General features: G+C 50.6%; 2 protein-coding genes and 1 long non-coding RNA gene across 13 annotated transcripts in view; 2 read left to right on the forward strand and 1 right to left on the reverse strand.

The window, feature by feature from the left end:
• The first annotated feature begins 7,069 nt into the window (after positions 1–7,069).
• On the forward strand, positions 7,070–22,478 carry LOC122372346 (zinc finger protein 708-like). Of its 2 annotated transcripts, none has more exons than XM_043349446.1 (7): positions 7,070–7,199; positions 11,280–11,482; positions 11,679–11,881; positions 17,895–18,061; positions 18,432–18,643; positions 19,300–19,359; positions 19,695–22,478. In XM_043349446.1, exons 2-7 carry the CDS (start codon positions 11,306–11,308, stop codon positions 21,117–21,119), a joined length of 2,244 nt encoding a protein of 747 aa, XP_043205381.1. In that variant the 5' UTR covers positions 7,070–7,199; positions 11,280–11,305; the 3' UTR covers positions 21,120–22,478. The 2 variants fall into 2 exon arrangements, with proteins under 2 accessions (XP_043205381.1, XP_043205380.1); XM_043349445.1 differs by having other exon boundaries at positions 7,105–7,199; positions 18,429–18,643.
• A 492-nt stretch (positions 22,479–22,970) lies between these two features.
• On the reverse strand, positions 22,971–45,378 carry LOC122372343 (trafficking protein particle complex subunit 12-like). Of its 7 annotated transcripts, none has more exons than XM_043349441.1 (13): positions 45,349–45,378; positions 43,329–43,672; positions 42,846–42,992; positions 34,899–35,024; positions 33,364–33,534; positions 32,695–32,835; positions 32,035–32,154; positions 30,228–30,338; positions 28,836–28,943; positions 28,277–28,420; positions 26,540–26,686; positions 24,187–24,331; positions 22,971–23,875 (listed from the first exon to the last, which is right to left on the reverse strand). In XM_043349441.1, exons 2-13 carry the CDS (start codon positions 43,641–43,643, stop codon positions 23,481–23,483), a joined length of 2,070 nt encoding a protein of 689 aa, XP_043205376.1. In that variant the 5' UTR covers positions 43,644–43,672; positions 45,349–45,378; the 3' UTR covers positions 22,971–23,480. The 7 variants fall into 7 exon arrangements, with proteins under 7 accessions (XP_043205376.1, XP_043205375.1, XP_043205374.1 ...); XM_043349440.1 differs by having other exon boundaries at positions 45,333–45,376; XM_043349439.1 differs by having other exon boundaries at positions 43,329–43,664; positions 45,033–45,371.
• Positions 45,379–64,684: 19,306 nt separating this feature from the next.
• The window catches only part of LOC122372341, a 16,838-nt gene continuing 10,671 nt past the window's right edge, over positions 64,685–70,851 (forward strand). Inside the window, exon 1 of one of the 4 annotated variants that reach the window (XR_006254850.1) lies at positions 64,685–64,722. This is a non-coding gene — a long non-coding RNA (uncharacterized LOC122372341). The other 3 variants (XR_006254849.1, XR_006254848.1, XR_006254851.1) reach the window with 3 other exon arrangements.

Consider the following 70,851-nt stretch of genomic DNA (forward strand, 5'->3'; position numbering starts at 1 on the left):
GATCCAGTGTTACTTTTACAGGAAAAGTTGAGAGGGGGAATAAAGTTCGGGGCAAGGGCGGATCCAGGGGCATCTGAAGGGGGAAAGGCAATTGCTGCGTTTGAGACGAATTCGCCTCTGCACGCTCCAGGCTCCACTCCAGCGTGGCGAGCGTCCAGTGGCGCGGGAACTACCTTTAGGCCGGTGGGGGGTGGGGGTGAGGGTGGGGAGGGGGGGGGGGGAGCACACCTGATGCTTCCCGGAACCTAGGGTACCCCCAAGGCCAAGTCAAGTCTTTTCACCAGTTTTAGGCCTCTAATTTTTCACTCCTTGGCTTTTCCAACGAAAAGAATGAAACAATAATATTTACAAAAAGTGAGATATTTCGTCTCAGCTGAGTCAAGGAGCTACCTTTTTGGTAACCGGGAATAGAGGTTTACATCTGCCACACGAGCTGTCAAACAGACATGTGCATGGATCCGAGTGATGGATCTATGATCTCAGTGGATCTCGAAGCAAATTGCAGTTTAGGATCTATGATCCAACCGGATCCGGCGTGAAAAATTTGTCCCAGCTCTATGAGCTTATAGGATCTGACGATAAACCAAGAATATGGATCTATGATCTGAATGGATCCCACCATGCACAACATGTGGAACCAGGTTTCCAAGTGTTTCTATGTCAATAAGTGCCATAAAACTATGGATTTGGACGTGCAATCACATACTCACTTATACAGAATGTTTTTGAGCTGTAGGGGAAGCGGGGGGAACACCGCCACTGTGGGAAACACCGCCACCCCATCTGGCGGCGAAAGTATGAACTATAAAGTGTAAAAATCCGTTATTTCCTATTAACCGCACGAAGGTAAGCGTCTTCTGATTTGTGTTCCGGTGTTTCAGTGTAATCGAAGCTCATTGTGGGCATTTAAAGAAAAATGCACATTCTCTTATAAAAATTCGATGAGTTGGGAGCACTTTTGAATGTCTTTAAGTAGGGGAGAGCGGGGCCAGTTGAAACACGGGGTCAGATGAAACATGGCTTTATTTTCAACAGTATGCAACATATGGCGTTGCCGACACCACTGCGCATCCGCGCTCGACCACTTCCTTTGTCAACGGCGTTTGGGCGGCAAACGGACGGTACTTTTGATTTGACACTTGTTTTTGTGTTTTTGAGGGGCGTTTGGGAGAAATCGTTTTTATGAATATTTTGTGATATCTCATATACCTTTGTTTGCTGAAAGAAGAACTCCTGACTCCGGAATAACACCTTATTTGGCCCTTCATTCAGCATGATGCCGTCCCTCCAGCTCGTTTGACATACATGCTTTACGGCGCGTGCGAGATGGCGGGAGCGGATGGGGTCAATTGAAACGCTTCTCTGAGGGTCAGTTGAAACAGGGCCACAGGCCGTTTCAATGGACCCCGGTGACCTTTGCAATGGTTATTGTTCAGGGGCTGTAAACATTAAAGGAAATAGTCCACCTTTGAAACGAGCTTTTAAACTGAAATAGTAGTTTAATAGAGCTCAATTTTTGACCCGTTTTCTTCAGCCTTTTGCTTGAAAGCACACTATAGCCTGAGATATTTCTCATTTTCCTCATCCGCCCATTTTACCATAGTCTATGTACTTTATGTCACCTATTATGAGGAACTTTGCACTTTTAGCTTTCCAACGACCTATTGAATGTAGCATTTGGAAAAGTAAATCGGACAAAATATCTCCTTAAAAAAAGTGGCCTTAAAGAGGAAAACATCCCATTGTTAAGGATAGGTGCAACTGACCCCATGGGCTGGTTCAATTGACCCTCGCATCGGGGTCATTTGAAACGGGCGTAGAGCTGTTTTATAAGCATGCGTTTGGCAGCAAAATATGTTTGAAACATAATTTTACATATCTTAAAATAAAGCCAAAAGAGCATATTTTTTCATAGTATTGTGCATTTTTCGATATGACAACTGGATCTCGCTGTGCATGTCAATATATAAAAAGTGGTTCAACTGGCCCCGCTCTCCCCTAGAGACTCAGTTTGATTTACTTGATTACATCGAAAAATAACTGATCGGCTTTGTCCAGTAAGATAGGTTTGCTTGAACCGTGTAGTACATTCTTGCCGCTGGCGATTTTTGCTTGTGATCACTTATTGGGGAACACCGCCACCCCGTGGCGGTGTTACCCCAATTGAGGTTGCGGTGTTTCCTGTTCGTAGCGTGATAAGTGATGAAATTCCAAAGACACGCTTTATTTATGTTCGTAGATGTTCCTAAGTCGGGAATAAGCAGCTTATTTGACTTTTTACTTTATATTTTTCATGCATCCAGACCAAGCACTTGCCAGCTGTATAAAACTGGCAAACAGCTGATGAACCTATACCTATTTAGGTGTCCATTACCGATTATTTGCGAAAATTACCACTTACCGACAGGAAACTCATCGCACGCGATCTCTGAACAATTAAAAGCTTTCGTAGGGATGGGTTGGGTTAACATCAACACCGGTGGCGGGGTTACCCACACAATTTGTAGGCGGCAAATATGCAAGGTGTTTTTAAAAGTCGTGATACATGAAAACCTTTTAGGAGCATGCAAAATAAGTAGGGGAAGTTGGGGGAACGCCGAAGACTTTTTTCTGACGCCCGTAGCACGCAAGGTAGACAACATAAGCTATTCTTGTTGGCGTCATTCGAGAGGCCAGTCTTTTGCCTTTCAAACATACCAGGCGCATTTGATGAATTCGCATACCGTTAAGCGCACAAACTAAAAATATCAAAGAAGTGACTTTTTCGGCGTTGCCCTGGACTGCGGGGAAAGCCGAAAATGGGAGAAATGATCTACGGGGAATGCCGACATTGATGTTTTGCCATTTTATCTCAAACTTTATCCAGAATTAATCAAAGCTGACACGCGTTTTAAGAGCTTGAGGACGCGGTGCACACTGGAAGTTATAATTGTGTGATATAATAAGAACATGCCAGGTAAATCATTCCTTATAGGTAACAGGCCGTTGTGTCGGTTGAAAGTGTAATTTGTGTGACTAAAAATACGCGTTGCTATTCTACAGCAGTAAAGTCCACGTAGCGTGCTTTTAACACGTGCGTAATCGCACGTTTTCGGCATTACCCCAGCCTGCCATACTTTCATTTGCAGGCCCATAACTTTTCAACGTGCTGTATACAGGGGCGCACCCAGGATTTTCCAGGGGAGGGGGCCCGGGCTCAAAGGGGCCTCCGTGTTCCGCTTGCCAGGGGGCCTTTTCTCTATCGAGGGGGCCTCCAAATGGCTTACTTTTTGACGGCCTCTGTATGTTTGGTGACGTTCTTAGCGTTATTAGTAAAGCTTAACCCTCACCCTGGCAGGGGGGTCGATGCGACCCCCCCCCTAAGGTTTTTCAAAGATAGCGTAAAATTGGCGGCGCGCAACGCCGCTAAATTTGGCACAACCTATGGGGCAACCTTTTTTCATGTGATCTGCAAATTTCAGGTCCGGTCGACCTTGGGTCAGGCCACCATGTCAGAAAAACGGGTACAAGGTTATGGTCAAATTTAATTTTTTATGTACCTGTCCAACGCACAGTTTTGGACTGATTTCCTTCAAACTTTCAGGATGTGCTAAGTTCACCGAGCTGTATAATATGTAGTTCGTTTTTTATGTCACTGACCTGAGGTCAGTTAGGGGTCATTACGTCGTAATGTTAAGCCTATGGGAAAATATTCAAATAACTCCTATTCGGAAAATATAGAGATGTCCGCTTCGTTGTATCCCTTTTGTTCTTTGATACCACAGTACTTAACATAATGTCACTCGGTGTTTCTTTGTTTGGTGTACTTATCTAAGGTTCAGGTCAAATGAGGTCAACTCAGGTCAAATGACGTTTGTGCCGATAACTTGTCACATAATAGAACAGGTTTCAAAATGGTATCATTCTGTTCCTCTTGAACAGCTGAGTCGAATGATATGCAACATTAAGCATTTCAACCATTCCTAAGACTTAAGTTTTACTTAAGTTGTGCACTTAAGTAGGTACACTTTAATACCTACACTTTTAAGTACACTTAAGCAAACAAAAAAAGTATATCATTCGACACGCCTTGACGTGCTGAGTTCGCTGGTGCTTTTGTTTTGCTCTATCTTAACCCGCGCCGGGCCGGGGGGTGTTTGAACACCCCCCCCCCCCCGGCGGCTTTTCGCAGCTCCGCGCCGCCGTTTTTAACACACCTGTTCGTGCATCTTTTCCGCACATGCTGTGAAAATTTCAGACCCAGGTCTCTCAAGGTCAGGTCAGAAACAAATTAGAATGTTCGTCATGGCTACACCGACCGCACGATTGCCTTGAAACTTTCAGCGATTGATGAGAGTAACAGTGTATCTCGTGTATCCTATAAAAGCGTGTATAAAAACCTATTAAACGTGTATCTCGGAATTTCGATATCGGTGACCTAAGGTCAGGTCAATTTTGCGGCCTCTCTATTATAATTCAATGGGAGAAAATTGAAAGGCGTCTGTTTTGCACGAACGCCATTCTAGACACTCTCAAACATCGGGATGTAGGTAAAATGGACACACTGAACCCGAAAATTGCACCTGTGACCCGGAGTGTGACCCCTCGTTCTGAGATGTCCCCGAGGTCATCTCAGGTCACGAATAGTATCTAACAGTTTTTTGCTAATAACTTCTGATAGAGGCATGATAGAGCGATGAAAACGCCTTAGATGTGTTCGGCTCGACGATGCGGATCGACTGATATGCAACATGACCTTTTCCGGTCAGGTCCTGAGGTCAAATTTTTAAGTTGACTTTTCAAGGTCAACTTATAGTTCATTCGACGCGTTTTGACAAGAGGAACACGATTCTGGCAAAAGTAATGTCGTGGCTTTTTTGAGTCAGAAGTTATTGCCGAAAAACACTGTTCGTAAAAAACGGCTATTTTTGGAGTTTTTGCCCTCTGGAGGTTAAACCGTTGACCTGAGGTCAAATCTGAGGACATATTGGCGAAAGAGCGTCAAAAGAGCTATCGAATGCGCTTTTCCGCGGCGCTGTAGCTCTATCGGTTCCCGAGTTAGCCGTTGGCAGTTTCCAAAATGTTGAAATAGCCAACATTTTACCTTTGGTGACCTCTGGTAACCTGACCTTTGACCTGACCCAAAAAATGACTGAAGTGTTTTCGTACTTATTTTGGACGCTCTTTTGAATGCCGCTTACCGCGTGTCGCTACGTGACCCAGGAGCCGAGTTAGAAGGGGGGTTTTCAGACACCCCCCCCGGCCCGGCGCGGAAGTCGCGGAGCACCTGCCCGGCGCGGGTTAATTAGATCAAAAGTTATCAGCGAAAACTTTTGACCTGTTTTAGCAAATTTTTTACAATTATACCTCCCAAAAACCCCTAAATATTGACCTAGAGCAACCAAATTTTCACAGGGACGAGGGTTTTAAGAGGGCCACCTACCTACCAAATTTGGTATTTCTAGGTGCCATAGGATCCAATCGCGAGGGGGGTCGCATCGACCCCCCCCCCCTCTGCCAGGCCGCGTTATGAAAAATGCCCTGCCAGGGCGAGGCGCTGCCCGGATAGGACCTCTTGTGAAGAGGGGCCTCCTATCCAGAGATGGCCTCTTTCCCAGAGACGGTCTCCTTCCAGAGGGGATCCAGAGAGAGTCCTGCCAGAAGGGGCCTCTTGTGCAGAGGGAGCCTTCCATCAGGAGAGGGCATAAAGGGTCTCGTTCAAGAGGCCAGAGGGGCCTCCTGACTCCTGCCCAGAAAGGGCCCCTGTGCAGAGGAAGCCTCGGGGTCTCCTGCCCATAAAGGAGCTCCTGCCAGATGGGGCCTCCTGGCTCCTGCCTAGATAGGGCCCTCTGTGCAGAAGGGAGCGTCCCATCCAGAAGGGGCCTCCTAAGCATAAAAGGTCCTCTGCCAAAGGGGACTCCTGCCCATAAAGGGTCTCCTGCCAGAGGGGGCCTCCTGGCTCCTGCCCACAAAGGGCCTCCTGTGCAGAGGGAGTCTCGGGGCCTCCTGCCCATATAGGATCTCCTGCCAGAGGGGGCCTCCTGGCTCCTACCCAGATAGGACATTTTGTGCAGAGGGGGCCTCCTGACTGCTGCCAAGATATGTCCTCTTATGCAGAGAGAGACTCCCATCCAGAGAGGGCCTCCTGCCCAGAAAGGGTCTCCTGCAAGAGGCCAGAGGGCCCCCCTGACTCCGGCCCAGAAAGGGCCCCTAAGTAGAGGAAACCTCGGGGCCTCCTGCCCAGTATAAGATTTCCTGCCAGAGGGGGCCTCCTGCCCAGTATAAGATTTCCTGCCAGAGGGGGCCTCCTGGCTCCCACCCAGATAGGGCCATCTGTGCAGAAGGGAGCCTCCCATGCAGAAGGGGCCTACTAAGCAGAAAAGGTGTCCTGCCAGAGGGGCCTCCTGCCTATAAAGGCTTTCCTGCCAGAGGGGGCCTCCTGCTCCTGTCCAGAAAGGGCCTCCTGTGAAGAGCGAGCCTCGGGGGCCTCCTGCTCATGAATGATCTCCTGCCAGAGGGGGCCTCTTGATTCCTGCCCAGATAGGGCCTCTTGTGAGAGGTGCCTCAAATCCAGAAGGGGCCTCCTGTGCATAAAAGGTCCCCTGCCAGACGGGGCCTCCTGCCCATCAAGGGTCGCTTACCAGAGGGGGCCTCCTGTGCAGAGGGAGCCTCGGGGGCCTCCTGCCCATGAAGGATCTCCTGCCAGAGGGGGCCTCTTGATTCCTGCCCAGATAGGGCCTCCTGTGAGAAGGTGCCTCACATCCAGAAGGGGCCTCCTGCCCATCAAGGGTCGCCTACCAGAGGGGGCCTCCTGGCCTCTGCCCAGATAGTGCATCTTGTGCAGAATTATAGTAGGTTAGGCAGGAAAGTCAAGTGTAAAAGTACCCTAAGCGGTGCTCAGGGGGCCTCCTAATTATGACCGAGCGGGGGGGGCCCGGGCCCCAAGGCCCCCCCCCCCTTGGGTGCGCCACTGCCTAATACCTATCTATCAACGACTCCTTGCATTTCTAAAAACATTCTTTGCAGCGTTTTTATCAGCTGTTTAAAGTAGCGTAGCTATTATGGCGCATCTGTTTCGAAATCCTTGATCGCTTGGTTTGTTTGCTGTTGTTGCTGCTGTTGTTGGAGAAATTGAGAGAGGGGTTGAGTGCAAGGTTCTGACATTATATCGTTTTTACGTGGTTTTTACATGCATTATTTGGTGATTGTTCTTTAAACAAGTGAGTTATCAGCGCATATTTTTATATGATTCGTATCATATTCATCAACCTACAAGCCATGATGAATAGGAAAAAGCAGGGTGGACGCGGTGGACGTTCGGGGGAGGTGGTAATTAGAGGGCACGTATTTTGAGACAGCAACACAAATTGTGGCACTTTTTAATAATAGTATTTCAAATTCTTGTAGGTGGTAATTTATTAGATTTTGTACTCTGTTGGCTATAGTTTTTTAACACGTATTAATATTTTGTGGGCATTTCAGTTCAGTTGGGCAAACTAGGCTTCTGGAATCAAAATATGGAGGCATCAATATTTGATTCTGGTGGGAGGAGCCATGACCAAATATGGGCATGGAATCAATTTTTTGATTCATTTGGGTACGCTCTTGACTTCAAATGTATTGTTACAGTTGAAAAAAGGCCCATGATTGTGAGATTTTTCTTAAAATAGGTAGAAAAATGTGGTAGGCAGGGCTGCAGAGTCGATGGATTTTCAGCGACTCTGACTCCGACTCTGACTCCGGCTTTCAAAAACCAGCTCAGACTTCGACTCTGACTCCGGGCAAAATTGTTGATTCTGACCGACTCCAACTCCCGACTCAGACTCCACAGACCTAGCAGGGCTGTGGAGTCGACAGATTTTCGGTGACTGACTCCGACTCCAGCTCGGGTTTCTAAAATCGACTCCGACTCCGACTCCAGTCACAACTGTCGACTCCGACCGACTCCGACTCCGCAGCCCTGGTGGTAGGTACCTATGCAAAAAGTGTTACCTCTAAACAAAGAAATTGTCACTTTGGCGTTGAGAATGGGAAAAAGACATTCTCACTACCCTTTCACTGTCCATCACGTAAAAGCTGTTTTGGGAAAATCACACTGTATGTTGTCTTTGTATCATGAATTGCATACTTAGCAAGAAGTATTTGTTTAAAATAGCAAAATTGAATTTCTAAGCCCCTAATTTTCATTGTTGAAGTGTTTTTATACTTATTATATGGTTTTTACCTGTTGTGTCAACTTTTGTATTCTTGACATTTAAAAATTGTGAATTTTATCAAATTCAGAGAAGGTTAAGTACAACCACCCTATAGGTATCTGTTGTGGTGCTGAGGATACCACTAAATGAGAATGATAGCAAGATAAATGCTGTATTCTTGCAAGCCATTGTTGCCTATCTGTTAACATTACCTGTGAATCAAAATAATGATTAGCCAGCTGAGCTGAAATCAATATTTTGATTATCTGTTCAAACTTCAAAGTGAATCAAATCATTGATTGCCTTTCACTACCCTTTAGAATTCAGATTATTATGATTAAAGCAATATTTTTGCGGTCAGTAGCAGGGGCGGTTCTCCCATATAGGCAAGGTAGGCAGTGCCTACGTCATTTGTCGTCTCCCCTGTGTCTACACCCTCACTAGACTGTGGCTTTTGATTGTTTGATTGCTTTTGTTAAAGATCTTTTTCTTTTCGTTTTTCAAAATGGGTTGAAACGAAAGAGAATTGCCTAAACTTTTCAAAAAATGTCAAACAAAGATCGTGTTATAACAACAACTTGACAAAATCCTTTGCCTAATTGTGCCTACCTCGTCCTACTAGATTATCGACTATTGCCATGTTGAGGCTATTGAGCCTTTTGGTAGAAAAAGTTTAGATGGTCGGCACATCGACTAGGTGCTACCTTCTAACTTTCAAACTTAACTTTTTATTAAGTTCATTTATCATAAAATAAAACACATTTAACGTTATCAATTTTTATCATTAGTTTAGGGTACCTAGCGTTGTTATGTCTGTTGTGTTATTCTATTGTTTGTTAAAAATTATATTGGACGAATTAGACTCCTACTGGGAGACTAGCTTGCCTCTGGCGGCAGACGTGTAAGCTCTAGTTAAGTTAATGGTTTTTGTAGATGACGCTGCTGTCGCTGCTTGACGCATCCTGACTGAGCAATAAGGCTGTCTTTTCCCCCCTAGTTTACCTATTCCGTATTCAGCTTTTCTGCCTTACCTACCAAGTGCCTACCTACTTTCAATAGGTCAGTGCCGCCCCTGGTCAGTAGAGAGTTCCAACATTTCTGTTGAACATTAGGCATGTTCCTTCTCAAAACACTGGCTTATTTTTGATTGGTGATTTAGAAGTGGTCTACACTCATGCCGAAATATGGTCATGAAGAATCAATTTTTTGATGCCTCTCTTTTTTGATTCCAGAAGCCTAGTTTGCCCAACTGATTTCAGGGACGCACACTGCTGTGCAAGGCCCTAAATCTGCTGTGATTGCGAAATACGCCCCGCGGCCACCTCTCCCAAATGGTCACCAAAAACAGTTGTTGATACTTGATCCTGCTTCCTCAATTCAATCTTTCAAAACATTGGGAACTTGCAAGCTGCAACATTCTATTTCTAGAAGTATATAAAATCATAGAACACCTATGAATGTGATAAGTGCTCAGTCTCCAGTAATGCATAAATCATATATTATGATTTATGCATTCCTCTATCTTGACATATACCCATATTTTAAGTTCTTGTAGGCGGTCCCGGGCGGTGGACTGCTTTAAAAATAGGGAAACGATTTAAAACTACACTGGGCTTTACAATATCAAATCAAACCCTTTCCCAACAATATTGATTACGGAGCGAGCGAAGCGAGCGGAGTCTTTCCTTAGATTAACGGAAATTTCTGAGTATGAGCGGCCGGCCGGCCGGCCGGCCGGCCGTGCGGACGCTTTTGCGAGGCTTATATCTCAGCAACCACTTGACCGATTTACACGCGGTAATTTTTGTAGGGTAGCTTCATTCCTTCTACCAAGTATTGGACTATTCCCGATGCATGTGGGTGACCCCTTATGCACGTGCCACGTGCAAAACGAAGAGGTGTCAGTTTTGTAATTGTTGCAATATCTCGGTAACTACTTGGCCGATTGCGCTGAAAGTTGGCATGTAGGTAGGCACCCACTAGGCACTGCATATCCATGTGCCAGAGTTGGGGTGCTGCTGCACGTGCGCACGTGCAGGGGTCGTTTCCAGATCTCGAGAACGGCTGGACCCATGGCGCTCAAATTTGGTACACGGTTAGGGACCAGTTAGTAGGGTGCCGTGCACAAGTCAGTTGGGACCCATTTTGCACGTGCGCACGTGCAGGGTGCCGCTCCCAGATCTCGAGAACGGCTGGGCCGATTGTGCTCAAATTTGGCACATCGCTAGAGACCAGTTAGTAGGGTGCCGTGCACAATTCAGTTGGAGGTACCCCCTCGAAATTTCGCACGTGCAAGACTCACCCCCTCGCTCGCTCCGTTAGTCGCCCCAAAAGGCGCTATACTGGTACAATTATCAGGCAGTTTACTTCACAATCGATTTATATATTTTTAGCGTAATTTAACGGTTCTTCTTGTTTTGAATAATGCCTACATAGTAGCGTTTCCATATTTGGGTTTTTTGTTCCCAAATATGAGAACGAAAATGCGTTCTCAAAATGGGCACGCTTGACCAATGCGCCTACTGAATTGACAAAAGAAGTGGCAATGCGCCTTGTTAACAACTGGATGCATTGACCAGCTTGCCAGCTGGCGACGCACAATAGCCATTAATATACAGATATAAGCACGGTACTAGATGGACATAAACATGTAAAATGGCACTAAAAGAGAAATTAATAGATGTACGGCCCCAGAAGTGTAAATGCTTTTCATAGGCAACACCTGTTCTGATTGCAGGGGTAAACACCTCCCCCACCCCAGCAGGGTGTGGGAACCCAGGACCCCCAGTGGTCAGTGGGATGCAGGCTATGCAGTTATTTTTTTTTTGCAATTTTTACACAGCAATAAGGAGATATAATTTTTTTTTTTAAAGACGATGACAGCTCTCCAGCAATGTCTGATGATTTTAACCATTTCTGATTCAGATTCATTTATTAGCAAGTCCACAGCACGATGGCTTCTTATCATTGGTGACCGCCGCGCTCCACCAGCCAGCCGGACCCGGGCCGGTGTGGTGGTCGGTGATGGTCTCCGCCGCCCCTGTTGGCCTTTGTGACGTCGTGATCCTCCATCCCCCTGTCTAACCGTCCGTGACGTACCCACAGCCCACCGGACCGGCGGGCGGCCGGCCATGATGTCCGGGGAGTCGTACCAGGTGGTGGGGACGGCCAGCCTTGCCGAGCTGGAGGCCGCTCAGGTGGTGGTCTCCGCCCCGCCCGGCGCCGCCCCGCTCCACTACATCACCGACTCGACACACCCAGCGGACGCCGCCGCTACTCAGTGGTTCGTCGTCGAGGAGTGCTCGCAGGTCAGCCAGCAGTGTCGCTTTGGGATTTATTAGTTTGTGTTTCTTCTGACAATTTCAAATGCTGCTGTCAGTTTTATCCCAATCCTGGTGTATAACTTATGTTTGTGAAATGTTAGGGTTTGCAGTGACCCCAGTCCAGTACGCCCGGTGGCTGCTCCCACCCGTGTACTCCCTGTGACGGGCGCTGCTCGCTCAGGTGCTGACGCCAGCCGAGTCGGACTCAGCCGGCCGCCTGCAGCCCCCGCTGGCCACTCCGTCGTCGGGCGGCGAGCGGTGTCTGGTGTGCCGGGCCGCCCTGGCCGCCGGCTGGCCGGTGCAGACGTGTGTCACCAAGCACGGCCGTATCGGCTACCTGACCCTGCTGCTGGACATCCTGGTGCCGGACGGCGAGGTGGCCAGGTGAGGGGAGACGGGACGGACAGTGGTTAGTGGGGTAATATGGCGAGGCGAGACGGGACGGACTTTGGTTAGTGGGGTAATATGGCGAGGGGAGACGGGACGGACTTTGGTTAGTGGGGTAATATGGCGAGGGGAGACGGGACGGACTTTGGTTAGTGGGGTAATATGGCGAGGAGAGACGGGACGGACTTTGGTGTTAGTGGGGTAATATGGCGAGGGGAGACGGGAGAGACTGCGGTCAGTGGGGTGGCCTGGTTAGGGGAGGCTGTGGGGGGGGGGGGGAGTAGTCAGTGGGGCGGTCTGGTAAGGGAGATTCAGGGAGATGTTATGGTTTTACATTTAAGTCTACGTTAATAATGGTTCGATAGCAAATTAATTATCGTCGCGATTCCGCCGCCCCAGACGCACACGCGCACTCCCGATGTGAACTGTATTGAGTCCGGCTGACGACTGCACAACAATACTCTTTACTCAAGGACGCCGGAAGCTGCCGGGCGGCACAGCCTACCATCAGGCGCCGCGGCGGCTGGCAACAGCTGTCAGCTGACTGCGCCGGCATAGCTCGTGCCGGCTCAGTAGCACGCATCACAACACCTCCCCCCAGACGTGGGGGAGACAACACGTCTCAAGAACAAAAACGGTGCCTCCGACGAACACAAACGCACCAACGCGTGTCAGCGCACGATGGCTACACGAACTCGTACACTGGGTCCGACCAAGTCACAGTCAGCCTCTTAGGCTGTCGACGAAGTCGTTTGCTGCGCCTCACAGAGGCGTCAGGCGCGGGGGTCGCTCCACCAGGGCGGCTGCGGGGGACTTTGTCAGCGGCTGGGGTCCCGCTGTCGGCGGTCCTGGTTCGGGAGCTGGCCCGGCCGCTGTTGCCGTCTTCGGTGATGGCGTCTCGGCTGCCATCGGGTGACGTGGTCACCATCGGCCGCAGCGGGCGGAGGTATCGTCGATTCCGCCAGTAGGTGCGGCCGCTTGGCAGGCGAGCGAGGTAGTCTCGGCGGCTGCCGATGCCAACGACGACGCCTGTCCGGTCCCACAAACCAGTCTTCGGATCTTGCAGGAGAACCTGTTGACCGATGCGCAGAGGTCTCAGCGAGCGGGCGCTCGCGTCGTAGCGCTCTGCGGTCTGGGACTTCAGAGCGGCTGCTCTCTCATCACACTCCTCCGCCGCGCGCTGCCACACCTCGGCAAACGCTCGGTGGTGAGCTGGCACGGTAGAGCGCAGCGGGTGACCGTACAGAATCTGGGCCGGAGAGCGGCCATCGGCCCGAGGCGCGTTCCGCAGCTCCAAGGGGCCGTGCGCGAACGCGTCATTGTCCAGGTTGCCTCGGTCGCTGATCTTCTGCACGAGCCTCTTCACTGCCTTCACTGCAGATTCCGCATGCCCATTTGACTGAGGAAAATGCGGAGTGGAGATCTCGTGGGTCACTCCCCACCGTCGCAGAAAATCGCGGGTGTGACGGGCTGCGAACTGCGGCCCTCCGTCCGTTCGCAGAGTCTGGGGTGCCCCAGTGGCCGCGAAGGCGACCCTCAGGCTGGACACCAGGTCCTTCGCCGACGTCTCTCCAGAGCAGTGGAAGACGAACGGCCATCCAGAGAGGCGGTCTACGTGTACGAGATACGTTCGACCAGCCCACGAAAAATAGTCCGCTGAGACGGCCTCGAAGACTCGAGTCGGCACCGCCTCGGAGACTAGCGGTTCCTTTTGCTGGCTTGGGAGATAGATCTGGCAGGACTTGCACGCTCTGACGAAGTTGGCGATGTCCTGGTCAAGCCCGGGCCAGTAGACAACTTGTCTAGCCCGACGCTTGGTGCGCTCCACACCTTGATGGCTGGCGTGAAGCCGCTCGAGCGTCTCCCGACGCAGACTCTGAGGAATCAGGAGTCGCTGCCCGCATACCAACAGGCTGCCGTCCACGGCGAGACGGTCTCTAGCTGTCCAGTAGGGCCGCAGCGTCGGCTCCAGCTGCGACTTGTGGTCTGGAAAGCCAGCCAAGACCACGTCTCGGAGGGCGCTGAGCTCTGCATCACGCTCAGACGCCGCCCGGACCCTCTGCAGAGTAGCGTCCGGGAACAGTGAGTCGTCCTCGGTCGGATCAGCCGTGGTGATCCTGGCGATCAGGCTTGCGATCTGGTGGGCTTCCTCCTTCTCCGCCTCTTCGTCGTCTGGAGTCGGAGTATCCACCGGTGCCCGGGAGAGCGCATCCGGGATCGCGTGCAGTTTCCCTTGCCGCCACACAGCGACGAAGTTGAACGGCGTGAGACGTTGCCGTAGCCGTTGCAGTCGCGGGTTGTCGATGTCGATGAGGCTCTTGGAGTTCAGCACTGGAACGAGCGGTCGGTGGTCTGTGACCACCTCGAACTGCTGCATGCCCGAGAGGTACATGCTGCACTTCCGACAAGCCCATGCAACTGCCAGCATCTCAATCTCGCAGACGGCGTAGCGGGATTCCACATCGGTCAGGAAACGAGACCCACACTGGATCAGTTTCCATCGTCCATCTGCATCCTGTTGCCGCAGACAGAAACCCAGCCCTCGTAGGCGAGCTGCGTCGGTCTCCAGGACTATCCGGCGCCGCGGGTCAAAGAAGTCGAGGACTGGTGGCGAGACCAGCGCCTTCTTCACATCACTGAAGGCTTTGGAGTGCAGCGGCGTCCACACCCACTCGTTCTTCGGTCGCAGGAGGTGTCTCAGAGGCTCGGCGGCGGCCGAGACGTCTGGTGAGAAGTCACCCAGCTGGTTCACGAGACCGAGAAACGATCTGAGGTCCGTGAGACACGCCGGCTGCGGAAACTCCGCGATGGCTCGCACCTTCTTGTTGTCTGCGGTGTAGCCTGTCTGGTCAATCTTGAATCCACAGAACTCCACCTCATTCCCGGCGAAGGAACACTTGTCTGGGTTCAGTGTCATCCCGTGGTCATCGCATCTCTGCAGGATGTTCCATACGTGCTCCAGGTGAGCTGAGTAGCTCGAGTCGTACGCCAGAATATCGTCTACGACTTTGCATGTCTGAGGGATGTCACCGAGAGCAGCGTCGCCTCTTCGGTTGTACTCGTCTCCTGACGAGACCAGACCCATGACGGCACGTTTGTAGCGGAAACGGCCCCATGGCGTGATGAAACACGTTTTGTCCTGGTCCTCCTCGCGGATGGGGATCTGGTGGTAGCCAGACTTGCTATCCAGCTTCGTGTAGAAGTTTGCACCGCTGCCGATCGAGGCCACAGCGTCGTGCGGCGACCTGACTGGGTACGCTGGCCTCTTGACGAATCGGTTCAGCTTGGTGAGGTCGACCGTCAGACGGCAGCCAGAGACCGTGCCGTCCGGCGACCGCTTCGCCACCGGCACGATGGGGTGGCACCACTCGGTCGGATGCTCCACCGGCTCGATCACGTCACTCTCCAGCAGCTCATCCAGCTGGCGCCGAATGTCGTCACGCCAGCAGAACGGTACACTGCGAGCTGTGGAGACGGCAACTGGTGTGGCGTCTTCAGTCAACTCGATGGCCATTGAGCCTCCGGACATCTTGCGCAGCTTCGAGGTGACGTCAAACACTCGTGGGAAGGCTTCCTTCATCGCTGAGAAGTGCTTCCGTCGTTCTTCAGCCGATGGCACACCTTTGCTTGCATCCCACGTCGGCTTCAGCGGGTGCACCTTCTGCGCCTTCCCGGCGTCTTCAAGTGCAGGAGCAGATCCTCGTTTGACCACTCTGCGGGGTATCTTGCTCTTCCCTGGCATGGTCTTCAGGGAGCAGACTGCTGGAGCTGGTCTGGAGGTCTCCTCCTCGTCTGAGATGGCAGAACGGATCTGCTGTGGGAACTCCTTGTGCAGTATTCCCAGTCGAACAGCGTCGTGCCACGACAGCAGCGAGCTGTGCAGCTTCTTCACCACAGAGACGGCTATCGTCCTCTTGATGCTTCCCAGCTGCAGTGCGACTTGGCACGCTCCCAGGCAGGGAAGTTCTCGTCCGTCCGCTGCGAACATGCTTCCAGAGGGCGGCGTCAGCTTCTTGACGTTGATGCCCATCTGCTTCGCTGCCTCCAGAGAGATAACAGACACCTCAGCGCCTGTATCTGGCGTCCATGTCGTTTGCTGCCTGCGACCGTCACTCCGATGCAGCAGAATCTGGATCTGCGGAGCACGCGTCGTGTGCAGGCCTTGGATCATGCAGTCTCGGTGCTGCTGGTCCACTGTCTGTCTGGCAGGTGCAGATGCCGCTCGCGCCTTCATTGTGACGAGCGACACACGTCTGCCTCCATCGGACCTCCGCTGGGTCCGGTCTGTGCTCGCCGCCGGAGCGCGCCAGCGACTGGCGCTGCGACCGCGGCAGACAGACGCGAAGTGGCCTACCTTGCCACAGGCGCGGCAGGTCCTCTTGACGGCCCTGCAGTCGCCGGCGCTACGGTGAACTTCACCACCGCAGCGGGGGCACGTCTTCTCTGTCGACCGGTCTCTCGGGCGACCGCGGCTGCGCTGGTACTGAGAGACCCTCGCCAGGGTCGAGCCAGCTGGTTCACGGATGGCTGAGCTGTTGGAGGCGGCATTCTCTGACGCTCGGGCGATATCCACTGCCTTCTGAAGCGTGAGATCCGGCTCTTCCAACATTCTGCGGCGTGCTTCCTCGTCTCGCGTGCCGACAACGACTCGATCTCTGAACCTGTTGTCCTGGCAGTGGTAACAGAAATCACAGAACGATGCAATCTCTTTCAATCCACAGAGAAAATCGTCCACTGTTTCGCCCGCTTCCTGTACTCGCATGTAAAAATCTCTCCGATCAATGATGACGTTACGCTGGCGGCGCAGATGCGTCTGCATCGCCGTGATGATGGTGTTCATGTCAGCGTCTTCGGGGATCGGCAGGCCGTACCTGACCACCCTGGTCCAATCGTCATCAAGCAGAGCGAGTAGGGCTGCCTTCTGCTCGGGCTGGGCTAGCCTGTTGACGCCAGTCAGCAGACTGTAGCCGTGAAATTTCTGTCGCCAGGATTCAAACTCCTTCAGCGACGCCGATGACGACAACTGTGGAGCGGGAGTTGCTGATGCCGGCAGTCTGGGCGGTAGATTGACGGCTGCGTTCGTATCGGCTGGGGTGGCCGCTGCAGTAGCCGCCGCGGCTGCAGCGCCGGCCCCTGCCGCCGGCCCGGCCCAAATCCGTTCCATTACGGCCACCATACGCTCCTCCCGCTGCTGGCTTTGCCGCTGAGCTTCTTGAGCCAGCTCCAGTTGCTGGGCGAGGAGTTGGGTGAGGGCTCCCAGGTCTATCGGCTTGCCTTCCTCCGTCATTGTGAGAAACGCGCGCGAAAACCGACGAAAAAATGCTATATTTAATGATAAAAGGTAAATTATACCGATCGCGCCATGTTATGGTTTTACATTTAAGTCTACGTTAATAATGGTTCGATAGCAAATTAATTATCGTCGCGATTCCGCCGCCCCAGACGCACACGCGCACTCCCGATGTGAACTGTATTGAGTCCGGCTGACGACTGCACAACAATACTCTTTACTCAAGGACGCCGGAAGCTGCCGGGCGGCACAGCCTACCATCAGGCGCCGGCCGGCGCCGCGGCGGCTGGCAACAGCTGTCAGCTGACTGCGCCGGCATAGCTCGTGCCGGCTCAGTAGCACGCATCACAACAGGAGACTGACGGAAGATATGGAGTGGTTTTGTGAGAGGGTGGTTTGGCGAGGATGGCTGGGGAGACTGGAAGTGGTTTGGTAAGGGGGAGAGGGTGGTTTGGCGCGGAGGGCGGGGAGACTGCAGTGGTCTGTCGGGGTGATATCGGCAGGTTAGGTGAGATATCGACACGGGTGGTCAACACGGGACGACATCCTGCTGTATAGAGTTGTTCTCTGCGGCACGCTGCGGCACGTGATTGGCTCCCGTGTGTACCGGTGTGAACGCCGAGATCCCTGCAGGCTGTTCACACCATGTCCATTCATAGTTCTCCCTCTACTGACCCCATCACCGACCCCCCTGCTGACCTCGTGTGCCGCTGCCGCCAGCCTGGCCGCCTGCGGGGACCACGTGTGTGACGCCTGCGCCGCCCTGCTCGATGCTGTCGACGAGTACAGCCACAAGCTGCGCGGAGCCGAGCAGCGCATCAGGGACAAGTACAAACTGGGGGCACTGACGGAGGACGTGGGCCACCGCACACCGGCCGGAGCTGCAGGTGAGGCAGGAATCGCGGGGATGTAAGGCGGGAGTCAAAGGAAGGACGTAAGGCGAGAACCACGGGGAGGAGAGGCGGGAATCACGGGGAGGGGCTAGGCAGGAATCACTGCTACGGGAGGCGAGGCCTAAAGAAGCTAAGCTTCAAGGAAAACCGACCGTACAAACTAAATCATAAAAGGATAACAGCTGTACCGCTTTTTTGTACCATTTGGACGAACTCATTGATCCGGATTCATGTGTTATTTTTTGGTTGTGGACTGACGAAAAACAGTGTTGGAGAATAGATAAATCAATTTGCCTGCCCTCGCTCAGTTTTACTAGGTTCCATGTTTCACAAATAGAGTGTCGTGCCCTCCTCCTGCCAGCAGTGGCTGTGGAACTGGCAGATCAGAAGGCTCCGCCACCGCCGCCGGCGCCTCCAGACCAGCACCAGCAGCCGCACAATCCCCAGGAGCAGCATCAGGAGCAGACCCAGGAGCCGTCTCAGCTGCAGCAGCAACTGCAGGAGCAGCCTGAACAGCAAATACAACGGCAGAGCAGCTCGGGGGACCTCCCCACCAAGACAGACTTGCTGGAACAGGTATGGAGCAGCCGCTGTGACTCACCAAAACAGCGTGCTGTGCCCTAACGTGGCTGGTGATAGTGGGTGCCTCGTCTGCGTGCAGTGTTTCATTTTTCAGCGTTTTTGGTGGCAAATCACACCTAATGGGGAAAATATTTTCATCCCTGAAATATGAATGACCGACTTTACTTCATCTCTGAAAAGAGTTTCATGTATTCCCAACAGCCAGTTCACTTGTCACTTGACAGTTGATGCACCCACATCCTTTTGTTCCACACCCTGTCAAGATCCTGACATGAAATCCTGGTTTATCAGTTAGCATAAAAATTGGCATTACACCATTTTGCAAAAATACTGCATTTATTTACTGTCTTTTTTCTCATCCTAGGATTTTTTTTTTTATTCATCGGCACACCCAACCAATATCCAATTTTAGAACACTGTCTGCGTGTATCAGTGTCGCTGTATGCAGTCTGTAACTGTTCACCCAACTAGCCGCAGCAGCTGATATTCGTGTCACTTCGTGACGGCACTGTACTCTGTGTGTGACATATCTGACGGACTTTGCTGCACCTGTCCGTGCCACTGCCGCCTTTGTGTACCGTTCGTTTCCTCCCGCTCTGGCGGCGGCCCGATAACCCACTGAGGTGTTCCGGGGCTGTCCGTGCCCGCAGGCGATCCGTGAGGAGCGGGTGGACGATCCGGCCAGGGCCGAGACCGGAGACGCTGATCACGTGAGTCCCCAGTCGCACCGGAGCCGCTGCGGGGTTGGCCTGGAGCGCCGCTAGGACGTCTGCATGAAGTCAGGTGGCTGACTGCTACTCACCGAACGATTCAAAACGCTGTATGTTGTTTCGTTGTTTAATTCATTCACGGCCATCATGTTTGTTCATAGTATTTACGGTGTTAATCATGACATGTGCTGTCTCTCTGTACATCGGGCCGAACCTTCATGTGCCTGAGCACCGCTTAATTAAATACCTTAACTCGCATGGGTTCCTTGAGCCTTCGATTAGTTTGACGGTATATAATTCCCGGTGTCCGCCTAACCCCTCTCCCCCTTCCACAGCCTGCCGACGCGGAGGACGGTGCCGGCGGTCGGCGCACCCCGCTCCGCTGCCCGCACTGCTCTCGCCAAATGAGCTCGGCCGCGCAGCTGGCGGAGCACGCGGCGCAGTGCCGGCCGGCCGGGGAGGCCGCTGCCGCCGCGCCGGAGCGGCCGACCGGCGGCGGGGGCGCGCCGTTTGTCGGGCCGCGCCTCTCCTGCCACTGCGGGCAGAGTTTCGACTCGCCGGCCGAGATGGCGCAACACCAGAGCACCAGTCACACCGAGGCACGCTTCGTCTGCGAGCACTGCGGAGAGCAGTCGAAAAACCCCAAGGCGTTCGCGGAACACATGCGTCAGCACGGCGACACGCGTCCGTTCCGCTGCGACGTGTGCTCGAAGCGGTTCACCCTCCTCAGCTCGCTGCGCACCCACCAGCGACTGCACACGGGTGACAAGCCGTACCAGTGCGAGGTGTGCGGGCGCGCGTTCACGCAGCACACGTCCCTACAGAGCCACCGGCGCACACACACCAACCAGAGACCGTACACGTGCGAAGTGTGCCAGCGCGGCTTCAGGGAAATGCACTCGCTCAAGAAACACATGCTGATCCACTCGGGCGAGAAACCATTCCAGTGTGAGCTCTGTGAGATGCGGTTCCGTCAGAAGGGTGTCCTTCAGCGCCACATGCGGACACATACAGGGGAGCGGCCCTACCGCTGTGATCAGTGTGATAGCGCCTTTATAGACTCGAATGCCCTGAAGATGCACAAGATCCAGCACACGGGCCAGAAGCCGTTCTACTGCGAGCACTGCGGGAAGGGCTTCTCCGACGCATTCTGGTTCAACAAGCACCAGATGTACCACAGCGGAGAGCGGCCCTTCAAATGTGACCTCTGCCCCAAGGCGTTCACCGACGCCCGCATCCTGCGAACGCACAAGAAGCTGCACTCGGGCGAGCGGCCGTACATCTGCTACGTGTGTGGCGCCAGGTTCAGCAACTCGTCCCACCTGACGCGCCACAACAACATCCACACGGGCACGCGGCCGTTCGAGTGCGAGGTCTGCCGCCAGACATTCCGGGACAAGTCGACCCTGAAGCGGCACATGCGCACCCACAGCTGCCAGCGCGGCCTCAACTGTCCTGACTGCACGGGCTCGTTCCCGCGCAAGGACGCGCTGCAGGTGCACCGGCGTGTGTCGTGTACGGGCGCGGGGGCGGCTGGCGGCGGGGCGGCGCTGGCGCGCGGCCCCGACCCGCTGGCGCTGGCGGTCAGTGCCGCCGGGCCGCCCGGCTACACGGCCGACAAGGCGCCGCTGTACTCGCTGAAGGAGCTGCCGGCCAGCCAGGTGCTGCAGCTGCAGGGACTGGAGCAGCTGCAGCCGCCGACCCAGCCGCAGCAGCAGACGGAGCAGCAGCAGCCGCACCTGATGCAGACATACCAGTGATGCCGCGGCGGACGGCGGTACACACCCGTGCCTGCGACAAAATCGCCTCATTTTCATCATGAAGTTCACTAGTGCATCTATGCATTGAATGCGCAATTGTGCCCAAACTCATTCACCGTGAGTGTTCTGGAAGGATCATCCAGAGCAGTGAGGCCATCTTCATCATTTGAATGTTACGTAGTACGCGAATTATTTGTATGGCGTTTTGTGTGTGATTGTGTAACGGGTGAGCATTAAAATTTTGCACAAACTTTGTATGTCAATAGAACATTAATTGCCTGATGCCCGTGAAAACAACAACTACCAAGTGAAAGGTTGGGAAAAATACTTTCTGTTTATATGCAATATAAGCTGTTTTGCCCTGCCAATCGTGAACACGGAGCCAAAGAAGAAAGACGCGTTGTTAAAAGGGGTGGCGAAACTTCACGAAAAAAATCGTGAGCTCGGTAAACCGTTTACCGTAAGGAACTCCGTGGCCGGAAAACCAGGGATTTTATACATCGGGTCCTCTTCAGGAAGATCCTGAGCATGTTCGGTTCAACTAAAAAAACAAGTTTCCGTAGAAAATAATTGTGTGGCTTGCCGTCAGCGAAAGAGGTGTATTTTAGCCCTTCTTCTGTCAAAGCGGAGGTGCCCTGGGTGGTCAAATCTACCGAGAACAGCGCGTGACCAAGATGTTTGTCCTCTTCATGGAAGAAAAACATAGTGGAGACGAAATTATGTTCTGGCCGGAACTGGCATCGTGCCATTACGCTCGTGAGACGCAAGAGGTGCTCCATGAGAGCATACCGTCGATGCCGAAGGGTGACAGCCAGCCATGCTGCCCACTGAGTGCATACAGCTGAGACCCATGTGGAGCGTCAGTGGTCTATGATTAAGGCCAAAACATACGCAGGAGGCTGGAAAGCGACGGATGACACCCAGCTCATTAGGAAAATCTAGAAGGGCATCAGCTACACGGACCAAGAATTAGTGCACAAGATGATGAAGGGGGTACCACAGCGCGTGCAACACGCTGCACGTGCAGGAGCCAATACCTGCGTCCACTAAGCAGCATGTGAAAGCGGAGGTACAGATCTCCAGTCTATGAAAGTTGTACGCTAATCTGTTGAATATAATGTGATTTATAAACAAATGAATTTTGTGCAAAATTTTAGTGCTCACCCGTTATTTGGCGCGAGTTTTACAAACGCGTCATTGAGTGATCTGCAGCATCGTTGCTGCATGAATTGCATTGTCTGAATGTTAGGCAATTGTTGTTCCATTCGTGGAACTCTGTGCTTTGTGAACCCTATTGTATCAACCTATATTTTTTTTTACCGAACGATATTTTGTATAAATACGATGTTACAGCCAAGACTTTACGGGAGTGACGTGCTTTGTGACTACCAGACGGCAGAAACGAATGATGAATGACAAGCTAGGTGTCGAGAGGCCGGTACCCCTAGCTTGATCTGTGCCACAAACAAATGGCAATGCTCGCAAGTCGCAAATATGTAAACCCTCGGCGCCGATGACCTCTGAACCCCGCGTGTCCTAAAATTGCAAATCACATCACACATCACAAACATCTAAGCGTGGAGTTAGGAGAAGTCCCTATATGGCTTCCCACACATCTCAATTAGTGGTTGCTCACAAGACAATTCTATAGTCTTTTTTCAACAGTAGCACCTGAGTAGCCGGCCTGGGTTCAAGGGCCATGATTAGCAAGACCCCGGTCCAGAACAACGGACATGTCCACCGCTCGACCCTGCACGCGCCCCGCGATAATCTCCAACGAAAACCCTGAGCCACAGACACCCGCCACACGACCATCCCGATCCTGGGCATTTGTGATAGATTTCCAACACCTCCTTGGATAATCATATTTATTTTAAGTTCAACTTGGGTGACCATATCACGGACACATAAAGCACACCAAGTTCATATATTGGATTCACAAAAAAATAACAAAAACAAGATACAGAACTCGGGCCTAGTACACGTTTACTACACAAAACGAGATATTTACTCTTAGGTCACCGCCCGCCTATTGACGGAACAATGTAACAAAGGAACATGTTTTCGAAATAATAGTAGATTTGAATGACATCACATTGTTTCATCATTCGGAGCGATGGAGGAATGCAGCTACGCCGTTCGCCCCCATTACCGTCACACAAAATGACATCAGCGTTCATATCCACAGTCCACACAAAACTTCCTAACAGCTCCATTATTCAAACAACATTCCAACCCAAACAGCCACGTCCTACCGACAATATATCTGTGCTTGCACCGCCACCCACCCACAGTCACACTACAGGTTCGTTCCCCACCGGGCTGTGCGCGACCGGCCGGCTTCCCTCGCTAGGCCGTCCCTCACGCCGCCGACTGCAGTTTCAGACAGCCGACATTGAAGCCATCGCCCCTGTTCTGACCAACGCGCGCCAGCAGCGCCACCTTCTTGCGGTTGCACTTGCTGGTCTGCAACTCGTAGAGTGTGCAGAGGTTGAGCAGCACCGTCTCCTGGAGCAGCTCCGGTCGCGCGAACACCGCCTCCTCTAGCAGTGTGACGGCCGCCGCCAGCCGGCCGCGGTACAGCAGGCACACGGCCACGTTAGTCAGGACGGCCGCGTTCTGCGGCTCCAGCTCCAGCGCCCGCTCAAACTGAGACTGAGCGTCGGCGAAGTCGTTCTCGCCGATGGCTAGCAGGGCGGCATTGATGAGTTGCTGACACTGCAGCGAGTGACCCGACTCGCCGGCCGGCGCCGCCTCTGCCGGGGGAGCTGGTATGGTCAGATATACTCTGTTGAGCTGGCGACTCCGAGCCATGAATGGCAAAGGGTGGCGGCATTGCAACGGGCAACCACAAATTGTTCTGAACTGACTGCACTCGTTGACAGCCAATGACAAAGACAGGTACAAAACATGCACATTTATCTGTAATCGCTCCCAGTTTTGGATATACGTTTACGTTTATCAGCAAACGTTCGTACGTTTTCAATGATCAGATACGCATGATTTCTTAACTAGCAGCAGAACCAAGTTATGCATTGGATCTCCCTCCCAGCGATACGATACCCACCTGTGACTGATGCGAACGCTGCGCGGGCGGCGGCCATGTTACCCAGCTGGAGGTAGACGCGGCCGACGGCTGACCTCAGACCGGCCGACAGCCGCGGCAGCTCGGCGCTCAGCTGAGACAGACACTCGATCGCCTGGTCGTAGTCCTGTGGAACGGAGCAGCGGCGGGGCGTTAGGTGCCGTCACACCGGCGAATAGTCGGCCAGCTACACAGAGACGTGGTTGGCACCAGCGGCGACACCGGCCTCGTGCACAAAGTCACCAGATGCAAGGGTAAGGAAATGCGTATTAATTTTGCTTTGCATATTTTAACCCTCGCATGTGTAGGGGGGGGGGGGGTCGGATGGACCCCCCCATGGTTTTTCGCGAATAACTCGCGTAAAAAGTGGCCGATCGCGACGAAACTTTCAGTACCCTCGCATTGATCAATTTTACACCTACCCTGAAAATTTCATGACCCTGACCCAAATGACCTTTGACCTGTGACCTCTTTTCCGAGACCATGTTTGGCCGGAATCGCGATTTCGCGTATGTCGGCTCGCACTAGCCGCGTGTTTGCAAGCTTTTCGTGGTTTCAAACGTTCAAACATGTGATTTGATGTTACTCCCGTGTGTGTCAAGGTCACCTGAAGGTCAGGTCAGGTCATTGACCTTTGGTGACCTCGGGTGACCTCGGGTCACTTTTTCGAGTTTTACATGTTTCTAGGCTAGTTTTTGGAGCTGAATTCGAATTTAGCAACCATTTGAACATTTACGAAGTAGTTTTGGTGACTTCGTAACATGTTACGAAGCTGTCAGAGGCGGTTGACACGTACTACGAATACCCGTCACGACGCCTACTGGTTGACCTGACCTGACCTGACCCGACCTGGTCTAAATGCTTCAAGACATCATCTGTGATCAAAAATAACACGATATTCGTGATCAGCACCCCGAAAAACCCCTTAGCAGCCACACTTTACGACTTTCTAACAGGTCCCAATTTTCCCGGTTTTCGGGTCATTGACCTGACCTGGAAGGTCACCCGATGACCAAGGACCTTAAAATTGGGTATCATCGGCTTCCTCTCGTCACGGGCAACACGCTCGTTTTTTCCGCGAAGCTCTAGCTCGATCAGGGGCCAAACGGCAAGGGGGGGTCCAACCGACCCCCCCCCCCCCTACACATTAGAAGCTGGCAAACGCCGCACACATGCGAGGGTTAACATCGGTCATAAATCTAATTTGCAGGGTTTGGTGTTTGTATATTTGTTCATGAACAGTTCGTGCGGTGAACAATGTTTGTTTGTTTTTGTATTTGATAGTTTACGAATTTTGGCATTCAAGGTCACATGTTCACCAACGATTCTCTGTTCACGAACAGTTCGTGAACGTTCATGAACAAGTCATCATTTCTGATATCTCTCTAGCAATTGCTATCATACGGTGCTGACATGACTGCAGGCATATTTTACATGTGAAAAAATGCACCAGTCATATCTCAAGCACATGGAATCGTGATTCATAATTATTCTTGCAACTCTGAGGCTTAGATTGTGCATCTAAGACCTTGCATGACGTCATATAAGACGCCACTAAGGTTGTTTGATGCAGTAGGAGCTTTTCGCTAATAACTTCCGATCAAATTGAGCTAGCAAGTCGGTTGAGCCATCACTTGACTCAGAAAGAACTGCCACATCGAATGATATGCAACATGACATCCTCCATGCAGCTTTGTGACCCGAGTGGCTTTGACCTGACCTTGACCTGAGGTCAACATCCTAAAAAGACCTAATCAAAACAGAAAGTGTATCATTCGACACGCCTGGCCACGACGAGCACGATGGTGCCACAATCGCGGCTCTGCCACCATTTGTGGCGAAGTTATTCACCAAAAACCAAACCCCCTACTTAATGACACTTGACCTGACCTCAGGGGTCGCCGGTTGGTGTAAGACCTTGAAATCGGATACCAATCGCTGTGGTTCGCAAAGACGCACACGCTGGCTTTTTCCGCAAGGTTCTATCTAAATTAGGAGCGAAATGGCTAAGGAGGGGGTCTTATCTACCCCTCTTTACCGTGTTCGCGAACAGTGCATGAACGTTCGCGAACTGTTCGTTGTTTGTTTACCAAAATTTGACCGATGACGTCACTTGTTCGCGAACACATTTGTTCGTGAACAGTTTGTTTATGTTTGTTTATTTGAAAAAATTAAACAAACACCAAACTGACCAACCCCTGCTAATTTGTAATGGGGAAACGTACTTGCTTTGTACATGCACCTGAGGTAGTTAATTACGCGTTATCTCTTCTAGCCGCACGACGCAGCCCAAACTTCTGGTTATCTCCTCTCTTACACTACTGTCCGTCCTCACCTTCATTCCGACGCAGCAGTTGACCACGGAGAAGAGCACCTTGAGACGGCGAGAGTTCCACAGCGTCAGCGACTGCTGCCGGGCCGCCTCGGAGAGGTCGGACGGAGAGCCGTCCTCGGAGCGGCCGGCCACCAGGTTAGAGATTATCTGAGGGGACAGACAGACAGACATAGTTAACTGCAGAGCCGTCCTCGGAGCGGCCGGCCACCAGGTTAGACATTATCTGACGGACAGACATACAGACAGACACACATACAGTCCTCCGAGCGGCCCGCCACCAGGTTAGACGTTATCTGACGGGACATGGAACAGGTGGGGCCGTCACCTTCTGTGGATGACCGAAGATGGAGATATCACACCCTACCAGACAGCTAATAATAAGGGGCATTACCTGACAAACTTACAGGAACAGCAGTTGTGTAACAGGCATATTAACAAGACAGGAGGGATCGTTATCTTGCGGATATTAAGGGGGAGGCATTTTCTGACAGAGGGAAAGCTTGTGTTGTCATCGATCGTGAATAGGCGAGTCCGTTTTAATGACACACAGAGCCCGTCATGTAACCCTGACAGATGTTGTGTTACAAATACTGCTGCTAACAGCGTCAGTTATACCATTTTTGGTGCCTGGCTAATCTGGGACAGCAAGCTGATACTAGCCCGCACCCGGACTGCACCCGTACAGTGTACGTACATACCGTACCTGCTGACACACTGAGTGTATCTGTTAAAGCCGGTCCACGCTGGTATGGTACCACTATAACTGTACACTGTACTCGTGCCGTACCTGCTGACACACGGAGTGTATCTGGTACAGCCGATCCACGCTGGTATGGTACCACTATAACTGTACACTGTACTCGTACCGTACCTCCGACACACGGAGTGTATCTGGTACAGCCGGTCCACGCTGGTATGGTACCGCTATAACTGTACAGTGTACACTACATTGTGCCGTACCTGTTGGCACACGGAGTGTATCTGGTACAGCCGGTCCACGCTGGTCTGGTACCACTATAACTGTACAGTTGTACACTGTACTCGTACCGTACCTGCTGACACACTGAGTGCATCTGGTACAGCCGGTCCAGGCTGATCTAACCGCTATAACTGTACAGTGTACACTACATTGTACCGTACCTGCTGACACACTGAGTGTATCTGGTACAGACGGTCCAGGCTGATCTAACCGCTATAACTGTACAGTGTACACTACATTGTACCGTACCTGCTGACACACTGAGTGGATCTGGTACAGCCGGTCCAGGCTGGTATGGTACCAGTGGTACCACTATAATTGTACACTGTACTCGTACCATACCTGCTGACACACTGAGTGGATCTGGTACAGCCGGTCCAAGCTGGTCTGGTACCACTATAACTGTACACTGGTACTCGTACCGTACCTGCTGACACACTGAGTGGATCTGGTACAGCCGGTCCAAGCTGGTATGGTACCACTTTAACTGTACACTGTACCTGTACCATACCTGCTGACACACTGAGTGTATCTGTTACAGCCGGTCCAAGCTGGTATGGTACCACTATAACAGTGTCACTGTACTCGTACCGTACCTGCTGACACACTGAGTGTATCTGGTACAGCCGGTCCACGCTGGTATGGTACCACTATAACTGTACTCGTACCGTACCTGCTGACACACTGAGTGTATCTGGTACAGCCGGTCCAAGCTGGTATGGTACCACTATAACAGTGTCACTGTACTCGTACCGTACCTGCTGACACACTGAGTGTATCTGGTACAGCCGGTCCAGGCTGGTCTGGTAGTGGGCCATGTAGCGCGGCAGCTCCGCCAGCAGTACTCGGAACGAGAAGGGGACCATCGAGCCACGCCGGCCGCCGTACAGGTCCGGGTAGTACTGCAACGGCACGAACAGGGGGTCAGACATTGAGCCAGGAGAAGGCTAGTACTGCAACGGGTCGGACATGGGGTCAGACATTGAGCCAGGAGAAGGCTAGTACTGCAACGGGTCGGACATGGGGTCAGTCATGGGTACTGGGACAGTGGATATCGGGTCAGCTGGGACTAGTCAGTGGGTACAGGTTCCAACAAGAGGAGCAACGGGTCAGCCATTACCGGGAACAGAGGGCGCCGGTAAAATTCTAGCGTTATCTTTCAAATTCACAGCGCCGCGTTTGACCCAGCAGTGATTCTGAGTGTCCCACAACTCAGACTGGCTGACTCAGAGTCAACACTATCGACACTCAGACCAGACTCTGAGCAGACTGGACGATCCGGGTCGCGTCGGGTCGGGTCGGCAGACGGCCACTGACCTGGAAGAAGAGGTCGGCCGTGTCCAGATCTCCCCAGGCCTGCGCCTCGCGCTCCGCCACGGCGAACTGACGGAGACGGACCAGCAGCGCCAGTCGCGTGAACCACAGCTGAAACAGAGAGACAGCCACGTGAGAAAATACAGACACAACAGCGTGAGCCACAGCCTGAAACAGAGAGAGACAGCAGCGTGAGCCACAGCAGAAACAGAGAGACAGCCACGTGAGCCACAGCTGAAACAGAGAGAGACAACAGCGTGAGCCATAGATCAAACACTAAGACGCTTGAACCGTAGCTGAAACATATTACACCTTAGCTGGACGACAATATTTTTCAACTACAATACGTACAACTCGGAATTATAGATTACGGTACAGGCACAGCAATCGCACGAGTAAGATACAACCAAAGCACAGACACGTACTAGCTGAAACTGACACGACACGAAATAATATCGACACCTTTTTTTAAACCCCACATCTGCTCTCCCGTGAATTTCCGGGAAGCACGAAAGATCTCCTTTTAAAAGTGTCCAATCGTCCGATCCTGATCAAATATGTGTGTTCGTAGCAGGGATGCGGAGCCGGAGCCGGAGCCGGAGCCGGAGCCGCCGGAGCCGGCATATTTTGCCCGGAGCCGGAGCCGGAGCCGGAGCCGTGAAACAATATAGCCCGGAGCCGGAGGCGGAGCCGGAGCCGTCAAAAAAGGGGGCGACTCCGGCTCCTTTTCTTAAGAGGAAACAATTATTTACCTAGGTTTGACAGTACAAGGCGTAAAACAATGTGGTATTCAAAACAGCCTTGTTATACAAATACAGAAGCAACGTGTACCAATCGGCCATCGCCTTTTTTCTTCCACCCGTATTAGGGGATGTACTGAGTAGAAGCCGGAGTCGGAGCCGCCGGAGCCGGAGCCGCCGGAGCCGGAGCCGCCGGAGCCGGATCATTTTACTCGGAGCCGGAGCCGGAGCCGGAGCCGCCATGACATTTCACCCGGAGCCGGAGCCGGAGCTGGAGCCGATTTTTTTCTCCGGAGCCGGAGCCGGAGCCGGAGCCGTCTGAAATTTCCACGGCTCCGCATCCCTGGTTCGTAGGCCTGTTCTGGTATTGCTTTATCTGCCAAGACAGACAAACTTGAGAAATATCGAGTGATTTTACCTTTTTTGAAGGTCTCTAACCAACTTGTCTGAAATTCACCGGAGAACAAATGTGGGGTTTAAAAAAGGTGTCGATATAAAGGAACAGCAAAGTCGACATAAATTACTAGGCGAGTCACATCTAAAACACCACTAGTAGACCTGAGCAAAGCACAAAAGAACAAAGGAGTGAAACAAAGCACAGCAACAGTCAACTACAGACGCCTGTCTCAGACAAAGCACGCCGCGCGGCACTGACCTGGACGGAGTTGGCCGTGTGCTTACTGAGCTGACCGGCACGCCCGTAGCCCTGACCGTAGTTGGTCAGCAGTCGGCCGGTGAGGTTCACTGCCGAACGGTAACAACCCGCCTGGAGGGAGCCAAACGGTCAGGTCAGATAACTGCTGAACGATAACAGCCCGCCTGGAGGGCATCACAGGTCAGGTCAGTTTACCGCCGACCAAAACAGCCCGCCGGGGACAGACCAAAGGTCAGGTCAGGTCACCGCCGACCGACAGCATACAGCAACTTTGTGGGGGCCAATTATCAGGTCAAGCCTTCAAGCATATTCGGTTGTGCTATTGTGATAGGCTAAATATTGATGAAACAAGGACGTGGCTGAAACTTGTATCAGACCTGTGCCTGCATGAGATGTCGGATGCCCCCGTCGGCCTGGCAGTATAAACTGTCGGCTCTCACCTGTATCAGCTGCCGGATGCCCCTGTCGTCCTGACAGTATAAACTGTCGGCTCTCACCTGTATCAGCTGCCGGATGCCCCTGTCTCACCTGTATGAGCTGCCGGATGCCCCTGTCGTCCTGACAGTATAAACTGTCGGCTCTCACCTGTATCAGCTGCCGGATGCCCCTGTCGTCCTGACAGTATAAACTGTCGGCTCTCACTTGTATCAGCTGCCGGATGCCCCTGTCTCACCTGTATGAGCTGCCGGATGCCCCTGTCGTCCTGACAGTATAAACTGTCGGCTCTCACCTGTATCAGCTGCCGGATGCCCCTGTCTCACCTGTATCAGCTGCCGGATGCCCCTGTCTCACCTGTATCAGCTGTCGGATGCCCCTGTCGTCCTGACAGTACAAACTGTCCGCTCTCACCTGTATCAGCTGTCGGATGCCCCTGTCTCACCTGTATCAGCTGCCGGATGCCCCTGTCTCACCTGTATAAGCTGCTGGATGCCCCTGTCGTCCTGAGTGACGCTGCCGGATGCCCCTCGTCTCACCTGTATCAGCTTCCGGATGCCCCTGTCGTCCTGTATGAACTGTCGGCTGTCTCACCTGTATCAGCTGCCGGATGCCCCTGTCTCACCTGTATGAGCTGCCGGATGCCCCTGTCGTCCTGAGTGACGCTGCCGGATGCCCCTCGTCTCACCTGTATCAGCTGCCGGATGCCCCTGTCGTCCTGTATGAACTGTCGGCTCTCACCTGTATCAGCTGTCGGATGCCCGTGTCGTCCTGACAGTACAAACTGTCCGCTCTCACCTGTATCAGCTGTCGGATGCCCCTGTCTCACCTGTATGAGCTGCCGGATGCCCCTGTCGACCTGAGTGACGCTGTCGGATGCCCCTGTCGTCCTGACAGTATAAACTGTCGGCTCTCACCTGTATGAGCTGCCGGATGCCCCTGTCTCACCTGTATCAGCTGCCGGATGCCCCTGTCTCACCTGTATCAGCTGTCGGATGCCCCTGTCGTCCTGACAGTACAAACTGTCCGCTCTCACCTGTATCAGCTGTCGGATGCCCCTGTCTCACCTGTATGAGCTGCCGGATGCCCCTGTCGTCCTGAGTGACGCTGTCGCATGCCCCTGTCGTCCTGACAGTATAAACTGTCGGCTCTCACCTGTATGAGCTGCCGGATGCCCCTGTCTCACCTGTATCAGCTGCCGGATGCCCCTGTCTCACCTGTATCAGCTGCCGGATGCCCATGTCGTCCTGAGTGACGCTGCCGGATGCCCCTGTCTCACCTGTATGAGCTGCCGGATGCCCCTGTCGTCTTGAGTGACGCTGCCGGATGCCCCTGTCTCACCTGTATGAGCTGCCGGATGCCCCTGTCTCACCTGTATGAGCTGCCGGATGCCCCTGTCGTCCTGAGTGACGCTGTCGGCCGTCAGTACGGACCTCTGACGCGCCTCGGTGGGCGTCATGTACTGCACCATCAGCTCCAGCACCGGGTCCGTCTACAGGAGGGCAGCCGAGGGCGCGGTACGTCAGAGCGCTTCCATTCGTGACAGTGAACTGTCTGGTGTAAAATTCCCCACAACCACACTAAGAACATGACCTCATGCCATTGCATTTGGTATTGGTATCTATCATATCATCATTTGGTATTGGTCTGGAGCGTATCTGGTATCTGGCCATCACCATTGCCTGGTGATGGCCAGACCCTACGCTATTTTATCCAGTGGCCATATCAGTCAATAGGAAAAACGGTGCGTCATTGGTGGAATCGGAATCTGAAGGAGGGAGTCAGCCCGCCCCACTCGCCAGGTCAGTCTGCAGCCTCAGGCAGGGTAAGTCTGTCTGACTGAGGGAGGGGGGGGGGGGCGTCAGCCCGCCAGTCACTAACCAGGTCAGTCTGCAGGCTGCAGCCGGGCAGGGCGAGTCTGTCTGACTGAGAGGGGGTCAGCCCGCCAGTCACTAACCAGGTCAGTCTGCAGGCTGCAGCCGGGCAGGATGAGTCTGTCTGACTGAGAGAAGGGGGTCAGTCCGTGACTCACCAGGTCTGTCTGCAGGCTGCAGCCGGGCAGGGTGAGACTGTCCACGCTGGGGTAGAAGGTGCCCGGCAGACTGTGCGCCATGCTGTCCAGCACGGCCTGGGTGCGCTCGGACGGGATCCAGGCGTCGTGCTGGCGGTCCGTCTGTGGCGGGGCAGGGCGGGCGGTCAGTCACACAGAGGACCACGGACCGGGGCATGGGGCTGCGGGGGAGCCCTCTCATAGTGATACGCACACGGTCTGAACCAATGACACAGCAACTGCAGGCGTAAGTCGATGACATATACAAAAAAAAAACTTAAGCCAACACAAGAAGAAAGAACAGTGCTTCACAGCACACAAAAAAGTTTTACGACTGGGCGTTTGAACTACACTCCAGGCATTGTGGAAAACTGGACATTTTAATCCAGGCTCAGCAGTGACCGCCGGACCTACCTCTGTGCTGTACAGCAGCAGTGACCCGGCTGCACTGACCCGGCTGCAGTGACCGCCGGGCCCACCTCTAAGCTGTGCAGCTGCACTGACCCGGCTGCACTGACCGCCGGACCCACCTCGGCACTGTGCAGCCGCAGTGACTCAGCAGCAGTGACCCGGCTGCAGTGACTCAGCAGCAGTGACTCAACCGCAGTGACCCGGCTGCAGTGACCCGGCTGCAGTGACCGCCGGACCTACCTCGGCACTGTGTAGCTGCAGTGACCCGGTCAGGTCGTCCACTATGGCCGGGCTCATGCTGGGGTCGTCCGGGGTGGCCGGCAGATCCATCTCCAGGCTGGCAGTTCCCGACGGGTAGCGGGTGGGCTCGACCGGTGCCGGCGCCTCGTCCGCCAGACTGACCTCCTCCACCTGAGCACAGGGCAGGGTAGGTCAGGTCACCGCAGATCAGCACAGAGCAGGGCAGGTTACTGCCAGATCAGCACAGGGCAGGGCGGGTTACCGAAGATCAGCCCAGGGCAGGGCGGGTTACCGAAGATCAGCCCAGGGCAGGGCGGGTTACCGAAGATCAGCCCAGGGCAGGGCGGGTTACCGAAGATCAGCCCAGGGCAGGGCGGGTTACCGAAGATCAGCCCAGGGCAGGGCGGGTTACCGAAGATCAGCCCAGGGCAGGGCGGGTTACCGAAGATCAGCCCAGGGCAGGGCGGGTTACCGAAGATCAGCCCAGGGCAGGGCGGGTTACCGAAGATCACGGCAGGGCGACGCAGGTCAGCGCAGGCCGGCAGGGCAGGACAGGTTACCGCAGATCAGCACAGGGCAGGACAGGGTGCAATAGGGAAGGTCAGAACAGGGAAGCGTAAATCAAGGTAGGTTACCCCGCATCACGGCACGCTAAGTCAGTGTAGGTCAGGTCATGTCAGATCAGGTCAGGTAACTTCAGGTCACGTCAGGTGAAAGCGACCACACCCACGTCAGAGGCCAGGCCTGGTCCCAAACAGAAGGCAAATCAATAGAGCCATAGTGGTCGGTTTGAGCCTCCCGGGTGATTTACCAATGCAAATGCTGCCGACCGCGAGCAATCGATATGCCAAGGCTAGCTGGAACTTAGCTGGAACCTGACACCCTATGAATTGCAAAGGTGACGACTCCATCATCATATATGTGAAGTAAGTCACACCCCGTGACATGCGGAAGCCAACGAGCAACAAACAAGCTTAACCTTTACTTGCGTTTAGAGATTATATTGTCGAATAAAAAGTTAGAATATATGGTAACATTCGCGATAATAGCCGGAATTTGACGCCATCCTAATACGATGCAATGTATGAAACACTTATTTTGAGAGGTGATTTACATTTGGACTAATGTCGCCGTGCCCCAAAGGACGTCAGAACACAGCACCGCACCGCAGCTATGGACGGCGTGGTATTCGCGTGTATCGCTGCGGTTTTTAGCTGTTCCGCAAAGTTCAGCGCACGTGCTTCGTGTTGGTGGTACGTGCCGCTATCACAGACCCTCCCGTAAATACGTGTCACGATTGACGATAGGTGCCCGTCAGCCGCAAACAGGTCTAACTCACTCAGCCGATAACAGCTTGCAAAACTGCCATAAAACATCCGACCAGAGGAGAGCAGCGGTTGCGGCACCCAGAAAGTATGCCTGTGTGCAGTGTTTGCTATGTCAGAGAGAGGCCTGTTCACCCCTCACCCACCTCCAATATTATGCTACTGCGCGCTCGCTCGCTGACGACATGACGTCACCGGTGGCGTGCTCACCTGTTGTGTGACGTCATCAAAGTCCGGGTCGGGCTGCGGGTGCGTGGCGGCGGTCTGTGATGGTGTCAGGTCCAGATGGAGCCCGGTCTGCTCGGCTGACGGCGCCGCCGACTCGGGGACTGTCTGCTGTACGGACCGGACAGGGGGCACAGCTCACACACTGACACACAGACACACTGAACACTGCACAGCTTACACACACTAACTCACGGATATACTGCACAGTAGTTCACATACTGACTCACGGGCACACTGCAGAGCTCACATACTGACACACGGGCATACTGCAGAGCTCACAAATACTGACGCACGGGTACACTGCAGAGCTCATACACTGACACACGGGCAAGGACACCGTATGAGTCGCGCGCCGCCGACCGGCGGGGCACCCAGGAGGGAGGGAGGGACGGAGGGAGGGGGGGGGGGGGGCGCCGCCGGTGCGTGCAAGCTATGGTAAACAGATGACTCACGATACCGGCTCGTCAGCTGTCGATACATTTCATATAAACTGAATGAAACGTCGGTGAAACACTGCAAATATCCTGTCACGACTGTCGCCCTGCAAGGGTCTCATCTGTATGTTGTATAACCAGTAACTACTATCAAACAGTCTACCCATAAATTAACGGCAACATAACGATCGGAAAACATCTTGAACGTTTTAACGACGCACATTGCAAAGGTGGAGCTTTGAACCGAGCTAGGGGTGCTCGGGCGCAACAAATACCCCGTTGCCTTAGCGGTGACCTTGACCTCCGCCGTCTGCTGCGGCTCTAAAGCCAAGCCGGCGCAACCGGCGTGGAATTGGGAGAGCTCGGGCACCCCCAGGTCGGCAAAAACATACAACTATGGCACACTAACTACCATAAAAAGCACGTCAGTCCGGATAGCCAGCACGTAGAATTGAATAAGGACTATCAGCGTAACCTAAACAACACAACCACCCGCGGTTCTGTTATTGACCAACCGTTGCACGCTGCAGCACTCCTCGACACGTACTATTGGTCTCAAGATAAGGGTCCAGGCGACCTGTAGGTTTGATGCGGTGAATACCCTCACCTTCGCCACACTCGCTCGGTGCTACGGAGCTCCGATCTCGCGACCGGTCACCTGTACTTGTAGACTGTGCCGCATGGCATAGCAGTCGAGCGGGCCAGCGGAGCTTAGGCGGAAACTAGCGCCGCGTTTGACAGAGAAGGACGTTCACCATTCCGGCGGGAGGGCCGCTCGCCATTTTAACTCCATGTAGCGTCTCGCTGACAATGAAAGACACTACAGGACGACAATATATCGTTCCGCAAAAGTTATGTCCACTACCTATGACAACACTTTCCTGTTCCTAATCGTGTCCACACCTGAGGGATGACGATTCAGGCTGCACCCCTGCATTGCGCGGTCCTTGGCGCAGAGCATGAGGTGACGAACGAACCTCGGGTCACGTATCACCAAGCTACGGCCAGTTTCACAGAGATTGTCCACCTGAACGGCTGCGTCGCTACGTGAATGTCTGAAATTTCTATCAAGGGAGCTGAACCAGACAGTCGGCATGCTCCAGGCCGAAATGACACAGCGTGTCATTGCTGATTGGTTGGGATATCTGCCTGTTGTTTTTGTTTGCAAGTCTTAATTAAGACGAACTGTCTGCACAGTCCGGTGTTGGTGGGATAAGCATACGGCTGCTGGCAGTGTTGCTGATCGTTCCAGTTTGCCGGCGTGCGCCTACCATTTCAAACGTTACAGAAATCGCATTGAAAAAGGCGACCGGGAAGAGGGGCCAGTAGTTGGCGACAAAATTGGCCAAGCGGCTCGCGCTGAAGCGCTATCACATCTCTAAACAGGACCGTGAGACGCAATTGGAAGAGCTCTCCAAGGCTGATTACCTACCTTCGGCCCAATGCTAAGCCAACGCATGGTCAATGACATGTTGACATGCATTTTCAATCAGGACGGTGCGCCAACTCATCGCTCTGCCAAGGCCTAGCGGTGGTGCGAATTGAACGTGCCAGACTTCTGAAGGAAAGAGATGCTAGCCGGCTGCCATCCGGACCTCATCCTGATCGACGAACTTCGGGCTGTCGTCCAGCAGGACCTGGACAAACAGAAGCCGGCGGCCAACCTCGGCGCCTTGTCGTTACAGCTCAAACGGGCATGATAAAAAAATCCAGCCGTATTTACTGCACAACCTAGTTGCCAACATGTAAATTTGCGTTCGTATGTAAGTCCCTGTTCGTGGGGAATAAACTGAACGCTAAAGAGAATCGCTGTCCCCTATGTAGTAACTTATAGTGAACATTTTTTTTTTTAGAGGATAAAACTTATGCCGGATCATGTAGCCCACGCATCATTCATTGCAGATTCACCTTAGACTGCAAGAAGTGGCAATTTGTTTAGGACATAGCAATTAATGTCATGATCGGCATACCGCCGAGAACATCACTATTTATATCATTATCTTAACGGTTCCATATTTCAACCTTCATAACATTTAATTTCCTACTGTTTCATATAATTTCATTTATGGCGCTGAACAAGTGTTGAACAGTTCATTTCAATAACTGCATTGTTAACCTCCGGTAGGGTTAACCATTAAACAATATGTTAAGTGTTACTATCGCCCCGTTCGCTATGTGTTCGCTTTATAATTCTATCAAATATGATATCATTCCAAGAAAGCACTAATAGTGTAGAGTGTAGAAGCCATTCCCACTGATGGGACTCGCAGCGATGCAGCTAGGTAACGCATAAGGCTGATTGGCGAACTTCAGCTTGTAGACAAGACAAGGAAACGTTCTCAAAAATCAATTCCACACGTAACAAACATATATCAAGAGTGCACGTATCTCGTTGTCGTTGTATCCGTTATTCCTCGTCGGACCTATCGGCTTTCTGAATACCGAGAGGCGTCTAGTGTGTGTGTGTGTGTGTGTGGGGACCCCGCCGCGGGGGGGACCCCGTTTCGCCCATTATTAAGCTAAAAGCCTTGCAAGCAAAAACAACACCCAGCGATTCACAATCAAGTTAAAAGTGTCAGATCAGCATGTGACTCTGAGGTCGGGTCACGTGCACAAGTGCAGAGTGTTCATTAGCGAATGACGTAAAGTAAGCCCCCGCTGGAGCCCCAAATGATCGTCGGCCATCGTGCAGACGAAGCCTTCGACGACTCACGGCAGCGTTCAGTTCATCAAGGGTCTTGGACTCTTGAGTTTGCTCCGCAATTTGAGTTGCTTGAGGTTAAACAGTGAAGTCCAAGCAGGAAAAATTCAGACTGCAGAGTGACCAGGGGTGCTGGGATCTTGTTCAGTTGCTCGAAGAGTCGAAGGTGAAGAGAGTCTAGCAATTCTTCAGTAATCTGTCCAGTATTCACGTTCGAAATGGCTTAAGAAACCTGGGAAGGCATTTGTAAATATATGGACTTGTGATGTCAATTACAGAAAGTCGTGATACCGATACCAAACCAAATACCAACAGGAACCGTGGGAAAATACCGAAACCGAACCGACTTGGGAATATCAGGGAAATGCCAACTTTTTAGCAAAGTCACAGTCTCTTTTAAAGTAGCGAGGATTCACAATACCAACAAAATACAAAATGTGTTAGCCTCGAAACGCCAAATACCAAGTTGGTATCGGTTTGGTATCGGTATGCCAAAAAGTTGGTATTTGATTGACATCTCAAATATGGACAATCCTCCACAAGAAGAAACTGAACTGGAAACATTATCGTCCGATCCTAATGACCGTCATCTCCCCTGACAGCATGGTGTCGAGGCTGGAAGCGTGCACCTTTTGGCTCACGGCTCAGTGAAGCGGAAGAATGGTTCGAAAGGGTGATATTGAGTGACGAAAAGTGGCTCGCGCTACAGCAAGCACCCACAAGAATAATACAGGCTCCTTCGGCTCCTTCGCCGAAGAATCCACAAAAGTTGATTCCATACAAGGATGTGCACGGAACGAAGGTCTTGGCCGAGATCTGCCGCACGGAGAAGCAAGTTTTCTTCGAGCGACACAACTGATTTCTGTTTGAGCTATGTAAAATGTCTAAGATATATCATTCCAACGGTGAGCTGTTTATGCAATATGTTTTACGCCTCTGGCGGGGCTGACTTTATGTCATCTTTTATTGATGACCCTGTAATTTAGAGGATAGCGCGTGGATGTTTAAATGCGGTTATCCTGCACCGTAGACAGTGTTTACAATTGCTTCACGTGCAAAGAGAGAAAATTATCAGATGTCGTGTAACTGATTTTTTAAACGTCTAGACGATTAACAAACTGTTAAACGTCTAGTAGACATTTCGTCTAGTCTGAAATATGTCGTATTTTTATATAAAATGTATTCTTTATCATTAGGCGCCCGAAAGATATCGGCGGTACGGGATAAAATTATTTAACCGCTCGTAGGTAGAAAAATATTTTAAACGTCTCGCCTAACCGCTCGACGTTTAAAATATTTGTTCTACCTACTCGCGGTTTAATATATAACCACCTTGTTGGAACCAGTTGGAACGGTAGTTAATATATATTAAACTGCGAGTAGGTAGAACAAATTTTTTAAACGTCGAGTCGATAGGCGAGACGTTTAAAATATTTGTCTACCTACGAGTGGTTTAATAATGCTATCCCGTACCGCCGGCATTTTCGGTCACTTAAGTTAAAAAATACATTTTATGTAAAAATACGGCATATTTCAGACTAGACAAAAGTCTAGACGTTTAACTAATCAGGTAGGTAAACGACATCTGACAATTTTCTCTTTTTGCACGTGAAGCAATTGTAAATACTGTCTACGGTGCGGAACAATGACAAAAAAAACTCCAGGCATATGTGCAAACGATAGTCGTAAATCATTTTTTTTTTCATCAACATAAATTTTAGTATTTCCCTTGTTGAATTATGATGGTGAGGGAGGTCACGTCATTAACCTAGCTTTACGTGAACTTCTAGAAATTACGAGACATAAAAGTTGCAAGGTCTCGGAAAAATATGAAGTCCTGTGAGTTTTATTTATCTGCAGAAGTTTACCTAGCAATGGCGGAGTTGCCAAGCCGGAAAATTTTTGGGACCGAGTGAAGTCTTTGATGATCGTCATAGGTCAGTGACTCGACAACAATTGAAAATGTAATTGGTCGTTGGTGTCACCAGAGAATCGGCTTGAATCAAGTCAGGTGTGCTATTTTCAGCTTTCGGGTTTCCTTGTTGAGAGCAATCGCAAGAAGTCTGGGGTAGGTAACACCCGTCATCCTCATCTATGGAAAGTTATGCTTTTGCGGAGCGACCTTCAAAGCTAGTGCGCCCCATGCACTGTCGTGTTTTCAGCTTGCTGTCGGTTTTCCAATATATGGAAGCCAGTTATAGGCGTCTCTTAGTCTCTCATTGGTCAATCGCACCCACCACGTGTGGTTCATCAACGACCAATGAGAAGATGAGAAACGCCAGCAAACTGACAGCATGCTGATTTGGTGATCCAACAGCGCCCTGACCACACCCCTCCCATCTATCGCTGACACCCTGCTCGGTAACTCGTCTCGAGACGCGACTGAGCCAGGCCCTTCGACCGGTTACCGCCGGCGGCATAATTCCGCCTGATTCCGACTGCACCGCTGGACACTACACTGCGGCTAGCGACCCCGCTGTCAGACTCGGGCCGAACGCACCCCCTCCCCTACCCCCACTCCAGCTGTGGCGAGGGTGAGGGTATTCACCGCATCAAACCTACAGGCCGCCTGGACCCTTATCTTGAGACCAATAGTACCATCCATCCCCTCCCCATACCTTCACTCACAGTCGGACCTGCGGCGATATCGGAGCACCGGAACACACCGGGGCACACCGGAACACACAGAGACCACCGGGACACCAGAACACACCAGAGTACACTAGAGCCAGAGTACAGTCGCTAAATTAACCTTCGCCCCAGTGGGGGGGGGGGGCATATGTTACCACCCTGTCGCGTTTTTTTTTTTTGCGTGTTAATAAAAAACCGCGGCGCGTAGCGCCGCGCCGCTTGGAGTAGCTTCCCGTACATCAATTTTGGACAATGTGTGAACTTTTTTTTTACCCCAGGTCATGTCAGGTCAGGTCACCAGGTCAAGTTAACTGACCAAATCTAAAAAAGTTTGCAATCATGTCCAGCCTGCAGTGTTTGTCAGAGGAGTTTTAAACTTGGTGGATTGCATGATGTTATGGGCGCCTATAATTTGTATATCTCGGATTTTTTTTATATTCGTGACCTAAGGTCAGGCCGGTGGCGTGACCTTTTCATTATGAGTCAATGGAGAAAAATGAAAATGCCTCTATATCCGTGTGACTGTGTACGCATAGGAATAGTCCAAATATTTCAGAATCACAATGATTTGGACCACCCGTGACGATCAATGTGTCTTTTTTGCTGATAGCCTCTACAAAGGTCATCCGAGGTCAGTTGTGGCTACAAACATATTTTTGCCAATGACTCTCGCTTGGAAAGAGATAGAACTCTGGGGATGGCCTCATTGTGTTTGTCTTGTTGAGACACATCGACTGATATGCAACATGACCTTTTCCGGTCAGGTTGCAACCTTAACCTGAGGTCAAATTTTCAAGTTGACCTTTCAAGGTCAAATTATAGTTCATTCGACGCGTCCCGGCGAGAGGAACACGATTCTGGCAATAGAAATGTCGTTTTTTTAAGTCGAAAGTTATTGTCGAAAAACACTTTCCGGAAAAGCATCTATTTTTGGAGTTTTTGCCCTATGGAGGCTAAACCGTTGACCTGAGGTCAATTTTGATAATGACCTTATCAAAAGAAGAGTTCAAAAGCTATCGGTTGCTTTTCCATGCGTTTTTCTAGCTATCATAGTTCCTGAGACAACGGCATGTTTTCTGAAAAAAAAATATAATGACAATTGGCAAATTTTGACCTTTGATGACCTCTGTTGACCCCAATATTCCTCTAAGATGAAAAATGGCTGAAATACTTTTAAACGTACGCATTGAGAGCTATCGACTGCTTTTTACCGCGTCTTTCTAGCCCTCTTAGTTTTTGAGTTAGAGGTGGGTGGTAACATATGCCTCCCCCCACTAGGGCGAAGTTGGCTGAGACCGCCACTGGGGCGCGGGTTAAGCTCGCACTCCGGGCCCGGTCTGGGAGGTTCACCCGTCACCCGTCAGCAGGTATCGACCCAGGACTGCCGGAAACGACGCGTCGTAGAGTCATACTGTCAAAGAGCAGTCACTATCACTGTCACTGGGCTGACTGTCACTGTCAGCATCACTGGGCGAACTGACCAGATAGATGGTTGTGTCGAGTGTCACAGTGTCACTATTACTCATGGACCATTGTCAATGTCGCCTAGACGACTGACGAGTTGACTGTAACCGCAACAGTCACCATCTCTAGCACTATCATCGATCCAACTAACGTACCCGGCCGGGAACCGCCAACGACTGAAGCACGGCAAGGTCCCGGCCGGGTAGCGAAAACATCTACTCGTCGCCGATAGTCAAATGGCTACAATCGCACAACACAACAGGAAGCGAGTAATGATAGGGTGAATGACGTCTCACAAATGGGTCACGCTTCATGCGGTAAAGCGTATTAATATGCGCATTCACGAAAGACATGGGGAGCGGGTATAAAACAACTCTTCGTCGCGACGGACTGGAAAGACCCCCCCCCCCCCCCATGTTAACCCCTGGCGTGTCCGTGGTCGAGACCGCCCATCTACAGTCCACACACTAGCCTCAGTGTGTGTTTGGGACGGGGATCGAGGCAGACTAGGTGGCGCCCTCCGCATTCATCTTTGATGTTGTGCGGCTTCCTTCCCTTCCCCCTCCCCTCCGTCACTAACCTCTGGTGTTTTGCGGCGTTCCCGTGACAAGCCACACATAGTTTCAGGGGTCAAGACAGAGGCGGCGCCCCCACTCTCGCTAACCTCTGACATTATGCGGCTCCCTTCCCCTCACTAACCTCTGGCGTCTCCGGTGTCGAGGCAGCTCCCTCCCCGGCGGTGGCTGGCAGCTGGTGCAGCACCTCTGCCACCTCCCTCTCCACCTCCTCGGCTGACTCGGGACCGATACTGAACCGGGGTCGGCGCTCCTCGTACTCCAACGCCTCCTGGTGGTCGACGGCGGAAACAGCGAGCGTCAGGGAGGCACAGACTCAGAGCACAGGCGACATGACAGTCCTACTACACAGTGATAGCTGCACACTGATAATGATCTCTGGCGTCTCCAAAGTAATTAACTATCCAAAGTAAATGAACTACGAACAACTTTTACAAAATACGAGTATACCTAAGCATTGAAACTACGATAGGCAAACAGCCCGGTGCATGTCCCGTTTCTGGGACCGCTATGCTCAATGTGTGCCTAGTAATCATACTGGGCCAGCTCGTCCTTTAGTGCGCAGCCCATCACCCACGATGGACCCTGAACTCGGTGTGTGGCTCACCTGCATCTCGTGCGCAATGGTCTCCTCCACGTTGGGCGCTATCTCCGGCACCTGGATCAGCTGCGGCGGGCCCGGTGGCGCCACCTGCACTCCGCCGGAGGCAGACGGTGCTGCCACCTGGGCCAGGTTCACCTGGCTGGCCATCATGGCCGACGAGCGCGAGCCGGGCCCCGTGAGCCGGCTGAACACGTCATCATCCGCCTTCGGCGAGCCGAAGTAGCTGCGCAGTGACGGCGCCGGCTGCTCCGCGCCGGGCTCCGGCTGCTGCGGACCCTCCGGTCCCGGCTGCTGCCCTGGTCCTGGCTGCTCAGCCATGCTGCAGATCAAGATTCTTCACTACAGACCTGGAACCAGGCCACAATGTTTGCTATGGTCTGGGCCCCATCTTTCAATGACTGGGCATTCCGCATGAAACCCTAGAGGTGGGAGGCATACTTTAAAGTGTAGGTAAGCATTTTGGCATTCTGCTACTTTCACAAAACATAGATACCTAGGTATCCAATGTTCTCCCTAAAAATTTGGATATGATACAGAAACTGATTGACAGCTTCAGCCTTCATTCTGCTGTGCAAAGGCAGACTACTGTGTGAGGTCAGAGTCTGACCTCTTTAAAAATTCACTTGGTTCTGGTGATACATCATGATAAATAAAGATAAGCATATCTTAAAATTAAAGGAAAAGCTGAAATTGGTGTTAAAATTTCTGTATTTGAGGGTCTTCAGACAAACATTCAGCTTGAACTGGTGCCAGGTGGTGCAAAATTCAAGCGGCAAAACAGCAGCTTAAAATTCCACAACTAGGGAGGTAATTGTGCAGCATGTGCAGCTTCATCATACTGTCTGGATATTGGATAATTAAAGACCTAAATAAGCATAATTCAAACAATTAATTGGGAATCATACTGTGTATGTTTTTTTCAAATGATACAATAACTATATTCAGTCAACCAAATGAAATAATGTTAGGTAGGTACAACATTACAAATCAAAAAGTCAATCCAGATCATGGTGATGGCGAGTGAGAACGCAAGACTATCTTGATGACTATCAAGACTATCTTGATGACTATCAAGACTCTCTTGATGACAGTGGCGGATCCAGGGGAGGGCAAAATGGGCATTTGCCCTCCCCAAAGCCGAATCGTGTGGGCAAGACTATCTTTTTGCCCCTCCCAAAGCATGTAGCGATGAGCAAATCTAATACGGCGTCGATGATTGAACCCCCTGAACTGAATGCATGCATAAGCATATGCAGTGTGGCCAATGGCCATGGTGTGGGGTAACACGGGGCAAAATGCCCAGTCCGGTAAGACGCCCACCACCCTATATTCGAAATTACCTAAGCAATCCACAGTTTTGTCATTTGTTGGGAGACTCATTGCTGTGGAGCGTTCCGCGTAAAAAACGGCGACGTGCCTAGCCGCCATTTTATACCTATTTTTTGCATATGTTCTGAAAATGTCACACCAAGGTCTCTCAAGGTCACGAAGTCACTAGCTGTACGTCAAGTGACATAACCTAGACAGTTCCAATGTTTCCCATAGCTAAACCGAGTGATGGATCGCTTTGAAACTTTCAGCAGTTAATAAGGGTAACAGTACCTATGTACAAAATGTTAGTCACATGATTTTTATATCGATGACCTAGGGCTAGGTCATTTTTGCGACCTCTCCACTATAAGTCAATAAGAGAAAATTGAAAGGCACCTTTTTGGGCAAACCTCCTGTCCGGTAGCTTAGTTGGTAAAGCAGTGGACTCCCGGTAGTGAGAGCCCGGGTTTGAGTCGCTCCGGCGCTCGATATTTGAGACTCCTGACGGGGATGGTCTGAGGTTGGTTGGAGCAGCCGCAGCCATTCAAAGTCAGGAGTGGGACAGGCCGTGTCCGGCTTCGAAGGGCACGTAAAACATTGGCATCGTTAAACGTTAAACTAAGGCCGCGTTCGATGTCTCCTCGGACGAAGAACATTCTACGCAGAATATTCTATTTTGCGTTCGATGAAGCACACAGTCGGACGACGAGACCGGCCATTTTGTGCGCCACTTACACAATGTGCGTCAGTTTCGAAAAAGGCCCAAGTTAACGTTTCCATGGAGACCGCGCATAAATTTCAACAACTTCTGCAAACAGCTGATGCGCCGCTTTTGAAATACGCGCCATCATTGCCTCTCTGCCCACCGTAGTACGCTCAAAAGATTCTGCGCGGACGGCAAAGATTCTACGTGACGTCACGTAGAATCTTTGCCGTCCGTGCGACATCGAACGGCATTTTGGGCCCGGACGGCATAGAATCTTCGTCTTCCGGGAGACATCGAACGCGGGGTAAATTCTCGTGTCACCCGGAATTACGCGATCGGACGGTAGGGGTCGGGCTCTACGCAACAAGCTCTGAGGGCTGTTCACGGGCCCTGTGTGCGGTCGGACCGCACACAGCCTCCAAGCTCCGCCCACTGCGTCCCTACGTCAGCCTTGCGTCACCGCACACAGCGATCGCTGTGGCCGGTCGGGACTGGCCACAGCGGACCGTCCACCGCACGCAGCCGTGACGTCAGAGCCGCCTACCCATCCCCTACCCCCACGCCTGCTGGACGCACCGCACACAGCGCACGCAGCAGTGTGCGGTGCCCGTGAACACCCCTCTGCTTAGCGTAGGTTCACTGTCCAGCTCCCGTCAATCCGCCCATTCAAACATTCGAGCTAAATTTATAAGAAACGTCACTCTTAAAGGGACCCTCCCACCTTCAAAAAAGTTAATGAATTGGCACGAAAGTGATGTCGCTCGGTTCAGAAAGAGCGAAAACGGATATCTACCAAATTTCATCGAAAAATATTCACCGGTTTTCAAGATATTAGACTTTTACTTTTGTTTACTTTTTGGGATCTCCGCTGTTCCTAGCGACTTTATTTGAGAGTGCGGCATTTGTTGCGCGCAAAGCAGCATATACCACCGCGTGCTACCAAACGTTTTAGTAAAAGATTTAAAAATCGTTAGATCTCCGCTGACGTCACAAATTCTAAGGGGGCATACCAATGCACTAGCCCCTTAGAATCCGAAAACTGCAAGTTTGAAATTCCATATCTCCGAATTAAAGCATTTGTCGATGTTGTGAGTGCCCAAACCGGTATTTGCAGGCCATGGCCACCAATTTGGCTATCTCAACTCAAAACTAATGTTAAGGTGGGAGTGTCCCTTTAACAATACCGAGTTACAACCTAAACAGCACACAGTGAACCGGAAAATAGCACCCGTGACCCCTCCTTATGTCCCTGAGATCATCTCAGGTCACGAAAGATATGCAATAGTTTGCAGCAATTCGCTAATAACTTCTGCTGGAGGCATTCTAGAGCAATAGAAACACCTTAGATGTGCTCAGCTTTACGATACGGATCGACTGATATGCAACACGACCTTTTCCGGTCAGGTCATGACTTGACCAAATGTCGAAGTTGTAAGTTCACTTTTTAAGATCAAATTATAACTCATTCGACGCGTCTTCGCGAGAGGAACACGATGCCGGTAAAAGTAAGATCGCACAAGGTTTGATTCAAAAGTTATCGCAGAAAATCCGTTCCCGTAAAAATAGTATATATTATGGCAGTTTCCCCTGGAGGCTAAACCGCTGATCTTAGGTCCAATCTGAGCGAATTATCCAGAAAGAGCAGTAACAGTGCTATCAAATTAGCTTTTCTGGGGCGCTCTAGCTCTATTCGTTTCCGAGTTATGTGCCAGTTCTTCAAAAATTGTCGAAACTGAAACTAAATATTATCGGGATTTGGCCTTTGATGGGCTCTGGTGATCTGACATCTGACCTGACCTTAACCTTCGCCCCAGTGGGGGGGGGGCATATGTTACCACCCTGTCGCGTATTTTGCGTGTAAATAAAAAACCGCGGCGCGTAGCGCCGCGCCGCTTGGGGTAGCTTTTGGTACATCAATTTTGGACAATGTGTGAAATTTTTGACCCCAGGTCATGTCAGGTCAGGTCACCAGGTCAAGTTAACTGACCAAGCCTAAAAAAAAGTTTGCAATCATGTCCAGCCTGCAGTGTTTGTCAGAAAGGTTTTAAACTTGGTGGATTGCATGCTGTTATGGGCGCCTACAATTTGTATATCTCTGATTTTTATATCCGTGACCTAAGGTCAGGTCAATGGTGTGACCTTTCCATTACAAGTCAATGGAGAAAAATGAAAATGCCTCTAGATCCGTGTGTACGCATCGGAACAGTCCAAATATTTCAGAATCACAATGATTTAGTGCACTCGTGATGACCAAGGTGTCATTTTTGCTGATAGTCTCTAGACAGGTCATCCGAGGTCACTTGAGGCTACAAACAGTTTTTTGCCAATAACTCGCGATTGGAAAGAGATAGAACGCTGGGGATGGTCTCATTGTGTTTGTCTTGTTGAGACACATCGACTAATATGCAACATGACCTTTTCCGGTAAGGTCATGACCTTGACCTGAGGTCAAATTTTCAAGTTGACCTTTCAAGGTCAAATTATAGTTCATTCGACGCGTCTCGGCGAGGGGAACACGATTCTGGCAATAGAAATGTCGTGGCTTTTTGTAGTCGAAAGTTATTACCGAAAAACACTTTTCGAAAAAACAGCTATTTTTGGAGTTTTTGCCCTCTGCAGGCTAAACCGTTGACCTGAGGTCAATATTGATAATGACCGTTTCAAAAGAAGAGTTCAAAAGCTATCGTTTGCTCTTCCATACGTTTTCCTAGCTACCATAGTTCCTGAGATAGCGGCATGTTTTCTGAAAAATATAATGACAATTGGCAAATTTTGACCTTTGATGACCTCTGGTGACCCCAATATTGCTCTAAGGTGAAAAATGATCGAAATACTTTCAAACGTACGCATTGAGAGCTATCGACTGCTTTTTACCGCGTCTTCCTAGCCCTCTTAGTTTTTGAGTTAGAGGTGGGTGGTAACATATGCCCCCCCTCACTAGGGCGAAGTTGGCTGAGACCGCCACTGGGGCGCGGGTTAAAAGTGACTGGGGTAATTTGGTCATTATGTTTGACACTCTTTCAAACGCCGCCTACCGCGTGTTGCTACGTGGCCCAGGAGCCGAGTTAGAAGGGATATGGGCGTTCAAACATCCCCCAGGGGCGTGAAAATCCAGGAGCCCCAGCGCGGCTGGGCACGGGTTAACATAAGACATTTTACACCATCTTACGGTAAGATGGTGTAGCTGGCGTTGTGAAGTAACTTGGTCACTGGCGGGTCGGGGTCGCCGATGGTCGGCTAAACTTTTGCCCTCCCCAAACGGATCGGCTGGATCCGCCCCTGCTTGATGACTATCAAGACTATCTTGAATCGATAGACTATCTTGAATTGCATAACTATCTTGAGCCAATTCATTTTGATTTTGCGAACAAGGATAGGTAAGTGACAAGTGAAGCATTTAAGTTTGAGTTACTAGAAAGAGAGGGCCCAGGAATAATTTAAATTTGGCTGATTTTAACTTCTAACACAAGTCTGTACTCACTAAAAAGATAAACCAATTCAAAATTTTAATTAATTGGAATTGTTGAATCTAACAGTTAGGCTCGAGCTGCAGTTCTAGGTTCCAACCTACCATTTACCAAATTTCCAAATTAGAATTCTGCCAGGATGAGGAAGGAACACAAAAGCACGCAACAGAAGCAGCTTACTTTTGAACTGCTTTCAGCTTGAACTGTTGTTACTACTTACTATTACACTGCTTTATATCAATTATTGAAATTAGATATCTGGGCCCTGTTTCACCGGTGATAGCAGCACGCTGCTATCACGTTTCGCGAGCTGACGTCATGTCATGACGCCATACTGTTGACGTGATGGGCAGTTCCGGTGCACGATTGCCGCGACCTTGGCCGCGGCATTAAGTGACGTATGAGCCTAAAAGTAAGAGTTTACGCAGTCATGATAGTATATTTATTTTTAATATATATTTTTTTAATATGATGTTGTGACGTATTGTAATTTGTAGTGTCCTGAGACGTGCTGTCATCTAACGGCAGAAAAGCGAACTCGTGGTTGACGGCAAGTGAGGGCGCGGCAGCCGGAGGGTTGTAGAGTTAGACACCCGAGCTAGGGTTGGTCAGTGCTGTATAATATCTGACATTACCTACTGAATACATATCATCGTCTTACGTTATCTGATATCTTAAGAACGTTACATGGTGTCAGAAGTTAACGTAACACAAAGGTGCCGACGATGCTGTCGAATCTTCGCCCACCGGCAGAGCTCGAGATTTCATCACCGCAATTAGCATCAAGATGGCGGACCTGGCGGCGTGAATGGGAGAATTACGCTGTGGCTGTCGAACTCGCTGGCAAGCCCCAGGCCGTCCAAGTGGCCGTTTTTCTCAACTGTGCAGGTGGTGAAGCACAAGAAGTCGCCTCTCATTTCTCTGGGTGGTCTGCAGAACAAGGGTTGGATGAGCTAGTGTCACGCTTCGAGGCGTTCTGTGTGCCCCGCCAGAATGTTGTCCGTGAACGGTACAATTTCTACACTCGCGGTCAGAAGCCAGACGAGTCGGTCAGCCAATATCTATCGGCCCTTCGATCTCTGGCAGCAACGTGTGATTTCCCAGACGGGGACAACATGCTAAGAGACAGAATAGGGGAGAGCGGGGCCAGTTGAACCACTTTTTATATATCGACATGCACAGCGAGATCTAGTTGTGATATCGAAAAATGCACAATGCCATGAAAAAATATGCTCTTTTGGCTTTATTTTAAGATATGTAAAATTATGTTTCAAACATATTTTGCTGCCAAACGCATGCTTATAAAACAGCTCTACGCCCGTTTCAAATGACCCCGATGCGAGGGTCAATTGAACCAGCCCATGGGGTCAATTGCACCTATCCTTAACAATGGGATGTTTTCCTCTTTAAGGCCACTTTCTTAAGGAGATATTTTGTCCGGTTTACTTTTCCAAATGCTACATTCAATAGGTCGTTGGAAAGCTAAAAGTGCAAAGTTCCTCATAATAGGTGACATAAAGTACATAGACTATGGTAAAATGGGCGGATGAGAAAAAATGAGAAATATCTCAGGCTATAGTGTGCTTTCAAGCAAAAGGCTGGAGAAAAAGGGGTCAAAAATTGAGCTCTATTAAACTATTATTTCAGTTTAAAAGCTCATTTCAAAGGTGGACTATTTCCTTTAATGTTTACAGCCCCTGAACAATAACCATTGCAAAGGTCACCGGGGTCCATTGAAACGGTCTGTGGCCCTGTTTCAACTGACCCTCAGAGAAGCGTTTCAATTGACCCCATCCGCTCCCGCCATCTCGCACGCGCCGTAAAGCACATGTCAAACGAGCTGGAGGGACGGCATCATGCTGAATGAAGGGCCAAATAAGGTGTTATTCCGGAGCCAGGAGTTCTTCTTTCAGCAAACAAAGGTATATGATATATCACAAAATATTCATAAGAACGATTTCTCCCAAACGCCCCTCAAAAACACAAAAACAAGTGTCAAATTAAAATTGCCGTCCGTTTGCCGCCCAAACGCCGTTGACTAAGGAAGTGGTCGAGCGCGAATGCGCAGTGGTGTCGGCAACGCCATATGTTGCATACTGTTGAAAATAAAGCCATGTTTCATCTGACCCCGTGTTTCAACTGGCCCCGCTCTCCCCTATGCATCGGCCTCCGTGACCAGAAAATACAAGCAGCGCTGCTGAAGCGAGCTGATTTGACCCTTCAGATGGCAATCGACATAGCGCTATCCGAAGAAGCCGCCAATCGTGATCTCAAGGTGTTTGGAACTGAGTCCCACAGTGAGCAAACAGACAACTTGGCCGCCGTCTCTGGACACAACCGGTCCCAACCGACCCGCAAGTGCAAGTTCTGCGGCCGTGATCACCCAATGGTTCGGTCTCGCTGCCCTGCATGGGGCAAAGCCTGCCTCGCCTGCGGGCAGGCCAACCATTTCGCATGCAGTACTATCTGCGGCTCCCGGCGTCCCCCGCCCGGCTCTGGCGAGCGCGGACCAGTTCGCCAGCCAGCGGCCCGGCCGCTGTCTCTCGCCGCCACCGTGGGCGCCGCCGCGCCGGCGCCGCCGCCGCCGGCCGCGATCAGCTGACTGCGACTCCGCCAGCCGGCCAGCGCCGCGACCCGCCTCCCGGCGCGTCAGGTGCACATCAACATGAGCACTGGGACGTTTTGTCGACAGCTGCCCATTCCGGTGAGACACCCACAAAAGCACACAAAACTTTGACCGCCTCGGGAAAATCGGTAACGTTTCTGATAGATTCCGGCTCCGAGTGTGACGTGTTGACATGGACAGACTACGTGCGTATCACCGACGATCCACAGGGCGCATGTTTGAGACCGTGCCATACCGTTCTGCGCATGTATGACGGCGCTCTCGTGTCATGTGAGGGGAAAAGGTCCCTGTGCTTTACTAACCCCGTGTCTCGGAGTAGGCACATCCTTCAGTGTAAAGTTGTGAACAGTGCTATCTCTTCCATACTGAGCCTGAACACGTCAGTCCAGCTGGGCCTGATTGACGTCCGCGACTGTGACCCACTGGACTATGTCCCTGCCCCGCCCCCGCCGGCCGTGACCCCAGGGGGTGACCTCGCTACTGAACCGGGTCACGGCCCTCCCAGAGCTCGTCCCTCACCCGGGCCACCGCGGTCGGGGTGTGTGAGTGACGGTCAGTCGCGCATCAAAGCTGAGTATCATGACGTGTTTGACAAAAGTAGCGTGGGACTAGTGGCGGACAACTATGAAATTGTGACAGATCCGTCCGCTATCCCGGTAGTGGAAGCTCCCCGCAGAGTGAGAGTGCACGTGCGTGAGAAACTTAAGAAAAAACTGGACGATCTCGAGACGCTAGGCGTCATTTCTCACATCACTGAGCCAACTGACTGGGTCTCAAATCCTGTGATAGTGGATAAACCGAACGGGGATATTCGCCTATGCATAGACCCCCGTTTCCTAAATCGAGCTGTGAGGAGAGAACACTATCCCACACCCACTGTGGACGAGGTAACCGCCCGGCTCACGGGAGCCAAAGTATTCAGTCTCGTGGATGCATCCTGTGCATTCTGGCAGATTGGGCTATCAGCTAGGTCGGCGCGCCTGTGCTGCTTCCACACGCCATTTGGACGCTATATCTGGAACAGGCTGCCATATGGCGTGAAGTGCAGCTCCGAAATTTGGCAGAGAATGATGCATGAGCTCATCAGGGGTCTTGAGGGTGTGGAGGTCATAGCTGATGATTTTGTAGTTTTTGGTCGCGGCAACACGCGTGCGCAGGCCGAACAGGATCACGACCGCAATCTAGCGGCATTTCTAGCCAGGGCACGTGAGAGGAACCTTCGTCTGAACCCTGATAAATTCAGGTACAAAGTGACAGAACTGAAATGGATGGGTCACGTCTTGTCGGCTAACGGCTTGAAACCAGACCCAGCTAAAGTGTCTGCGGTGCGTGACTATCCGCCCCCCCACGGATGTGCCCAGTCTCAAACGCTTCCTGGGGATGGTCAGTTTTTTGGCCCGCTACATCCCCAACCTGTCACAGACTGTATCACCTCTCCGTCAGCTCACACAGGCCAGCTTCGACTGGTACTGGAGCCCCCAGTGTGAGACAGCATTCAAAACCATTCAGCAGCTGCTTACAACAGCGCCAGTGCTCAAATACTATGACCCACATGACGAGGCTACAGTGCAGTGCGATGCATCGAGCCATGGCCTCGGCGCTGTCCTTCTGCAGCGGGGAAACCCAGTCATGTACTGCTCGCGCTCCCTTACGGTAGCGGAGCGAGCCTACTCGCAAATTGAGAAGGAGCTATTGGCCATTACTTTTGCGCTCACTCGCCTGGACCAATATCTGTACGGTAGGCCAGTGACAGTCGAGACTGACCATAAGCCATTGGTCGCGATACACAACAAACCACTCAGTGACGCACCACTTCGCTTGCAGAGAATGCTTCTCACACTGCAGAGGTACAACTTTCACATTGTGTACCGACCAGGATCAGAGATTCCTGTCGCTGATGCGCTTAGTCGTGCTCCAACTCAGCAACCATCCTCACTGTTCGCAATGGAGACCGAATCCCTAGAGTTGTCCAGTGGGATCGCGGTGTCTCCAGAGCGTCTAGAAGCCATACGGGCCGCGTATCAGTCTGATCCGGTCCTCCCACGGGTCGTCAAACAGGTACTGGCAGGGTGGCCGAAGCATCGGCGCCAGTTGCCAGACGCACTCCGGCCGTATCATGGCTTTCATGACGAACTTTTCACACAGGACGGACTGCTGTACAAAGGCAGGTGTGTGGTCATTCCCAGCGCTCTTCAGCAGGACCTTATCTCGCGCCTGCACCGTACTCATATTGGTTTGTCATCGATACTGCGACTTGCTCGGCAGAACGTGTTTTGGATCGGAATGACCAGCCAGCTAAAAGAAGCGATTCTGAAGTGCCCAACCTGCCTAGCCCATCGCCCGGCTCAGACGGCCGAGCCGCTATTGTCGCATGAGGTCCCCTCCCGGCCATGGGCGAAACTGGGAACGGACATTTTTGAACTTAATGGGTCAATGTACCTCGTGCTGGTAGATTATTACTCCAACTTCATGGAGATTGACCGCCTGACTCGGACTACTGTGACACATGTGACCTCAGCTCTAGCGGCCCAGTTCGCTCGCTATGGCATTCCAGAAACGCTGGTTAGTGACAATGGACCACCGTTCAGCAGCTGTGAGTTCAAAGCATTTCTGCGTTCCCTGGATATTGATCATGTTACCTCCAGCCCAGGCTATCCGCAATCGAATGGCAAGGCTGAGAACGCCGTGAAAACGGCGAAGAGTCTAATGCGTAAGGCTATCGCCTCCGGTGAAAACTTCCTTTGGGCGCTGATGACGTGGCGTAATTCGCCCAGTGAAGGGTCAGACATGTCGCTTCACAGAAAATGTTTGGACGTGCCTGTCGGACGTTTTTGCCTACTCCCAGGTCAAACTTGCTTCCCGCGTACCCGACTCCTCTCCCGCGTGTTCTCGCTGACAATAAACTGCGCCAGGCGAAATATTACAATCGTCGGACGCAGCCCCTGGCCCCTCTGGTCGTGGGTCAGCCCATTCGGATGCGCCTCCCTGGACAGCGCACATGGACCCCTGGCGTCTGTACAGGAATAGCTGGGCCGCGATCTTACTGGGTGCGCGTGAATGAAGTGACCTATCGTCGCAACCGCCGCCAGCTGTTAGCCACCAATGACCCTCTGCCTGTACAGAGTGATCACTCGGACCCAGACGTGCTCGGTCCGCCACGGGAACCCACCGCGTTACCAGAGCCGCCTCAGACTCCTCCCGTCGCCACCGGCACGGGCGTGCGCCCGCTCGTCGTCCCGCCCGTGCCTCCTGGCGAACCGTGGATGGATGTGCCGTCATCTCCTCCGCTCCCGCCGTCCCCCGTCCATACGCCTTACGCACCACTGACCGGGGCAGGCTCACCGCCGGTCATAAATCGCCGTCCCCAGCGCGAAAGGCGCCCGCCCGCCTATCTGTCCGATTACGTTAGATGAATCACTGTTCGTGTCAGTTCAGTTCGTGTTCACTGTTCTTGTCAGTTCGTGTCATTGTATGCTGAATGTGGCTACGTACTTATCAGCAGACGGTAGAATGACCAAGCGTCATGAGAGGTATGCAATGTAAATATTTTGTCGTGTTTTATACTGTTTTGCGATTACCAGTACCTAGTGTTACAGTGCTCAGTCCTTCAGTGCCGCGGTATAGCTTCGTCGCACAGTAGCTTTGCGTAGCATTTGATGTGGTGCATTGCACATGTGTGTTCGTGTACGGACACCAGCATGTCCGTGATCTCGATATCTCATTGTCGCAGGAGAAGGGATGTGACGTATTGTAATTTGTAGTGTCCTGAGACGTGCTGTCATCTAACGGCAGAAAAGCGAACTCGTGGTTGACGGCAAGTGAGGGCGCGGCAGCCGGAGGGTTGTAGAGTTAGACACCCGAGCTAGGGTTGGTCAGTGCTGTATAATATCTGACATTACTGAATACATATCATCGTCTTACGTTATCTGATATCTTAAGAACGTTACAGATGTATTTAAAAGAAGTTATGTATAAGGAAAATTTGGACGTAAACTTCGAACATTTAGTTGATGACGTAAAACAATATTGCGGCAATCGTGCGCCAGAATTGCCCCTTACGTCAGCAGTATGACGTCATCACATTACGTCGGCTCGCGCAATTTGATAGCAGCGTGCTGCTATCACCGGTGAAACAGGGCCCTGGGCTCTCTCTATCGTCTGGATAAAAATAGCCCATCCCAATCAGCTGCTGCATGACGAGTTGATGACGACAACCACTACTTACCAGACTTACTACTTACTGAGCGCTGTTCGGCAGCCGGCTATTTTGTGTGCAGGGTATGACGTATTTCGCGAGCCGACGTCACAGGCGGTGACGTCGGCTCGCGCGCGAGCCGGGCCCTGTTTCACCGGTGATAGCAGCAAGCTGCTATCACGTTTCGCGAGCTGACGTCATGTCGTGACGCCATACTGTTGTCGTAATGGGTAGTTCCGGCGCACGATTGCCGCGACCTTGGCGGCGGCATTAAGTGACGTATGAGCCTAAAAGTAAGAGTTTACGCAGTCATGATTGATGATAGTGTATATATTTTTGATATATATTTTTTCAATATGATGTATTTAAAAAAAGTTGGGTTTAGGTAAAATTTGGACATAAACTTCGAACATTTAGCTGATGACGTAAAACAATATTGCGGCAATCGTGCGCCAGAATTGCCCCTTACGTCAGCAGTATGACGTCATCACATTACGTCAGCTCGCGCAATTTGATAGTGGCGTGCTGCTATCACCGGTGAAACAGGGCCCCGAGCGCCAACGACAAACTAACGGGAACCCTCGGACACCCTCGGGGCATAAACCGCGGAGTAGCATATTGAGCGAGTCTCATAAGGAAAATTCATATATTTTCGTTTCTCAAATGATAATCAGGGTGTCTCTTACCTTTTTACAAATCATTTAGGCTTACCTAACTCTTCAGTTGCCAAATAGCTGCAATTTATTCAAGCGAAGGTATTTTCAGTAAATATCAATGGTATAGACCGAAATCTTTTGAATAAAAACTCCAACCAACAGAAATAAAAATAACTTAATTTATTCCAACCATTTCTTCCAAATAAACAACATAAAAACTCACTTTTACACACATCATTCATAATAAAGCATGCTAACACGCCGCTTTTGACAATTGCGGCGTCGAGTGGCGCGCTGCTAGCGCTCTTTTTCGATCGCAGAGACCCTGCACGCGCGCGAGCACACTACGTCACGTCCGGGGGGCACAGGTATATGAAAAATCGCAGTGACGTAACACTTGAGGCGGCGGCCAAGAGGCGGCCGCGCTCCCCCAGTCGACGGTCCCGGTGGACGTCGGCAACGCCCACCGCGCGACCATCAGATCGGCTCGCGACAGCGCCGTCGCCGACTGACCGCATGACTGGTATCTGTTCTTGATGTGGGACCGACTGCCACCGCCGGTCGCGGAAGGGCATCGCTCATCGGCCATCGACGTCCACCAGCTTCGCGTGGGTCACTGTTCGGGCTGCCACCAATACACCGAATCGGATGGAACCCTGTCGGCGAATGCCGGCGGTGCCCCGACATCGATTGCGCGGCGGCCAGTGCATCGCGTGCCGGGAGGAGGCTGGCACCCCCGATCGGTCATTGGTCACAAACCGTGTCCCAGCTCATGACTTCATCCAGCGCAGCTCTGTGAGATGTTCTGCTGCAGTCTGCCGCGTGTGTTGAAAGAAGAATGAACATGAGAAAACCTCAAAACTTTATGCCTATTCGTATTTGACCAGTATTGGAATAAGTTTGGATTTTGAGAATTTGTGTCCCTGTGCTTGTGCCTGTTTGGAAAGGCATGCTTTGCGGTGTGCCATCTCAATTTGTGCGGCTGCTGACAGGCCACCTGGGTGCCAACGTATGTGCGACTCCGCGAATACGTTGTGTTTCGTCAGTCAGTATCGTTCTGAAAATATTGACTGCAATAGGCTATATAGCGTATGATGGTTCAGCCCAGCAGTAATAACTGACCATTGATTGGGCGAATTTTGTGTGGTGGTTCGCTAATACATAACCTAAAGAGCGTTTTGCCGGAATCGTTTAGTAGCAGAACTGACCGGAATATAAGTAGAATGCAACGGTTTGAATCGTTAATTTGTTGAAACGATTGTTCTCTGAGACCACTGTGTAACTTTTGACCTGAGAATCACCAATTATAACGACTATGGGGAAGCAGTAGGCACTGTAGAGTGTAGGCAACACTATATAGTTGGCACACTTACGGAAGCACACGACTTACGCAGTGGACATCTGCATCATGCATGTTAAGGTTTACTGGGAAGAGTGAGAAATTAGTCAGAATATAACTGACTAAGGAAAATAGGCGATATTTCCAATTGAGCTGGGGCGGAGAGGGGGAGGGGACGTGTGGTCAGCTATGCCAATAATTCATTCTCTTTATGCAGCTGTGTAAAAGCGGGCGTCCGTTTTTTGGGTGAGACCTTCCCCATCGGCCATTTCCAAGCTAAATCGTGGTGGAGAGTTTGGAGACCTCAGCCTCGGTAGTCGGTACCCTGCGCGCTGCGCCACCTTGCGAGACATAAAGCAGCAGTCCTGACATCTACAGGCGTGACTTTTCATGAAAGCGCGGATGTGTTCGCGCTTATGCGAAGAAAATTCTTCCGAGTATGGTTGATAATGAGATTAATTGTTGTCATTTATTTATTAATTCATTGGCAAAAAACCCTAATAAATCGGTAAAGTAGCTTGAACTGTATCGTATTTCCTCGGGAAAAAATGACGAACTCATCATAAGACATCCAGATTATTGGATGCGTTCGTCAGTTGTAAGTAGTTCAAGTTTTTGGGAAAATTTGCTTGTGGAAAATCATAATATTTCAAAGATATGCCTATTTTCGAATAATTTATGGATTTATCTGCATTGAAAAATGATTGTAAAGCAAAAGTGCAAAAGAGTATTGTCAACTTAACAGGGGCGCGGGAACTACTTTCCGACTGGGGGGGCACACCATAATAGAGATCAACCAAGGGTACCCCCAAATCTAGTTTTCTCACCGGTTTTAGGCCACTTGTTTTTCATCCCTCGGCTTTTTCCACAAAAAATTAAGTATTTGCAGAAAAAAGTGTGGTATTCCGTCTCAAAGCTGTGGGGGCACCGCCCCCACGGCCCCAGAGTTGGGGGGGCAAGCTGCCCCCACTGCCCCCCCGGCTCCCGCGCCTATGCAACTTAATTTCTCAAATCACCATTTACGAACGCACAAAACTCCAGCTTTTAATTTAGTGCGTGTGCGAATTGCGGTCAAGAAAAAAGATTTAAACTGTCTATATTCCTCTTAAAAGAATGAAGGATGAATGAGGAAAACGCTGTTTTGAACAATTGTATATTTATTTTTTCTTAATTAAGCAAAAGTACAAAATTTTCAACTATTATTACATTTGCTCTCACAAAACCCATCACTTTTTAGCATGACGTCATGTCAGCCAAATTTACTAGCGCCATCTCTGGAGAGCATCTTTCGAAACCTCCAGACGATAGAGAGAGCCGATATCTGCTTGGGACGCCGGTGAAAACCAGGGTATATAGAACAACGGGTACACCACCGACGCGGAAAGCGCCCATTCTACCTGGACAAGATACAGGGTATGTGGTATATTTTTTGTATATGGAAAAAATAGAGTATTCTATTCTGACGAGTAAAGCCAAATTCATAAAGCCGTTATTTTTAAATTATATGTACCAGAAAAACACTACTAACCATAGTTTAAAACTTAGTCTGAAGTTAGTTGAAAAGCGCATAGTTGATACTAAGATGGAAGGAATCAATGAGAGGCAGAAATGGCGCAGCTGTTTCATTCTTAAAATGTGTTCGCAAGCAGGATTTACGTGATGCTAGCGACATCTATCAATGTAATTGGGGACGCTGATTGGCTGATAGAGTCCGTGAGCAGTATCACTAATTTACGCCAGTACAGGGTTGAGGGAATGTGCGCATGCGCAGGAACTTGTGCTCTCACGGAGGGGCTTTTGGTACCTCGGGCAGCGCCCAATGCTTTTTGGACCTGTTATGGCCTCCGCATTGAAAAACGCTAGAAAAAAAGGTTGTAGAGGAGGCTTGAGGCTACCTTTCCCCACAATAATATTGGCACTTTATCGTTTAGCTTACGTGTGAGGCTCGCTTGAAAAAGGTCGATTTAACATGGAAACCCTATGGGGTAGTAGTTTTTGAGCGCCCATTTGGCCTAATGCTACCAACTGTTACTGGCTACCCCTGGTGAAAACAGGGCGCCGGACAAGGCCCTATACACCGCGCCGGAGGGCATATTAGTCACGTGACATTTGGAACTTCTCCCCCTTAGTGGGCCTTCTACTTGCCTTCTACATGCCAAACGTCACATGTAAATTCAAAAAAGTTAATGAATTGGCATGAAAGTGATGTCGCTCGGTTCAGAAAGAGCGAAAACCAATATCTACCAAATTTCATCGAAAAATATTCACCGGTTTTCAAGATATAAGACTTTTACTTTTGTTTACATTTTGGGATCTCCGCTGTTCCTAGCGACTTTATTTAAAAGTGCGGCATTTGTTGCGCGCAAAGCAGCATATACCACCGCGTGCTACAAAACGTTTTAGTCAAGCATTTAAAAATTGTTAGATATCTGCGATGACGTCACACATTCAGAGGGGTATTCCTATGCATTAGCCCCTCTGAATCAAAATGCTGCAATTTTGAAATTCAATATTTCCGATTTAAGGCATTTCTCGATGTTGTGAGTGCCGAAACCGGTAATTGTGAGCCAGGAACCCGATTTTGGCTATCTCAACTCAAATCTAATGTTAAGGTGGGAGGGTCCCTTTAAGGGATGAAGGATAGGAGCCACACTGCAGGGCCTCCTCTAACATGTTAACTGGGGGGGCCGCAGCCCCCCCAGTGATGCCGCTGGCCCCCCCCCAGTGGAGCTGAAATCGCGTCACTGGGGGGGGGGGGGGGGGCACGCAGTTAAGCAAATCACGTAGAAAAACGAGGAAATTTCACTATAAACTTGCCAACCAAACAATCCAGACTCTCTCCATGATCACTACGTTACTAATTTTAGTTTCCTTATATCGTTGGTTTCTTATCTACAGGGTTTTTTTTTTTTTACAGATCCGCCTAGGATGAGCCGCGGAATGAGGTCAGATATTGCAGATTTTATAATCGAGAGCCGACTGAAGCCCGAACGGGGCATCACTTTGAGAAGGAAACAGCCCGAACAGTCGCCCTCTATAGTCTCAAAGTCCATTGCTTACGGTTCAACACGGAGAAGTATTATGTTTTTTTTTAGGGAGACGGGTTTATTCTTGAAGAGGAATTTTTTTTCTACGGTCAAATAAGAGTGCGGCTGAGCTTAATATAGCATATAGCCGATCACTGATCAGTGATCTTTTACTTACATGTAGGTACCTTTTTATTGGACCTCGAGTCTGCAAATATAGAAATCTCTCTCTCTCTCTCTCTCTCTCTCTCTCTCTCTCTCTCTCTCTCTCTCTCTCTCTCTCTCTCTCTCTCTCTCTCTCTCTCTCTCTCTCTCTCTCTCTCTCTCTCTCTCTCTCTCTCTCTCTCTCTCTCTCTCTCTCTCTCTCTCTCTCTCTCTCTCTCTCTCTCTCTCTCTCTCTCTCTCTCTCTCTCTCTCTCTCTCTCTCTCTCTCTCTCTCTCTCTCTCTCTCTCTCTCTCTCTCTCTCTCTCTCTCTCTCTCTCTCTCTCTCTCTCTCTCTCTCTCTCTCTCTCTCTCTCTCTCTCTCTCTCTCTCTCTCTCTCTCTCTCTCTCTCTCTCTCTCTCTCTCTCTCTCTCTCTCTCTCTCTCTCTCTCTCTCTCTCTCTCTCTCTCTCTCTCTCTCTCTCTCTCTCTCTCTCTCTCTCTCTCTCTCTCTCTCTCTCTCTCTCTCTCTCTCTCCTCTCTCTCTCTCTCTCTCTCTCTCTCTCCTCTCTCTCTCTCTCTCTCTCTCTCTCTCTCTCTCTCTCTCTCTCTCTCTCTCTCTCTCTCTCTCTCTCTCTCTCTCTCTCTCTCTCTCTCTCTCTCTCTCTCTCTCTCTCTCTCTCTCTCTCTCTCTCTCTCTCTCTCTCTCTCTCTCTCTCTCTCCTCTCTCTCTCTCTCTCTCTCTCTCTCTCTCCTCTCTCTCTCTCTCTCTCTCTCTCTCTCTCTCTCTCTCTCTCTCTCTCTCTCTCTCTCTCTCTCTCTCTCTCTCTCTCTCTCTCTCTCTCTCTCTCTCTCTCTCTCTCTCTCTCTCTCTCTCTCTCTCTCTCTCTCTCTCTCTCTCTCTCTCTCTCTCTCTCTCTCTCTCTCTCTCTCTCTCTCTCTCTCTCTCTCTCTCTCTCTCTCTCTCTCTCTCTCTCTCTCTCTCTCTCTCTCTCTCTCTCTCTCTCTCTCTCTCTCTCTCTCTCTCTCTCTCTCTCTCTCTCTTAATAGTACGATAAAGTTTTTTCCAGTGTTTGGGACTAGCAGTGATAAGCCCTCTCACTTATTGAGGGGTATGATAGACCCCACCCCTAGGTTTTTTGCGAATAACTCGCATAAAAATGGCCCGGCGTGGCAAAAGTTTTAGTAGGTATTCTCGTCGGATCACTTCAATTCTACACAATCCTGAAAATGTAATACCCTGTTCCCTGACCCTCATTCTCATTGACCTGTGGCTCTGGCCTGTTTCTTGAGTCATTTTCAGGCAAAGCTTTTTCCCAGCCAGCAATTCGCTTGGGCTGAACTGTGGCAAACGTCGGGCAGCCTGGGCTTAGCTTGGGTTTGCCCACTTTGATCAAAACCAATATATCCCTCGCCCGTATAGGGGGGGGGGGTCGAACGGACCCCCCCCATGGTTTTTCGCAAATAACTCGCGTAAAAAGCGGCCGATCGCGACGAAACTTTCAGTACCCTCGCGTTCATCAATTTTACACCTACCCTGAAAATTTCGTGACCCTGACCCAAATGACCTTTGACCTGTGACCTACTTTTCGAGACCATGTTTGGCCGGAATCGCGATTCGGCGTATGTCGGCTCGCATTAGCCGCGCGTTTGCAGTCTTTTCGTGGTTTCAAGCGTTCAAACATGTGATATGATGTTGGCCCCATGCATTAGGGTGGGTGTCAAGGTCACCTGAAGGTCAGGTCAGGTCATTGACCTTTGATGACCTCGGTTCACTTTTTCGAGTTTTGCATGTTCCTAGACCAGTTTTTGGAGCTGAATTCGAATTTAGCAACCATATGAACATTTACGAAGTAGTTTTGGTGCCTTCGTAACATGTTACGAAGCTGTTAGAGGCGGTTGCCACCTACTACGAATACCCTTACTGGTTGACCTGACCTGACCTGACCCGACCTGGCCTAAATGCATGAAGACATCATCTGTGATCAAAACTAACATGATATTCGTGATCAGCACCCCGAAAAACCTCATAGCAGCCACACTTTTCGACGTTCTAACAGGTCCCGATTTTCCCGACTTTTGGGTCATTGACCTGACCTGCAAGGTCAACCAATGACCTAGGACCTTAAAATTGGGTATCATCGGCTTCCTCTCGTCACGGGCAACACGCTCGTTTTTTCTGCGAAGCTCTAGCTCGATCAGGGGCGAAACGGCAAGGGGGGGTCCAACGGACCCCCCCCCCCCTTATACGTTCGCGGCTGGAAAAAACACCAATACGGGCGAGGGATATTTTTTACTAGGGCTGAGCTAGGGCATGCCGCAGCTATGCCCACGTGCGGATAGCAGTAGCTCAGCCCGACATCTGCCCGCGCATCCAAAACAGGCTTAACTTGGGCGGAGCGCGGGCTGATCAAGCTGGCTGTGTCCTTCGGCTAACTGGAGTAAAGCCGGAGCTTAGCCATACTTGTTCGGCTGTTCGCGCATGCGCATTTCTGCGCCAATCATGTGCAGCGTTTGTGACAGTCTGCGCGCTGTGCGACGAAACGACACACCGGTGTTGGGGCATTTGGTGGTTGATGTTTGGGCGCGTGTGACAGCGCGAAGAAGGGATAGTGCTCACTGCTCTTATCAAGTGGACTGGCATGGAGTTTTACGGTAGGTAAGTGTATTGAATGGTGCGCTTGATCGTCTGTAAATGTCATGATTTTGACTGAGTTTCACGTCATCAAACAATCATGAAGCTGAATAGCTGTTCAGCCCGGCGACTCATACCCTCGCTCAGAAAAGCCGCATTCCATGCCTTTATATCTTCGTGAAATACCAGCACTCCTGAACCAGGAAAATGAAATACAAAACACAAATATTTATCTACTTATCACCGAGCACGCCCATTCTCTGTTCTGTCCGCCCATTCTCTGTCGTTTGAACATCGAATGAACATTTTATACGGATCAATGAGAAGTGCTTTTACAGTATCAATGCAACAATAAGTTATTTTTTAAAGCAAGCATGCAATGTAAATTGTAAATTAAACCAATTAATCCCTTTTTCAGGTACGTACCATTAGAGCAAATGGTTAAAAAAAATGGAACAGTTATACAAACCAGGACGGGTGGACGCCGCAGTCGCCCTCGCAAGTGGTTTAGCGGAAACTGCCTGTTATAATTAAGTAGGTATATCTACATATACGGAAACTGCGCCGAAAGCTTGCGACCACCTACTGCAGATGTGTGTGTGTGTGTGTGTGGGTGGTGTGTGGTGTGTGTGTGTGTGTGTGTGTGGTGGGTGTGTGTGTGTGTGTGTGTGTGTGTGTGGTGGTGTGTTGGTGTGTGTGTGTGTGGTGTGGTGTTGTGTGGTGTGTGTGTGTGGTGTGTGTGTGTGTGTGTGTGTGGTGTGTGTGTGGGTGCGTTTGTAAGACCAGCGTAGTGGTGCCCTTTGTCCGATACACCTACGCGAAGTGGTGCCCGTTTGCATAGTGGTGCCCGAAAATCGGGCACCACTATGCTGAGCATCACAACGCCTTCCTTATGTCGTGATATATCGTCTGTATAAATATCAGATGGGCCCCTTTTTACTGGATTTTGCCATAAAGAGTGTGAATCAAGGTCACGTGACTTCCCTCGCGTTCACACAAATCGGCCGGGCATTTCAGCTTTCTGCTGTGCCATATTGATGACGTATGAAAGAGATGGTACTTTGTGATGATGGAGTGGGTAGGTATTTTGCATGTACAAATGAAAATATTTTAATGTTTTCGGTTTTGGGTGGCAGATAGATTAAATAATAACAAATTTATACCTAGCGTTTTTAAATAGGTAGTAAATAGGCACCTTGAAATCACAACACGCACGCCCATCCAGAAGTACTGGTGTCCAGCTCTATCAACTACCAGTCCGCCATTCGCGCGCGGGACGACTTTGATTTCGACGGTAAGAACTAGGCAATTGTCTATCTATCAAAATGCTAATTTGAATTGTTTTGAGTGTTAAATATTCTGATGCCTTGTACTTAAAACCATTTATGACTATCTAATGACCCAAAATTACGTTATCCCCACGGTTTCTTTTGTTGCCCGCGTCGTTTTGGTCTCGGCAGTTGCTAAATATAAAATGCCTGAAAATGCCTACCTATCGGCTTGAATGATATAGTACTTCTGATCATAGAGAGGTAACATTGAAAATATTTATTTGAGGATTTGTCTGGATGATTTATGAACATTACAACAAAATAATAAAACAAAAACTATATAAATGAGATTGACTTGTAACTCGTAAGAATGACTGTTCTTCAAAAATGAGCCAAATGGCTGTTCCATTTTTTTTTGTAATTTGTCATCCTGGCGCAATTTCATGTATTTTCTTTTGTAGTAGGTATCGCATCCAGATTTAGTGCCCGTTAACTTTTGAATCCAGCCTCGGGATTATATTTGTAAATAAATACCTAGGTAAAATGCGTGGTGTTTGATATTGCACAAACAGTAGTCGTAAAGCAGGCGTCACACTCCTTTTTGCAACCAAGGAGAGGCGCTATATCCAGAGAGCTTTCTTATCAAGCCTAACCAAACCAAACATAACCAAACCTAACCTAACCTTACCTACAACCTACAACCTAAAACCTACCACCTACAACCTGAAACCCACAACCTACAACCTAACCCAGTCGGGGAAACTATGGTAAAATCTGCTATTTTTAGCAGTCTGCTATTTTTAACAGAAATCTGCCAAAAATGGGTACGCATGTGACGTCATCGTACCCAATTATAGCAGATTTGGGTGCAGCCCCATACAAAAGCAGATCTGCACCCTAATTGAAGCAAATGCGCATCAAATGCCTGGCAGGTTCATGATGAGAATAGTGCTGAGAATGTCCTCTGATATTTTTGTTCAGATCCGACTATTTTCAAATTCATTATTTAAAAATAGTCGGATCTGAACAAAAATATCAGAGGACATTCTCAGCACTATTCTCATCATGAACCTGCCAGGCATTTGATGCGCATTTGCTTCAATTAGGGTGCAGATCTGCTTTTGTATGGGGCTGTACCCAAATCTGCTATAATTGGGTACGGTGACGTCACATGCGTACCCATTTTTGGCAGATTTCTGTTAAAAATAGCAGACTGCTAAAAATAGCAGATTTTACCATAGTTTCCCCGACTGAACCTACAGCACCTCCCCTTGGTTGCAAAAAAAGTGTGACACCTGCTACACTACTTCCGCACAAACTTGCTTTTTGGTCTTGGGCCAAAAGTCAGTTCTTGACCCATCAGTAGGTAAGTCACTTGGGCTTAGCGACAAGTTGAACTTTGCTTTTGGGCATAGAAAAAAGTCACTTGGATATTGGGGTGAAAAGCAGCCAGCCTTTGAACTTTGCGACATGCTTTTATGGACTTGGGGCAAATGTCGCCTTTGAACTTAGCGACAAGTCACTTTTGGGGTTAGTGCCAAAATTTGCTTTTGGGCATAGCGGAAATGTCGCTTTTGGATTTTAGGTATTGAAGCAGCTTTTTGGCTTAGCGGCAAATAATTTTTTTGACTTAAGCAAATGTCATTTTTTGAGTTCACGAGAAGTCGCATCTGGATTTAGGGTCAAAAGTCGCTTTTGGATTTTAGGGGCTAAGGCAGATTTTTGACTTAGCGACAGATAATTTCTTTACTTTGGATAAATTTCGCTGTTGAGCTTAGCGACTACTCGCTTTTGGGTTTGAGTCAAATTTGCTCTTGGGCATAGCAGAAAAATAACTGATGGATTTTAGGGGCTGAAGCAGGTTTTCAGCTTAGTGAAAAATAATTTTGACTGTGGAAATGCCGCTTTTTGGCATAGCGACAAGTTACTTTTGAGTTTGGGGTCAAAATTTGCTTTTGGACATAGAGGAAAAATAGCTTTGGATTTTAGGGACTAAAGCAGCTTGTGGGCTTCGCGACAAATAATTTTTAGACTTGGGACAAATTTCTCTTTTGACCTTACCTTAGCGAGAAGTCGCTTTTGGGGTTGGTGACAAGATTTGCTTTTACGCACAATGAAAAAGTCTTTTGGGTTTGGGGGGCAAAAACCGAACTTTTGGCTTTGAACGGGGTCTTTGTACATGGAAGATAATTTTCAGTGAAATGAATACCTACCTATGTTTTTGTGTGAATAATGTAGGTCAGTTTTTACCAAAACATAAAGTATTATAAGTACCTACCTTGTTTATCACCCAAGTTAAACTGTGTTGTATTTAATGCCATGTGCCATTGTATAGGTACATGTTTACAAGGGCAGTTCCTAACTTCCTAACTTCAATGATTTTTTTTACTGATTCTGAATTGCATAGAACATAGATCTTATCTTTTTTCTCCATCTTCAGAAGGTAATATTCTCAGTAACTGCTATGCACCAGGTACCTATAGCATTTGTGTTGTGTGTAAATCACAGGTAATTATTGTGAAATAAATCTTGCAGACTGACTGTGTAGAACTTCAGTGGACTGGAACCAAACAGGACTCTGCTTTACCGAATTATTACAATTGCAAGTTGCAACTGATTCTGCTTCAGACCCCTAAAGAACATTCTTTTCTGGGCGCTGGTGTCTGATGCCAGAGGCTGGCCAATACCTACCTTTTTATGATATTAGCAAAAACTAACTGGCGGATCCAGCTGTCCATTATGGGAAGGGGAGGGGGGCGGGGGGAAACCACTTGGGACAAGGACGATTTCCATGCTCAAAAAGATGTTGAGTGGAGGGATGTGCATTCCGCAGTTCGCAGGCCACTTGCCGCAGTGGGCGTTGAGCTGGTGCTTGTTCGGCCGTCTCGGCGCACCGTTAATCGCGGCAGCGCCTGGGCCAGCGGCTTGACACGGCCATCTTTGGTGACAACCAGCATCACGTGGTGGACTACCTGCGCGGCCGCTGCAGCGTGCTCGACGCAAACGCACTCTCGCTCCGGCCGCAACTGGTGGGTGCCGAGCCTCTGAACCCGTGGGTGAGCGGTGAGGCGCTCCAATATCGGCGGGTTGGCCACCGGGCCGAGCGCAGTAGCGTCGCCGACAGCTGCAGCTGCCAGACGCGCTGCAACTGGCAGATGCGTTCTCTGGACGACCCGAGCTGCGTGCAGGCTAACCTGTGTGGAGTGTAGTGGTCTTATTATGGTGGCCGCTGCGGTCCCGTACCGCCACGGTTATCGCTGACTGTGGGCCGCTGTGTCAGCAGCCGCGCGACCCGTGCCGACTGGGCGCGCCCTGCGGACCGCAGGAAGGGCACCTGCAGGCGCAGCGCCGCCGCCGCCCGGCCCAGCTACAGCTGCCACTGCGAGCTGCGGTCCGGTTACACGGCCGCCGACCCGCGCTGCGTCCTGGACGACGCCCGTCTGGCCCAAGCACCCTGTGTGCACGGCGACTCGTGCACGCCCGATTATATTTTCTTTAGAATGGCTACACTTGTTTCCAGGGGCGGATCCAGGAATTTTCGGGAGGGGGGGGGGGCGGCAAGTCGAAATAAGGGCGACCTGGCAATCCGGGGGCGCTTCATACGAGGGGCGCCAAACCGTCGTCAAAATCGAGAGTTTAAAACCCACGCCGTGCTGGGGGGGGGGGGCGTTGTCACGCTCCCCCCTCAGGTTTTCGCCAATATCTTAAAACCGGCTGCGCACAGCGCCGCCGTTTTCAGGATACCTTATCATGCATTTTTTCTGCACATGTAAAAATGTCAGACCCGGGTGATGCAAGGTCAGGTCACCAGGTCATGCCAAATGACGTAACCTCAGAAAAAGTTCAAATGCTCACCATTGCTATACCGCCTGAACGATCGTTTTGAAACTTTCAGCGTTTGATGAAAGCAACAATTTCATGAAATGTATATCTCGGAATTTTGATATGTGACCTAAGGTCAGGTCAGTTTTGCGACCTCTCCATTAGGCATACTTAACCCTCGCCCGTATTGGTGTTTTTCCAGCCGCGAACGTATAAGGGGAGGGGGGGGGGTCCGTTGGACCCCCCCTTGCCGTTTCGCCCCTGATCGAGCTAGAGCTTCGCGGAAAAAACGAGCGTGTTGCCCGTGACGAGAGGAAGCCGATGATACCCAATTTTAAGGTCCTAGGTCATTGGTTGACCTTGCAGGTCAGGTCAATGACCCCAAAGGCGGGAAAATCGGGACCTGTTAGAACGTCGTTAAGTGTGGCTGCTATGGGGTTTTTCGGGGTGCTGATCACGAATATCATGTTAGTTTTGATCACAGATGATGTCTTCATGTATTTAGGCCGGGTCAGGTCAGGTCAGGTCAACCAGTAAGGGTATTTGTAGTAGGTGGCAACCGCCTCTGACAGCTTCGTAACATGTTACGAAGGCACCAAAACTACTTCGTAAATGTTCATATGGTTGCTAAATTCGAATTCAGCTCCAAAAACTGGCCTAGAAACATGTAAAACTCGAAAAAGTGAACCGAGGTCATCAAAGGTCAATGACCTGACCTGACCTTCAGGTGACCTTGACACCCACCCTAATGCATGGGGGCAACATCATATCACATGTTTTAACGCTTGAAACCACGAAAAGACTGCAAACGCGCGGCTAATGCGAGCCGACATACGCCGAATCGCGATTCCAGCCAAACATGGTCTCGAAAAGTAGGTCACAGGTCAAAGGTCATTTGGGTCAGGGTCATGAAATTTTCAGGGTAGGTGTGAAATTGATGAACGCGAGGGTACTGAAAGTTTCGTCGCGATCGGCCGCTTTTTACGCGAGTTATTCGCGAAAAACCATGGGGGAGGGTCCGTTCGACCCCCCCCTATACGGGCGAGGGTTAAAGGGACCCTCTTTGCTTCAAAAAAGTTAATCAATTGGCATGAAAGTGATGTCGCTCGGTTCAGAAAGAGCGAAAACGAATATCTACCAAATTTCATCGAAAAATATTCACCGGTTTTCAAGATATTAGACTTTTACTTTTGTTTACTTTTTGGGATCTCCGCTGTTCCTAGCGACTTTATTTGAATGTGCGGCATTTGTTGCGCGCAAAGCAGCATATACCACCGCGTGCTACCAAACGTTTTAGTAAAAGATTTAAAAATCGTTAGACCTCCGCTGACGTCACAAATTCTAAGGGGGCATACCAATGCATTAGCCCCTTAGAATCCAAAAACTGCAAGTTTGAAATTCCATATCTCCGAATTAAAGCATTTTTCGATGTTGTGAGTGCCCAAACCGGTATTTTCAGGCCATGGCCACCAATTTGGCTATCTCAACTCAAAACTAATGTTAAGGTGGGATGGTCACTTTAAGCCTATGGGAGAAAACTGAAAGGCATCTCTTTTGGACGAGCGTCATTCTAGACAATCTCAAGCATTGGGATACATATAAAATTAACACACTGAATAAGAAAATTGCACCTGTGATCACTCATTATGTTCCCAGGTCATAAAAGGTCCACAGCAGTTTTTTGAAAATAACTTTTGATAGATACATGCTAGAGCGATAAAAACACCTCAGTTGTGTTCAGCTCGACGATACGGATCGACTGATATGCCACATGATCTTTCCCGGTCAGGTTATGACTTTGACCTGAGGTCAAATTCTCAAAACTACCTTTCAAGGTCAACCTATTGTTCATTCGACGCGTCTCGACGACAGAAACGCGATGCTGGCAAACGTAATGTCGAGACTCTCTTGAGTCAAAAGCTATTGCAGGAAAACATTGCTTGTAAAACGGCAATTGTTAGAGTTTTTGCCCTCTGAAGGCTAAACCGTTGACCTGAGGTCAAATCTGAGGACAGTTAACGGAAACACCTTTGAAAGGGCTATCGAATGCGCTTTTCCGCGGCGCTTTAGCTGTATTGGTTTCCGAGTTATGTGCCGGTGTTTTGAAAAATGTTGAAACAGGCAACATTTTGAAAAATGTTGAAACAGGCAACATTTGACCTTTGATGACCTCTGGTGACCTGACCTTTGACCTGACCTAAAAAATGGCCGTTTTCTTTTCGTCCTGTTTTTGGACGATCTTTCGAATGCCGCTTACCGCGTGTCGCTACGCGGCCCAGGAGCCGAGTTAGACTAGGGGGCGTGACCCCCCAACTCCCCTCCCCCAGCAC

Source organism: Amphibalanus amphitrite, unplaced genomic scaffold (genome assembly GCF_019059575.1).
Source record: "Amphibalanus amphitrite isolate SeventyFive unplaced genomic scaffold, NRLGWU_Aamphi_draft 001348F_arrow, whole genome shotgun sequence".
Classification (NCBI taxonomy): domain Eukaryota; kingdom Metazoa; phylum Arthropoda; class Thecostraca; order Balanomorpha; family Balanidae; genus Amphibalanus; species Amphibalanus amphitrite.

Bases quoted from the DNA above. Each gene is read 5' to 3' on its own strand.
- LOC122372346 (XM_043349445.1), top strand. From the start codon at position 11,306: ATGATGTCCGGGGAGTCGTACCAGGTGGTGGGGACGGCCAGCCTTGCC. The intron at 18,644-19,299 runs GTATGGAGCAGC...CCGTGCCCGCAG, and splicing joins AGACAGACTTGCTGGAACAG to GCGATCCGTGAGGAGCGGGT. The intron at 19,360-19,694 runs GTGAGTCCCCAG...CCCCTTCCACAG, and splicing joins AGACCGGAGACGCTGATCAC to CCTGCCGACGCGGAGGACGG.
- LOC122372343 (XM_043349435.1), bottom strand. From the start codon at position 43,643: ATGGCTGAGCAGCCAGGACCAGGGCAGCAGCCGGGACCGGAGGGTCCG. The intron at 42,993-43,328 runs GTGAGCCACACA...GTCGACCACCAG, and splicing joins CCATTGCGCACGAGATGCAG to GAGGCGTTGGAGTACGAGGA. The intron at 32,155-32,694 runs GTGAGTCACGGA...GCCCTCCTGTAG, and splicing joins GCAGCCTGCAGACAGACCTG to ACGGACCCGGTGCTGGAGCT.